This window comes from Ascidiella aspersa, chromosome 3 (genome assembly GCF_963924565.1).
Source record: "Ascidiella aspersa chromosome 3, kaAscAspe10.2, whole genome shotgun sequence".
In the NCBI taxonomy this organism is placed as follows: Eukaryota; Metazoa; Chordata; class Ascidiacea; order Phlebobranchia; family Ascidiidae; genus Ascidiella; species Ascidiella aspersa.
In genome coordinates, this window is record NC_139449.1 from 30,708,587 (window position 1) to 30,769,534 (window position 60,948).

The window sequence follows — 60,948 nt, forward strand, 5'->3', positions numbered from 1 at the left end:
ACCAAAAAAATGGCAAATGGTTTTGAAATTTTCGAGTCTATTTAATACTATTTTTTAAGTTTTGTGGTGTTTTGGCTATATTTCCTACTTTTTAGAAATAATTTGGGCATGTTTGGTACAAAGGCTGATCCAGAGTTGGGGACTCAAGCCATGTACCTCCAAACTATTTTCTTTGTCAAATTTTTGTGTTCAGTATATTCAGCCTGTTTTGAGTTCAACGTTTGGCTCAAAGGAACTATGCAACTGATGTCATATTATTGAATGCATAACGGCCATATTTTTATGTCATTTTATATGAGCATTGTGAAAATCCTTTTATTTTCCCAATGCAGCACACATTTTTCTATGCCTGATATGTTTAACACTTTTTCTTTTGTTGAATATATGCACACAGGTGCTTTTCTTATAATTGCTTGATTTATGATGACATGTTATGACACAATTTTGTGACATATACTCTAAAAAAATTCACAGCCACCCTATTTATTTCTGATGGCTTCTCAAAAAATGATGTAATAAAAATATATTTCAGATGTCATTACTGCAATCACTTGTGAAGAAAATACCTAAGGGTGTTAACCCTACTCAACGGGTACTTGCACACTTTGTAATTGCTCAAACAATAGCAGAGTATAAAATTGTGTTTCGTGCTAATTTGGAGGAATTTTACCAAAACATCTGTCAAGGTCTTTCACTGGGAAATTTAAATGTTTCTGATTATAGGGTTGTGTATGACAACATTAATGGTTCTAATACTGCCAAAAAGTATGTGATAAGTATAATTCTGTTGACAATTATAGCACATTATTAAAAACATAAAATTTTGTGCCATAGAATGAAAGCAACAGAGGTGCTTGCTGAAGTTATTGAAAATTCATCCAACAGTGCTGCCTGTTTGCTAGTTTTGCCATTGATGTATATTATTAAAAATAATGGTGATTCTGCAATAAACAAAACTATTATAAAACAGGTTTTACAACACTTTAAATCTTTGCAACTGGGTTGGTTGATGAATCGCAAAAGGTTTTTATAAATATAATTTTTGTTAAAACTTATAGTATTTAAAACGATTTATAAACATTTCAGACTATCAAAGCTAGTTGCTTGTTCAGTTAAAGAAAATGTTAAAAACTTTCCATTTGTTGGGAAAGTTTTTCAAGAAGCCTTGGGTTGGAAGGAAACTTGTGAACTTGCAAAGGATGATTCACAATATAAGGAAGTTTTTGATGCACATTTTGTATTGCATTCATTTTGTTCATCAAAAAATTTCAACACTAAAGTAAGCCTAATTTTAATACAAAATTATGTTGAACCTGGTCTTACATCATACAAAAGGGTGCAATTTCAAACTACAAAATTTAAATAACTAATGCAATACAGTTGTATGCATAAATATGACACTTGCTATTTACAAAACACATTTGTTCCAGTATTTTAACGACAACAAAAATATCCGAGATTGGATTTATCAACAAATCAGTGCTAAAATCTTAACAGAAAATTTAAGGTTAGTAATTATAAAATTGACAGCTACTATAAGTATGTTATTTCATTGTTGTAAATTACTTTAACTAGTCAACAAGCTTACCTATTTCCTTACAGCAAAACTAAAGAGAAAAAACACACTTTATGTGACACCTTGTCAGGGTTATTGGAAAAACTTTCAAATTTATATTATAAGGCTGTCTCTGATCAAGTGATGCTGTGGTGTTTCTCGATGCTTTTACTTTCCGAAAAGGTAGGATATTAATATGAATACCAGTAATTAAAGATATAGTTTTTATTTTTCATAATATGACATTATATTTATTGCCTAAATAAACCGTTATTTTAGCACACTTAATTTATTCCCTATTATTAACCAATTTGTGCTAAGGAGCAGCTATTTCAGAATTGCAAATTTACTTAAATTAATTTTGTATGTAGCTTTCATAGTACCTCACTATGCATAACAAAAACCTAATGATTTGTCCATAAACATGTATAATTTATTTTTCTATTTTTCTTTTTTCCATGTTAACCCAATAATTATCCATTTTGCCCTATTTTACTTGCGGCACTAAATAGGTTTATTTTTGGCGACAGATTACAAAAATATACCTATGACACTTTACATTGGCATGTACACAAGGTATATGAAAGTCAATGAATGTTTCATGGTAATAGGCCCTGAAGCAGGGGTTCTCCACCTTTTTTACAGCGCGGCCCCTTTTTAAATTTTGAGATATTAATGGCCCCCCTTTTTTAACATTTTTAAAAAATTAAGAAACATCATTTTAGCTAAAACATGGATTATACAGTAACCGGTAGTTAGAATGATGAAATGATATAAATACACACAATAAACATGATAGTACATTAATTAGTCATTAGTTAATGTGATGGTTGAGCTTGTTTGTTTTGTGCTCTGACAATGTCTTAATAGCTGGTTTGATGGTGGAAAGATCCAGCCGCATGTCATATTGAATATCCAAGTAACATTGTTGCAAACCCACTTTTCACAGCAATATGTTAATGGGAAAGACAAAAGCAATGGCATCACAATTTCATTAAGCTTAGGGTACGATTTGCTTATTTTTGCCCAAAATGTGGTCAAACTATTTTTCTCAAAGATATATCGGGTTGCCGTCTTTTCTTGTGGCTTCAAGAGTTCATAAAATTTTTAGTTGAGTAGACTTGTAGATACTAAACTAATAAAAATATTATTTTTCAATTTTTTCCTTTTTTTTTTAACCCCTGTCCTAAACGCAAACAGATTTAGATGTTTTCTTCTCGCTTACTTAAATTATTGTATTTTGCCTAAGTGTTTGTTTACTGTGTTAATTTCTACTGACTATTAGGAAAGCGCAAACAAATAAAAATTAAGTGATACCGCACCACACCCCTAGCAAGGCCCTGTGTCGCACAATTGTGGAGCATCAGTCTAGAAAATCAAATTATTTCTTACAAGTGTTAGCCATCAGACCGTTTTTAACCTATAATTGAAAATGCTACCAATACAAATTTTTATGTTTAAATACTTTTAAATACTGTGCCCTTATATTAAACACTACTCAACCTTTTCATTTTGAGTTTATTTCACAGGTTGTCAACCAGGGATGGGGGTACTATGGGAAACTTTAAAAGTTTCAAAGGGAATTTGGCATTTGTGCTAGAAAACACACTTAAATGAATTATTTATTGTCAGTGTGTGTATTAATGGTGCAAAAAATATTTTTTCCATTCTGTTTAATATTTTAGTAAGGCGAGTCATTTTTATGGAAGTGTCATTTCAGCTGATTTTTTATAAAAAATGCACTCAAAACAGTGGACCAATGAGTAAAGGTATTGGGGGTGGTCCAAATGTGATGTTATGCTCAAAATATGTATTTTCAAGCAAAATGCTGATCTTTTTATGCAATGCCTCATGTAACCTACTAAATCAATTCTGTGAAAGCGACAAACCTAGACTATACTTTGTTCAACCAAAAAAATAGTTGTTCGCTTCTGCTTTCAAGAGGTAGTCGAATTAGTGTAAGAAACACCAAGGCTCGATCGTATTATGCAATAATTTATGTTTTCTTTAAATACCTAATATTAACTTTTAAATAGCGGTTAAAGTGGTCCATGGGATGTAAAACGTTGAGAACCACTGGTTTATTTCATGTTACCGTTAGTAACAAATGTATACTAGTAGTAAGTTTATATAAAATAATACTGCTAGTAAATTACCTTCTATTGTTTTTTCCGTAAATTTTTAAGGCTGACATGGAACAAATTGAAAAATGTCTAAACAGTTGGATAACAGATGATGGGTATAACAGACATAACTTGGACATTAAGGTATGAATTTTAAGTTACTATATGATTACTTGATGGTTGCTGTCATGTTATGATGTTAACTCTTTTTGACCTTGAACAGTTTTGGAGCCAACTTTTTGAATTAAAAATTTCGGATGAGCAAAAACAATTGCTTTGGAAACGCACTGTACATTCTTTTTTTAAAATCCAACTTTTAAAGGTATTGGTATTTAAAACAATTTTAGCTAAACTGGACTATTATATTCATGTTTGTTTTATAAAGAAACTTCATGCAAACTATGAAGATGTCTTAAAAAAGTTCGAAGAGTCAAAATTAAATGAACTGCCAAATAAAGAAGTTGAAAGTTGTCTGTCTGATGCTTTATATGACTTTATCAATGAGACATCAAAAGTAGAACAGAATTTGTTTATATAAACTGTTTTTTTTCTATTTAAATTAACTTTCTACAACCATTTTAGAATAAACATTGGTCCATCTTTGATCGATTTTGGAAAAAATCATTTTCAACTATTGTTTCTGTTATTTCCAAAATATTTCTCAAGGAGTGGAAAAAATATGATGAACAACCTTTGAGTTTCAGGGCTATTAAGTTTTTTCAGTGGTCTTTTGCAAGTCGATTTTTCAAACTGTTTGGTAATTTTCTGGATTGTTAAATGTGTTTACCATCTAGCGATATATTTTTTTATATTTCCTAAAGATGAACCAACCAAAAAAAAGGAGCTAACTAATGAAATAATATCTATTATGGATACTATTGAAAGTTCAATCAACGAGGTTTATGTTCAGTTGTCACCTGGAAGCATTACTGTTTGTGATTTGGAGGCCATTTTGGAAGATGAAATAAGCTTCTGTTCTGGAATAACTGCTTTGGCTGTAATTGCATTACCTTAATTTTTATGGTTTAAAAATCATACAAAGGTTTTTTAATATACAATTTTACGACCCTTGTCATTTTCCTACATTCTTTGAAATTCATCTAATTTTAAATTGTAGCATATTATTTAATGTTAAATTTTGTTTTAACCTGTTCGGTCAGAATGGTCCCACTCATCTGAAATTATATCACACAATTTTATAGGTGAGCAAAACACCCAAATTTGAAGCCACTCTTAAGAAATATCTTGATCAACGAAGGCTGGAGTTTCAAGCTGTTTGTCGTTATAAAACTAACTTGAGGAATTTTACTGAACTCTGTACATCGCATTTACATGGTGAATCAATTTTCTTTTTAATTTGTTGTGATAGGTATATTAAGAAATATTTTAATGTTGTAATTCCAAGTCCCCAACCTATTACAATCATGGATTCCATACTAGACATGCTTCATTTTGTTTTCTTTTTTTCTGCTTAAATAGTGTTTATGTTGTTTGGTTTCAGTATTTTAGCATGCCAGTATTTTAGTGGAATAATTATAGCCTTTGGAGCAATACCCATTTTCATGTTTTATACTAGAGTGAGGATAGAAAGTACGGTAGTCATTTTATAAGTAGCTCAACAAATTAAACGCCTTAACAATGGTAATGAAAATAAATGTTACTGACGGTTTTTTAAGGATTTTGCAACTTTGAATGTCTTATTGATGATATTTCTTTTATTAAATGGCAAGAAGTTTTTAAATGCTTTGAAAAGTGCGATGCTCAACCAACTAGCAATAATGGCATTTTGCTTTATGGACTATCAGACAAACAACAAAATGCCATTGAAGAAATTTATAATTGTCAGGTAATTGTTAAATCTTAATTACTTTTAAATATTTTATATACTAATAGGACTTTTCATTCTAGTATAGATGTATGTTACTTTATATAATCAGTGTTGTAATATATTGATTCAATGGCTTGACTTAAACCAGGGGTGGACAACCTACAGCCAAATCCGAAATGGGTAATTTCTCCTATTTTGTTTGGCTAATTCAACTAAGTAAATCTAAAAAAATTGTACCCTAAAGGCATAATGTCTACCCTGAATTAAATGTATCAACAATGGAAGTTTTGCCAACCCATTGTATCTGAATGCATAATTGTCAGTTAAAATTTGTTACGGCCTGTAGACACGTTTCTGTGGTTGGTTTTGGCTCGTGACCAGGAAAAGGTTTCCCACCCCTGACTTAAATAGTTTGTTCACTATGTGTTATGTTTTTCTTATTTGTTAATCACAATACTGCTCAGGATTAGACAAGTATACCAATTTATATGCAAATGACTTGACTTGCTATTTTTCTCAAATTACTTAACTTAGAATTAAGTATTTTTTGCATATTACTTGACATGGACAAATCATTTCAAAATGACTTGTTTACAACACTGTTTAGTGTATAGAACACTTGTCAACACACTTTTGGTGCCAAGAAAGGTTTAACGGTTTTGGGGTGTTTTGATGCCACTGAATCAAAAAATGACCTTGTTTTTCAGAATTGGCTCTGATTTTTTATATTCCATAGTTTTGTAGAAGTGGGTTAATTATAAGTTGTCATTAATTGTCTTTTGCCTCGGTTAATTAACCTTGCGTCTAACAATGGGAATGTCTGATTCTGATTACAAGATAACACAGTTTTTGTTGGCTGGTGTTAAGCAAGCCAGCATGAAAGCCAGCAAGCCACAACTGTTCTGTTTATTGATAGGCGACCAACTGACAAAAAATGTTTACAGTATGAGAGTTAAATCGGTGGGCTTGTGGAAGTGACTAATATCTCACGGCTCATACCGGAAGTTTTTGGTAAGCCGTGTTAAAGTTTTATAAATTTTCCGTGCCGTCACATCAAAGGGGCATAACAGTGCCAAAAAACGTGAAACCGCAACACATTTGAAAATACGCAATAAGATAAATTTCAAATTAATTGCTTATGATGTTACAGTTTTAATCCAAATTTTTTTTTATTCTCCTTATTCTATAACTTTGATGAGACTTATCTGTCTTCACGGCCATACCTTATTCTTATATTTTCAATGTGACTCTATGAAATATGTTTTTTATCGCAGAGAAACAGGCAAAATTAGCAGGAAACTCTTTACTTAGATTACCAAGGTTGGCAGAAAAAAACATCTAAAAGGCTAAAGCGATAGAAAACCTTGATAGTCATGGTAACATGTAAAGCTTTTATGTTTTCAAGAAATTTTCGGTGAATCAAATAAACGATTTCCAAGCAACAGACTTCTTGATTGTCATAGACTGCACAAAAACATTAATTTTTAATGAGTCTGCGGATCTGAGAGCCATCAAAAATACCTCATTTTAGCTTCTAAAGAACCAATCCCCATTTGTAGACAGGGTTTTTACAAACTTCAAACCAAGCTAATGTGCAATGGTGGAATGTTAATTTTTTTAGGTATTGGCTTCGCCAACTCTTATGTAATCTCTAGAAGGCCACCCTTGTATTATGGATATGTAACAATACATACTTTAAACTTCTGTTTATGAACGAGCGACACTCTTGTGCTCTAACTTGTGGCAGTCCCACTTTAGGCAGAAGTCCTTCAGTGTCTTTTCAATAAACAAATTTATCTTGTTGGCAAAAATATGAAAGTAATTATTTTACTCTCAAATGGAATAATGTTATCCAAACTCAGGTTCAAGACAGTTTTGTCTTTGAGTGAGGATGCCAAAATTTCTGCTGCTTCTTTGAGTAGTTGAAATCCCTAATGAGATCACTCAGCACCTCCTGTTTAAACGTCTCTGGAATAGCTGAACTACACTTTAATACACTTGACACTGTTACTTCCAAATCTTTCTACCTCTTCATAAAACTCCCAATATGACTAAATAACTTCTGTATTAAACTTTGCAGAAATCTAGTCTACCATCACATACCTATCAAAATAAGATATTGACATGGTATGATAGCTGAAGATAGTACTGCAGTATATATATGTTTTGAGCAATACAAAAAAACTCTGGTTAATCATAATGATAAACCTACTATTACACTGGCTTCACCTGGTTTACTGTCTAAGTGTGCATAGTTTACTGAAAGCTAAGAAAATAAATTTCTCACAAAGATAAACTTATACAGTACAAAAATATATACAGACTGCCATGAAAGACATGTGTTTTAATAAAATACTGAATAAATGGGATGCTACAATTACAATTGAATATATTGTGGTATATGGTTGCGAATTAGAAATGAAGAAACATTTACAATACGCATGTTGCTGGTAGTTGTGTTTAATTTTTTTAGCAGATTTTAAATTTAGCAAATTTTGTCTTGTCAAAATTTGAAAACACTGATATATCAAAAACTAGAGCCAATTTAAAGATACAGATGTTTTTTCAGTGCCCGAACATTGCCCAGAAACTGTCAAAATATCTTTGGCACTAAAATAAAACATTTTTTGGCCAGTGTTATAAATGGCAAGGTTGTAACATCCTAACATTGTGATATAGATTAATGGAAACATAAATATTTTTTCTGAATGGAAACTGATGTGCACACGAGCTGTCGATCAAATGCAAAATAATGAAGCCAACAAAAACCAAAGAAAACTATTGTCTATAGATGAAGTAATTACCCTCATTTGGGGGCCAATGAAAGAAAAATTTTGTGCATTAAAGAATTCAATTACGAAAGGTAAACCCCAGTTTCATGTATTTAATGATTTTGCACTTCTGGAGCCATGCTTACCAATGTGTATAATACACATTTTAATAATACTTGATTTTGAAAAGTAATTCCAAAATAATTTGGCCTATAAGGATTTCTATGCAAACAAGGCAAATAGGTATAAACTAGCTTAAAGTAAAATTTATAGCTATAAGCAATGCAGGGGCAAAGCAAGGTAAAACTTGAATCTCAACAAAGGCTATGTTTCAAGCCTTAGGTTGGATTGTATAAAATCCTTAAAATGTTGAATAATTTCTGGGGGCCTTTCATATACTGGGGTGTTCAAAACTACTAAAGCTGCTAATACTACTAATTGAAATAAAAAAATTTACCAATGTTTATGTTGTTTTTGTAAACACATTTAAAAATATATTTTATTTCTTATTTTAGGTACCATTTTGCTGGATGATGTGGAAAAAATGCTTTTGACTTGCAACCAAACGGGTGCTGCAGCTCAATTTGTTAAAGCATTGTTCATGTTTCCTGATTACAATTATGAGGCAAATAGCTGCGACATCAAACCAGATCTATCAGATGCTAGAGATGGAGACTCAGACTTAGAGGGAGAAGATGTATTATCAAATGGCACTGAGTTGGTTGAGGCAACTAAGGAGTATGCAACCAATGATATTGATCCAGTTATTACTGACTTTAAAATGCATGACATAATGCAGCTTAGAATAGAGCAAATTTCCAACTACTTATTGCTCAAAGATAAGAAAAGGAATATTTCAGCTTTTGTGAAACTTAAAGACTGCCTACAGTTGAAGGGTGATTTTCAATACTTTGACGTAGTCATGGTGCGTATAAAAGTGTATTGCATTTTAAAAATTTCATTAGCATTAAATTTAAGTCATATTAGTGACACCTTCTTAATCATTGAATGACTAAATATTGTAATATTTTTTGATTTAAGAATGAAACAAATCTGGAGTCAGGAAAAAAACTGATGTCTATCACAAACTCAATAATAACTGCTGGAAAAATGTTTGAAGATATAAAACCTGAGCATTCTGAGTTTATTGAAAAATTCATTGAACATGCTGAGTTGGTAGCATGGGTGAAGGATAACATGAAAGGTAAAAATAAACCTTTAAATTTCATCTGACCTTTTTAATTATATTTGAGCAATTCAAAACAGTAAACATGTACAAACAACTTTAGCTATTTTAAATCTAGGAAACAAAAAATGTAATTAATTATGACATTTTATAGAAACAGTGAATTGGATCTGTCCATGGTCTTCTGCTAATCTTGCTGCGCCTCTCTTTTATTTAAATTTAAAGTTTTTTTTTAATAATATTGTTTTTAAAAGAATGTATTTAATGATACTTTTTGTATTAACGGTTAATAAGTTTTTAAAAAGTAAATATTTGGAAAAAACATTATGCAGGTTTAGCATATTACTTGGGAGCAAATAAAACGACATAAGAAATTGTTTCAGATCGGAGTGAGGTCAAAGTGTTGAGTGATCTTGCTATGATTTCGGCCGGTGAATCTGTTCAAGATGTTGATAAAGTTTCATGCTTTCTTAGTGCTGTCATGGGTTTTTCCCCATTTCTCTTTGATCTGAACAATGATTCTGGACTGGAAGATGTGATTTCAGCTCTTATTAACATCTGGGAGCACAAGCAAAGAGATGCTAAATTTGTTCAAAACTGGGTAAGTTGATTATAATAGTTGTAAAAATAGAATTAATTGCAAAGGCCAAAATACTCACTCACATTTTTTAGAAAATAAAAGTACATAATAAGTAGGGCGATTAGTTTTTGATCTAAAAAATGAGAAATTTTGACCTGAAAATTTAAAATTTTGACCTAAAAATATATTTTTTTGACAAATTTTGACCTAAAAATATATTTTTTTGACAAAATTTGACCTATTAGAAGTACATTAAATTAAACATCATATTTTTGTTTGACGTACTGTACTAGTGTCTTGGCGTCGCCAACCACACGTTTTGAATGTTTTACTGACTAACAGTTGATATTTTTGTCATCTGAAAAAGACAAACAAATAAGACTCGGTTTATTTTAGGAAAATGTTGTGTAAACAGTTAAAACACTATAGTTAATTTTGTAAACGATTTATGGGCATTTGTACAGATTTTGACTTGAAATAATTTGACAAATTTTGACCTACTGTGTAAATTTAAAAAAAAAATGACTTTTTTGACAAGTCAAAAAATAATTGCCCTAATAATAATTAAGTGGTAATAGTTTAAATAATATTAATAAGTTATTCCCAGCCAAAGGAAAATTATATAAACACACCAATAAACTTGCCCAATTTTAAATGATGTATCAGCTTTAAGGAAGCACACCAGTTTAGCTTGCTTCTTTTTATCGCAAACTAAATTTGTTTTTTTTTTCTTTCTGCATTACAAAATGGCTGCGTTACTGGTATGTATATTGTTCTAACATCCAAAACCATTATCTGATTTGCAGCTACCAGGGCCAAGACCGTTTTATAAAACTTAACTTGTGACATATCGCATAAGTAATATTTTTGTGTTACTATATTTCTATTGTGCTTAAACAAAGAGTAATCAGCATTAAAAATTGCTTAATATACTAAAGATTTTTGTTAACTAAAATTCCTTAAAAATGAACATTTTTTGGTAATGCAAAATTATTTGCCAAAAAATATATTTCAAGTAAGTGTGGACCTTTATAGGAGGCTACTGCTGGCTGTTTTGAATGGCTTAAAGGAATCAAGGAATCCCACGGCTCAGTGGAAAAATCTTCTCTTCTTAAAGTGCAGAGTATCAACCACAGCAGTGCCTATTTTATAGGTCACAGTTGTAAAATACCAAGCTTGTGGTACTCTGTTAAGTTGGTTATATCTGATACTGCTAATACTGATGGTAATTTTATGAATTTAATTGGTTTTTTACAAAGTTAGGGTTAGAGTGATATTAAGTGAACTAAATTGATTGTCTAGAACAAAGTTCGATGACCTTGAGAGACCTTCAGGAGTTGCAGTCTCGGCTGATGTTGATTGAAGACAAAAAGTTGAAAGATGTCCAAGACTTCATTGAAAATTTATCAATTGTAGAGAATTTGGCTAAAGCCTATGTTAATCTAAAACAGTCTGGCTGTCTATTATTTAATAACTGGACAATGGAAATCAAGTAAGTGGTTGTGTCTATTGTTTAAAAGGTTGTTAATGTTTACTATTTAAGTATATTTACGTTTGAATTATTTTATTGAAGGACATTAAAAGATGTTACCAACTCTGAAAACCCGATGGAAATGTCAATGACAATTCGTTTTGATGGCAACAGCTCCCCAATATTTTGTAGAGAAAATGTGAGGGCTGAATTGAAAAACATAACAGGCGTAATGGAACATGTGTTAGAGAAGTAAGTTTATTTTATAAAATAAATAACTTGGCAACATTTTTGATATATACTGATATTTTAAAAATGTATTTCAAAGAGTTTAACCAACTGCAAAAACGTTTGAATAAGTATAAGTTTACTAAAATTGTTAAAAAGTATGAAAAAAAAATTTAAAGTATATAATTAGAGAATAAAATTAATGTATTATATTTGTTGGAGCGTGCAGTCTCAGTACCTTTAAAGCCAGGCCTGCACTATACACAGCATGTGACCTGTGAAACCTTTCAATGAGGCCTGCATGCCACCCCGACGTAATAACATTTTGTAGATAATTACTTTATTTTAGATAATTGCAAACTTGGTTGTGTATTTTTGATCACACATAATTGCTGTAACGATGCAGTACACCGAAGGCTATCGTTGCTGTCATGATTAGTGAAATAACGATGCATATAGTTTAGTCGTTTAGATAATTATAGCTGAAGTGACTGTACATAGTTTACTAGTAGACTATTTCATATTTAAGCATACTTGCTTGCAAGTCACATGTCAAATTTAGTAGATTAATAAAGAGTGGATTACCATACGGTTAACCTTTGTTATGCCAGATTACTCGTGTTTTGGTGGCCACAAGACACAGGGCTGCGGAGTCGGTTAAAAATAACCGAGTCCGACTCCGGTCAAATGTGTGATTTTGTTGAGTCCCGAGTCAGGCCCTGGCCCTGACGTTACCGCCTCTATTTCGCCAATTTACATAACAAAAATAATGTGGATATTCAATAATCCACTAAGGCAGTGGTTCTTAAACTGGGGTCCGCGGTCCGTTTGGGGTCCGCGAGACAGTTTTCTGAGACCGCGATGCACCTAACAAAAAATCAACATGACGCCCCTAAAGAAGAAAACTCATTTGTGCAAACAAAAATTCAGCCAACTTACTTTTCCAAAGCAAGCTGATTCGTAATTAATTCACCATATTGTACGCTTTGAGTTGAATTGTCCATTGTGATGTCATAGTATTACATTGTGCTAATGAAAATTACGTTTTTAAAGATTGCTGTGCTGTCACTGTGAGCTGTACGCTGTACGGTCACGGTTTTAAAACTGTTCGTGATTGCTTCACTCAAATAAAATGATTCGTTAGAGGTAAACATAGCCAAGCTGCATAGCAAAGAAGCAGGTGCACCCGTCCCATTAATACAATTAAAAACAAATGTTATTTTGTGTATATTTTTAAGGTCCTGTGAGCAATTTAAAAAGTTGCTGAGGGACCGTTGCGTTATTTTTCTAAAAAAGTTTGAGAACCACTGCACTAAGGGATGTTGTATAATTCATTCCTTCACAATGCATGGATGGAAAATATTCACCATATGCTATTCCACCTTTACAATTTCTAGTTGGCGGCCATATCAGTTTTAAAATGTGGTACTGCGCATGTGCATGCCGGACTCTGGATACGTGTAGTTTTTTTGTGGTGTTACTGGAGTCCCAAGTCAGGCTTCTGCAAAACAAACAGAATCCTCGAGTCGCGAGTCCAACTCCGCAGCCCTGACAAGACAGAGTGTATTTTAAAATACATGGTCACAAAGGATTGGTAGTATGCAGTTTTACCTAATTGTGCTCTTAAAAACAACTGTAACAGTTAAATATTTTTTTGGTTTGGTTATTTGAAACAGTAAGCAATGTTATCTCACAGTGGCTAAACCGGGTTAATATGGGGAACATAATGAGTAAAAAAATTAGCAGTTGTTTTTATTTTTGGTAACTCAGCAACATTCTATTTGACTATAAAACCTTATAAGCATGTTACAATGGTTATATCCAGTTTAGTATGTGGCCAGCAAAATATGTTAGTATGTTCGCGTTTGCAGCCCTTGTACTATTTTGAGTTGTGCAAGTCTGCTCTAAGCTGTAATCTGAACAACAGTAATTTGTACCTGTCCAAGCTGGACTGCAAAATTGTAATTTAAAAAACACTTCCTTAAACCATGGCTGTGGAGTTGGTTAAAAATAACCCGAGTCCGACTCTGGCCAATAAAATAAACCCGAGTCTGACTCCGGTCAAATGTGCGATTTCGTCAAGTCCAGAGTACAGCCCTGACTCTACAGCTTGTATTCAGCCAATCTAGTAACTATAATAACGTGGTTATTTAGCAATCCACTTATAGGGGTTTCGTATAATTCATTCACTCACAATACATGGTTGGAAAATAGTCCACCATATGCTATTTCACCTTTACAATTTCCAGTTGGCATCCCTATCAGTTTTAAAATTTGTTACTGCACATGCAAATGTTGGAATCGGATCTCGGGTAGTTTTACATGGTCTTACTCGAGTCCGAGACTGGCCCCGCATCCCTGCCTTAAACACTATGTAAATGAACTTTAATAAATTAGTAATTTGATATTTTTTGTCTCAATTAGATGGCAAAAAAATTTGTCAGAAATGCGCTCAACTTTCTACTATATGAACCACTATAATATCCATCAACTGACTTATTTGTGTCATGAACTGGCCAATGCCGTGACTAGTAAGGATTTGCCAGACCAAGTGTATGCTCTGCTCTCAGTCATAAAGAATGACATTTGTTTTGCTGAAGTTGCTGAGTGTCTTGGAACCTCATCTGAAGAACAGACAGAGGCAGATGAGGAAATAGAAACTGGTTATTATTTTATTTGCTTAAAGTTTTTTAAAAGTAGTATAAAACAACACATATTTAATTTCTTATATGGTTTACTTGTGTAACACGATTTATTTTAATTTTTTTATTTTAAATGTGGTCATGCTTTGCTATTTTGTTGAAGACCCAATTGCCACGAATACATCTGAGGAAGATACTAAAAGGCAGTTTGTAAGGAATCTCATGGACGACGATATATCTGAAACTACTGCTAAAGCTGGGGTCCAAGCAGCTGAAAATCTTGAATATGACGACATATACATGTGGTGCCTTGAAAATGAATTTAATGATGATTTGGTGGAGCCCTTGGCTGTTGACTTTGACAAAGAAATGGGTAAGTAACGTTAGATTGAAGTAATAAAAAAATTATGGTGAAATATTTTTGTTTTTCTAGGGTTGAGTTCTGAGGTTGTTTACATTCCCACTATGGAGTCTATTGTCAAGGATAAATCAACTCTTACTCTGCAAGAGGTTATTCGAAAAATTTCAGATGAGGAAACAACAGATGAATTCAGAGCTAGTGTTATGATAAAAACAGTTTGCCAAAGATACCTTGAAGAAAGTTCGGTTAGCATTTTGTACATTTGAATCAATTTTTATCTTATATATATTTATATTTGTCAATTTTGATGATATGTTTTGTCACAGTCTACAAGCAATCAGTATGATATTTATGGGTTTCAATTATAATTTATTTTTAAACACATAGATATTAAAATTTTTTTTAAAACCAGTCATTATTAACTCCCGTTTTAGAAAACATCCCTTTCTGATTGTATCAGCCTTGAGTGCTTGGGGGTCTTTTTGAACAAAATCAGTCTGTTGCGGGATGAAAAGTCAGCACCAAAAAGGAATTTGCCAGAATATATGATGAACAATGTAAACTTGGTCATTTGCCCAAAAGAGGAAACTCTAACAACTCTGGTTTCTCTTTATATGGAGTCACACAATCAACCCCTTCCCACAGCATCAGAAGTTTTGATTTGTACAAATAACACTACTAAAGATGAAGTGGAACTATTGCTCCGTAGAGCTGTATCTGATGGAAGCAACATGGGTAACTACACAATACACATTTTCATCGTGTTTGTAAAGTTGTATTCCTAATAGTAATTAAGCAACATGTTATACTCTTGATTTATTAAAAAAATCTGAGTTTTAAAAACAACATGAAATACAGTTATTTTTTTAACATAGTTTAGTTTTATAGGAGTATTTTTGTACTAACGTCTAATACGTTTTAACTCAGTTTATCTTTTATATTATTTTCTATTTTGCTAATTTCTTTTTTAAGGTAAAAGAGTTTACTGTTTGGCGAAATCCGAGGTACTCTCATTTGAAATTTCAAATGCACTTGAGGTTACTTTAAGTCAGCTACAAAGAGATATTAAAACAAATTTCAAATTAGTGATTTTTTGCTCATCAAACCAACATTATGTTGCTTCTCTCTTTAATGAGGTGTGTATAACTGTACAACAATATTTTCTTTATCCTTTTTTAATGTCACCATTCCTATTTGTCAGTATAAAGTTGACTACTCTAATCGCTTTTCGGACGAACATATTAAAAGTTACCTTGATGAAAAGTTGAATACTGATGTGAAATCAAGTTCTGGCCAAACATTTATCAAACTTGTTTTGTCTCAGAGAGCAGGAATGGGTTAGTTTATATAGGCTTGTCTCTCAATGTATTTGAATAGTTACTAAACTTTGTAACTTTGGGTTTGCTTCGGAATTTAAAAAGTTTAATTTAATTTCATTCTCTTAAATGTTAGGCAAGTCGCTGTATATTCTAAAGCTTAAAGAAAAACTACAAAAACAATGCAACACAACTGTTCGATTCTTGGAGAAAGATTGTAATCTGGATGAAGTAATGGTGGCCCTGCGAAACAATTGCTGTAAGCAAGCAGATCCACATTTTATTCACCTGGATGTGACACCAGCTGTAAGAAGATTTTTGTTGCTTCACACAGATTTTTCATAGAAAAAAATATTGAAACATTTATTTTTCAAAATAGCGGTTTACATTAAAGGATTTTGTGATTTGAGTCGCTCTATAAGTTTCCGCATACCTTAAAAGACAACTGCAATATATTAAACTAATAAAACATAACAGGTTGAAAAAACAGTGAACCACTTTCTTTTCAATCTTGTGATTTTGGGATCATTCACAAACAGCACTGGAAAAATTTGGAGAAGAAACCAGACACATGTATATTGTGTTGAGTATGCTGCTGTTGCTAAGGTTAGAAAAACATGCTTTACAGTTGACGTATTTTAAAACAAGAGGAATTATAAATGTAACGTTGATTTAGGTTTTCACAGTCAATGGTTTTCTGCATTGTAGATACAATGCCTGTTAAAGAAAAATGTATATTTATCAAACATTATAAATGCTATTAATTTAAAAAAATGCAATAATTTATCATCTAAAGAAAGGGAAATGATCATAGGATTGATAGACCATCATATAAAGAATCCTTTTACAAGATTATAATTTAAATATTTAATTAATCATGTTTTATTTGCAAATAATATTTATTTATTTTTCTAAAACTATGCTAACCCTTAAGATACATAAAAAGTATTAGTTAAATTTTGTGGTTTTAAATAAAAAAATATTTTGCACTTCTATTAAACTTGGGTTTTGATGGCTTTAACAGCGGACGCCCCTTGACAACCTTCTTATGCTTTTACCAACTACAACTTGTCTCTCACCGAAAGAGATCCTGAACCAAGCTCAAACAGATGCCAAGTTTATAAAGATGGATGATCAAGAGTTTAGAAGTGATACTTTCCAGAGGCCATATCAGTACCTTCTTCGATACAGCAAAAATGAGAATCTAGACAAGTTCAAGTATATTAGTCCTCAAGGAACGCCCCAGGAATGCCTGGAGACATTTCTGAGGTTCTGTAGTGTGTCTGATCCCACATGGCTGGAGGTGAAGCACTTTGCCAGCTTTTTGAATTGCCAATTAACGGACTGCGAAGAATCATTTTTCTGCAATGAAGCTTTGGTTGGAACTGATTCAGGATTATCAGGGTTCAAGAACTTTGTTGTTCGTTTTATGATCAGAATGTCTCAAGATTTTGCTACTCCATCACTTAAGGAATCTGAACCAATGTCATCCATGTCAAATATAGACATTTTTGAACTGCATCAGTTGCGCAGAAGTTGGGAAGAGAACGTCCATCCTTATCTCTTCTTTAATGAAGACAGAATGTCAATGTCCTTTATCAACTTTCAAATAAATTCCAATGGAGATTTGCTTGCATCGCGGAATAGGACAACGTTGGAAAGAGCAGTTATGCAACCTAGTTTATATCGTGGTTTAAGAGTCCAGCAAGTAAATTTGAACCAAAACTTTGATGACTTGTCATCGTCACAAAAATTGGAAACTTTGTTTAACGTTTTCGGAATAACAGGTCCATTAATAAATCCAGACCCTTCCTATGAGTTGACCACAGATAATGTACTTAAAATACTTGCCATTCACATGCGCTTCAGATGCAAAATTCCCGTTATAATCATGGGAGAAACTGGTTGTGGCAAAACAAGAATGGTTGAATTCATGAGCAAGTTAAAAGCAGTTGGCAAACCAAATGTTAATAATATGCTGGTTGTTAAGGTTCATGGAGGTATTACAGTTTCACACATACAAGACAGAGTACGGGAAGCAGTCGAACTGGCTAAACTAAATAAAGATAAGCATGGAATTGAAACGCTTCTTTTTCTTGATGAGGCTAACACAACGGAAGCCATCTTTGCCATTAAGGAATTTGTTTGTGATGGCAGCATCTGTGGTGAATCGATTGAAAACAGTGGATTAAACATTGTGGCAGCATGTAATCCATATCGCCGGCACACAAAAGCGGCTATTGAAAAAATGGAAAATGCTGGACTGGGATTTAAAGTGAAAACTGATGAGACCTCTGACAAGCTTGGAGAAATACCGATGCGATGTCTTGTGTATCGGGTCATAGCCCTTCCACCAAGTATGCACTCTCTTGTCTGGGACTTTGGACAACTCAATGATCTGGCTGAAAGAGTCTACATCCAGCAGATGGTAAATCACCTTTCGGAAAGCAGTAACAACCACTGCAACCTAGACAGAAAAATGATGATCCAGCTACTCTGCGAGTCCCAGTCTTACATGCGAAAAAACAGAGAGGAATGTTTATTTGTGAGCTTGCGTGATGTGGAGAGGTGCTTGTTGAGCTTCCAATGGTTTTACAAAAATTGGAACTGGATTGAAAACGAAATGGATAAGGAAATTAAACAAGATGGAACATCTCCCAGTGTAAGAAGGATATCTAAAACTTGTCGCTGCTTGATTCAAGCTATTGGCATGTGTTATTATGTCACACTTTCTGAGAGGGAGGATTATCTGACAAACATTGCTGAGTGTTTAACATCTTCCAACTTATTAATTTCTACAGTTGATTTAAAGAATGAAATTGAAACATGTCAAGCCGTTTTTCTTAATGCCATTTCTCTTGGAGAAGATATAGCTGCAAATGAAGCATTGAGGGAAAATGTTTTCATGATTGTGATGTGTTGTGAAATGAGAATCCCACTTTTTCTTATCGGAAAGCCAGGAAGTTCAAAGTCATTAGCTAAAACTATTGTCACTGATGCGATGCAAGGACTCAGCTCACAACAGCATATTTATCAGAAACTCAAGCAAATTCACGTTCTGTCATTTCAGTGCAGCCCGGTAACTGATGCAATTGGAATTGAAAGTGTTTTTAAGCAGTGTTCTAAACTTCAAGCACAACAAGACCATGAAAAATTTGTCGCTGTTGTTGTTCTTGACGAAATTGGCCTGGCTGAAGATTCACCAAAAATGCCCCTTAAAGTTCTGCACCCTCTTTTAGAGAGTGGAATGACTGATGGAGAACTAAAAACAAACTCTGGATTGAACTCAAGCGATTTTGGAACAACAAATCGTGTTGGGTTTGTTGGAATTTCAAATTGGGCTTTGGATCCTGCAAAAATGAACAGAGGAATTTTTGTTTATCGTGGTTCACCTAATGAAGCCGATCTAAAACTCACAGCAAAGGGAATCTTTACTGACGAAACGACCGAATTTAAAGAGGTTACTAAGATAGTTGACGCAGCAACGACTTCATATGTGGATATCTATGGAAGACATAGGGAGGAGTTCTTTGGTCTCAGAGATTATTATGGTCTTTTGAAAATGATCTATTCGTTTGCGTGTAAACAAGATGATACTCTTTCATATTATGATGTTTACTATTCTGTTCTGCGCAATTTTAGTGGTTCAAAACATGATTGCCTACAAACGTTTCAAAAACATTTTGCCTTTATCTGGCCAGCTGAAACGTTGCCATTAATATCCCTTAAAGTTATGATACAAGACAACCTTAAACTTGACAGTAGCTGCGAAAGTCGATATCTCCTTTTGATGACAAATCATTTTGCCGTTGTCAGCGTTTTAGGCAATATAACCAACAATGCAGAGGTTGAGATTATCTTTGGTTCGAGCTTCCCCCAGGACGATAATTACACAGAGAAATGCAGAAACATCAATCGCATAAAAATGTGTATGGAAGCAGGATCCACCGTTGTGCTTCTCAACTTGAAAGACCTTTACGAATCTTTATATGATGCTCTAAATCAACACTATGTTACATTTGCAGGGCAACGGTATGTTGATTTAGGTCTTGGCGGACATCGTGTAAAATGCAGAGTACACAAAAACTTCAGACTTATTGTGATGGAAGACATGAGTGTAGTCTACAATGAGTATCCAATTCCACTGATCAACAGACTGGAAAAGCACATATTTACCACCAAAAGTCTGTTAGATTCTGACCAACAAACTGTCTCAGATAGAGTAAATACGTGGATAAAAAACTTCTCGTCTATTTCTTTTCCAGTTTATGGCGGTTCTAATATTGATTTTTCTTGTCATGATGCTTTCGTCGGCTACATGGAAGATACTGCTGGCTCTGCTGTTCTTGCCGTCCCTAATGACGTTGAAAAAGTTGAGCGGGCAAAACTATTACTGCTAAACACTGCAACTTGTGACAGCCTGCTGAGGCTTGAAAATTCAAAGATATCAAAGGAATCTCAAAAGTGGCAGGATAAATATTTTAAGGAGCAGTGTCATGACAATCTGTATATGCTACTGAAATCTCTCCTGGAAAAAGATACAACCACTTTGCTGTTATTGGATGTTACTTCCTTTTCGCAGATGCTTACAGACACTGACCGGCAGATATTGGAACAATCTCTTTCACTCAATAAAAACTCTGTGTTTCTTATCACTTTACAACAGTTCAAGACTGCTGAAGACTTTATGAAAAAAATTGAACTATTTTTATCAGATGCTTCACAATCTTCAGAGGATCAGCACACCTACATTCTTCTTGTGCAATGTCCACAGGCACATACATCCAGTAATCTTATTGCTTGTGCAAAATACAGCATTAGAAATTTGCTGCATACAAAGAACGAAATCCTGCAACACTCCAAGGTCCTTATTGCTTTTATTTACTCGGTTGAACGCCACTCAGATAGCAACCAAGTAAAAACCTACATCAGCAATGATTCTGTTACTGTTTATGTGGATGAGCTTCGAATTATTAATTGCAACCTGGCTGCAGTGAGTGAACTTAGACATGTCAGCTTGGGAAAACTTTTTAGACGTGGATATGAAGCTATGTTGGAAATGGACCTGCACAGTGAAAGCAACAGTGTATATCTAACAGATTTTCTTATTAATCTACACCAATTACTCTGCAACTCTCTGTCTTTGGCAGTTAGCAAGCTTCAAAACAATGATGACAACAACAAACGATTTAACAATTTATTCTCTGTGTTTTCCAGCAAATCAAACTCAAACCTGTTTTTTAATGAGTTTGTTCGTCGCTGTGCCCTTCAAGTTGTTAATGTTGTGGAAACTAAAGACATGCTTTCATGGCCTGGCTCTTCATGGGTGGACCGTCAGTCACGTTCACAGGATGCGCTGATTGAAGGTGGTAGCCTAACTAAAACACTTTGGCTGTATTTAAAGAAAATTACCTCAACAGCTCTTGCCTACATCTTCAGTGAAGTTGATTCAGACCAGAACCTTGACATTCTTTTAAATGAAAAAACGGATCGGTTAAGCATACACTTGAAAAATTCATGGTTAGAACTGTTTTTAGATAAGGCAATCTGTAACTTCTCTTGGCTGCAAAAGTTAGATGCTATGCAGAATTTTCTTGTTAGGGGTACTAATGACTTCACAAATAAGTTTCCGTTTGGAAGATCACTTGTCCAATTTTTCCAAAGACAATGGGAAATTTCAAATCACTTTGAACCAAATGAACAGAAAAAACTGTTTCACAGTAAATTGAAAAACAATATATTAAACTTAACATTGGAAAAATCTTGTTCCAGTAGTCCACTCGAAGTTTTAAAGTGTTTTGCACACGATGTTGTATGTGTTCTGTACAAGCCTGGGTCTGATAAATCAGAGGAAATTCAGTTTATTGTAGAAGTTCTTATGGAAATAACTAAAAATCTTCAAAAAGAAAGTCATGATGATGTGGTAAATGCAAGTAGTAACATAGCAGTGATCTTCGTATTGTTCCAAACTCATTTGCGGGAATTCATCAACATTTCTGAGATTTTCTCTTTTCTGCCTGAACTTTTGTCGGAAAAAAATATAAAGGAATGGGTAAACATCCAAAAAAAGAGTCAAGGAATACAAGTTCATTTAAATATTTTGGAAACAGCACTGGAGTACATCAAATCAATATCGGATGATGTGAGTACGATTGATGACTTTAACAAGTGGACTAAATTATTAAATAAAATAAGGAATTCAGCTGAAGCAATTTTACTACATTCTTACAATGCAAAAATAGAGCAACTGTGGAAAGCTCTTGGCTTTGGTGCTTTGTTTCTGCAGCAAATAATGCCACAGGGTTTGACCGAGGAAATACACAAGGGCCACATTGAAATTCTTTTGCCTCTGTCCAAGCGCTTGTGGAAAGGTGCGCTAAAATCAGGTCTGGATAAAGAAAGGTTTCTTAACATTGTTATAACAACTCTGAGAGGATGCACCGATCAAATTCGGTTAAAATATCTTGTCGAATGGAAGGATATTAAGTGCATGGTATGCAAACAAAAGAAGGTTGAAAAACCATTTATATTGCCTTGTAAGCATTTTATGTGCTTCAAGTGCACCCCTATTGTTGCTTCAGACAGAAAGTGTCCACATTGTCGTGTTCCATTTTCAAAAGATTGTATCATTGAGCCAACAAAATTGACACCTGATCAACAAGAGAAAATTGACTCTCTCTCTGCAAGCTGCACAAGTTTTTTCTTAGAGTATCTTTCCACGCTGTGTTTTCCAGCTCCAGGCACTAATACCAACATTGCTCCTACAAAGAATATAACTGATGCCCTGCACAAGTTGGTAATATGTGACAGTGCAACCAAGGACTTATCCCCCTTGACAACATCGGTGTTTGATGAAACACCTACAATTCGCTCATTCATACTTCAGCTGCTTCTACGCTACGACACTAAATTGATCCAACTGGAACTAGAAAATCACTTCTCTAATTTTGAAGATGTGCTCAGTGACAAGCAGGATTTGATGTTTATCTATATTCGATGCATTGAGGATTCCTTACAAGCTAAAAAAGAAAAGCCTGACTCTGTTTTACTTATTTTGCAAGAGCAACTTGAATCTTTACCTAATTTATCCCAGGTCCAGCAGTTAGAGTTAACAGCAAACTTCAGATTTCTGCTGTTTGAAAGCCTTGGATTGTTGTTTTCAGTGTTAAATGGAGATAAACCTGATTCCATCAATGACCTAACTGCATTTATTAAAACAATTGATAATCCCGTGGTCAATAATTACCTGGTAAAACTACTCTGCAGAAGATATGGTCTTAGTATGTTTTCCAAATTAGTCAACCATCCTTTGTTGAATGTCCTTATTCCAGACTATTTGCAAGCTGATATTACTGAAATACTGTCAATGAAAGTGGTTGTTGGGAAAAATGTGGCCGTAACTAACAAATATCTTTTGGAGATGTCAGATCATAACAGTCTTCCCACCCCGTCTTTGCTGGAACTACTGAATGAGTCAGCAGACAGCACTGTCCAAGTGCTGCTATCTATCCTAACATGGACATTTTTAAACAAATCTAAAGATGTTAGCATTGAGGAGACATATTTGCAATGCATTGGAGATAATTTGAACCAAAACAACAGGAATGTTGGATTGTTTTATGACACCATTTTAAATTTAAAGTACCAATGTCACTCTACCCAGGCAAATATGCCAAATTTCTGTGTAGAACTCATTCTGACCACTTGTCTGACTATTTGCAGTTGTCAAAACACATTGCTGTCTGACTTTTACCACATGTTGCTTTATCCGAATAAAATTGTTCACAGCTACCTTCCCACCATGCCACAATCAAGCTATTTTGAAGTAAAATACACTATAAGCAAAATGGATGACGGGCATGGGAAACCACCAAAACCATATTTATGCCCAAACAACCACATGTACTTCATCGGGGACTGTACAAACCCAATTCAAAGTAACCTAAACTGCCCAGACTGCAAGCAACCTATTGGAGGTCTTTCCTACAACAGATTAAAAAAAGGTAACAAAGCTGGGGAGATCACAGAGGCCAGTCAAGCAGGCTACAATATCTTAAAAACGTCACAAAAAGAAACAACTGATGTTACACCAGAAAGAAGCTGTTCTCGCCTCACTGTTTCGATTTTACGTTTCTTTCTCCATTCGACGCTACTGTTGGCAAACAAAGAAAGTGTTTCAAGGTGAGCTGCCATTCAAACTTATTAAAAAGTGATTATGTGCTTCATGCATATATGCTCATGTAAATAATTTTATTGCTTATAAGTAAGGCGATTTTTTTTTACTTGTCAAAAGAGTCGCAATTTTTTCAAAATTTATGCGTTGAGGTTCAGTTAAAATTTTACCTCAAAAAAGGTTTTGAGTTGTATTCAATGACATTTTAACAGTATTGGTACGAGAGCTGGCAGATTTAACCACCCAGGACTAACTTATCGCATTAGGTTCAGCTCGAACTTCATTTTTTCATTATATAATTTTTATCTCTGATTTGGATAAATATATTGTCCTTTTTGCCTGTGATTTGCAATTATCCCGTTTCCTATTTTGATAACTAGGTCTTTGTTCATTTTTTTGCAATTATTTTTGCGTTATATTTCAACTGTTTATGCAACATTTTCTAAAATAAGTAGTTATGTTTATAAAGGCCTTATATATCTAAAAATTGCATCCTCTTTAGACTTTTGGGAATGGATTCTCAACATGTTGACTTATATCTATTTTCTTGTTTGATGGCAAATCTGAAACAAGTTTCAAAGTGCCTGGGAAAAAGCATAGAAGATGCTGCATTGCTCATTCACCAAGTGTTAAACCACTTTCGCCAACAAGATCGTCTGGTACAATTAGCTTTATCTTTAGTTGCTTTTTGTCATTTACTAAACAAGTTTTATTTTGTATAGTCTCCAAGATCTTACCAAAACATGGGTTTTACTTCCATGGACAGCAGAAAAAAATGGGAAATAGACTTTCAGCAATTATACCTTGCACCAGTGTTGGCAAATGCAGATCAAATGATTGACAAGGCCCGCAAATTAATCCTTTCGTCTAAAAAGCAAAATGATCTAGAAAGGTTTGACATCTAATTTTACTTATATCATTTTTTTGGCAGTATTAAATACAGGTAATTTTTTAACTTTATCTAACAAGCATTGTTTTGTGTTGAATTACTCCAGTGGTATTTAGTATTTGTTTACTGCTGAGCCTTAGAAAAAAAAATGGAAAAACGAGTCGTAAATACATTCAGTGCTAAAGCGCTGTTTTAATAACCTGTTGTTTTCATAAAATTTCTTCTGCTTTTCAAATATTAGACTGAGATTTAAATTAGGTCACTAAATCGTTAAAGCTACTTTTAGCATCACAAAACTTTAAAGGCATAAAAGATAAACACCAGATATTGTGCAAAGATGCTGTGGCAATAGGCAGGAAGCAAGAGGCAGTGATCCTTTTAACTGAATTTTAATATTTTAGGTTGGTGTTTGAAATATCTGCTGAAGGCAACTTTGAGGATGTTCTGAATACAGAATCAGACATCGTCCCATGGGACCACCCTTCCCTCTGGAACTATCATGTAAACATCACTGTAAATAATCTGAGACAGGCACTTGAGGGAAAAGTTTCAACAACAGCAGGTTGGAAATTTGAATATGTAAAATTGTTATCATAATAACAATTTGATCTAAGGACTGCAAAATATAATGTTAATGTTACAGATGAAGGTTACATCATAAAGCATGCTTTACAAAGCACAAATCTGCTTCTTATTCGTCATCTTACCTTAGTTTTGGAAATACAGAGTGAAGTAGTTCAGAAGTGAGCAACTATTTATTTATATATTTTTCTTGGGTATAAGTAAACAAAACAAATTGACTTTATATATTAAAACCAATTAAAAACAATCACCAAAGGCAAAGCATTTTAATATAAAAGTACGTACCAATTTATGTTTTACAATTTGTTAACCTCTACTTCAACACATTTTCTGTTTTGTATTTTTTAAATTTTGTTCACAATTACTTTTAGACTTAAAGGAAAGGCTGAGGAACAAGATGTTGAAAACATAACTATTGAAGACTTTCAAAAGCAAAATGATTGTATTGTAAGCAACGAAAAGTTCCTGGCCTACATAGATGTATGGAATGAGGTATGATTTTTACATAATTAATATTAAAACGATATAATGAAGTAACAAGATATAACAACATTAATAATAAATTTCAAAGCCAAAAAGGTCGAGTAGATCGACAGCATCTTGATTAAGACGTTTCGATACGAACTTGTATCATCTTCAGTTAGTGTGACTAAAAAGCAAATCAAAGCTTCACTTATAAAAGGCAGGACGCAATTGTTATCATCAGAGTTTTTACAGTTGGAGCCTTTAGGTATTGAATAGCAACATTACTTTTGTTAAACATTTGAGTAATCAAAAGTGTAAACTTCTTTTAGATAACTTTAGACAACAAACCATTCCTATAATATATATATATCAGATCAAGGACACGCTGAAACTTAGAAGTTCCGCCTTGTGTCGAAAAGAAATGTTTGAAAATGACATGAACATGCAAAGCTCAATTTTGATATGCCTTCCATGTGAAACTGGAGGGGGGCGTGCAGCACTGGAATTGACACTGTATCTTGTTGAGCAGCAAAACTCTTTCCTGCACATGTGCAAAGATGTGCTGAAACCACCTCCAGAGTAATTAAGTTATATTTTTATTTTTGACCTAAAGTTTGTAATAATATTTTTATACGACTAGGTGGTACTTTTTATCCTTTAGTAAAATTTTGTGTAGATTTATTACCAGCAAAGTGTATACTATATTAAACTAATTGCAAACAGTACGGAAAATATTTAATTAAGGTGCCTTTAAACACCCACAATGCACACACCAAGAGTATAAACGTTAGCGTATACACAAATTGTATAGTTACTGCATCAAAAGTTAGTCACAAAAATAACTATTTTAGTTATTATCACAAAAAATAGTGTTTTAGTAGTCTTATTTTTATAATCTAACTTAAAACAACAGTGTCAAAAATTAAAACACTTCCCTAAAGTGTTGTAAACATCATCTTGTGTTTTACAAGTTAAGTACAATTTTTTTAAAATAGATTTAAAGAGGTATCACTGCTACAAGTGTCCCCACATGACTTGATTTGTTTGGAATCTGAGAATGACTTGCTGCCTTACATTTTGGCAAATGCACAATACGAGACAAGTTCAGGTGCAACTGGCACCAAACACCATATTGTTTACAGACTTGCTGCTCTTGAGAAACAGGTAATGGCACATGTTTAAGAATGGATTTTTAGTCCCTGTATTTTTGACTGTTTTGTTATGTTACTTTCCAATATAAAATACATTTTAATTACAAGTGCTTTAAATGCATTTGCCTAATTCTGTCATTCAATATAATTAAAAAAAATTGCCCCATTAGCAAAAAAACGTTTCACTGTTGTTTTTTTTTTCATTAAAAACTTTTTATTTTATAGATTATGGAGAGATTCATCCTACCGAAAAAACTTTTGGATCCACTGGTAAACAGTGTCACTTAGAATATATAAATTTGTTTTTGCATTATTTATTATGAAAAAGTAAATATATTATCTTTTTATTCAAGTTCATTAATTTTAATATCATTACCATTTTTTATTTTAATATCACCAACATTATTTTTTCTATAAATTAAAACTGCAGAGTGTACCCTGCATGGAATATCTTTATGACCAAGGGTTGGAAACCGCCTACAATGCAGTAAAAGAAAATGTAAAACAGGTAGACATGCTTTTTACTTTTTATCTTATTTCTTTAAGGCAAAAGATATCAGTTTTTTATATGTAAAAGTAGGTGCTACCATTTAGGTGCATTTAAATTAGTTTACATTCTTTTTAGGAAAAATCCTCCCTGAAAATTGAACAAAAATTGGAGGAAATAAAAAGCAGGGCACACCTTTCAGAAATCTGCGAAGTCGTCAGAACACTTTTACTTATTATAAAACACTTGGCCAAGGTATGTATGTTTTACTACAGTTTGGTTAACATTCAACAAAATAATTAGTTTTTTTAAAGGCATTTTTTCATTTACAAACTTCTTGCCCGGAAAATATTTCGATTTGTTTCTTTTTTAATCAAAATTATCAATATTAGTATACGCCGCATATGTAAATATGTATATTTCTTAAGATGTTCAAACCCACCAAAATATATGGTTTGTAGTTTTACAATCGATATGTGTTTTGCATTTTTTTTTAACAGCAAACAACACCTTTAGTACCACACTTTAATATTCATAATGGTTGTTTAGCTTAAACCAATCGTATAACATCTTTACGGTAGCTATTTTTTTTACCAAGATGCCAAGTGACTCCAACAAGCATATCTGCATATTTGCTAAAGAAGATCTAATGCTTCCGAAGGATGAATATGAACTTATTCCTCCTGCCGGCAAACTTAGCCATGTTCTGAGTTTGTTTGAATGGTTTTCTTGTCAAAAAGCCCGTAAAAAAGCATTGGCCAAGCAAAATCTGTACAACAACATTGACTTGAGTAAGTACAATTTTACCGTGGCTTCTAATAAAAAAAGTGGTTTTCAATTTACAAATAGTTTCCATAGACTAATTGAGAACTTCATAACCAGATATTAAATCCTAAACTGTATTTTTTTATTGTTTGCAAGAAATTCATGAGGAAATGGAAAACACTGTTCCTGCAATAAACCTGCTCAAGCAGATTGATGTGGAAACTCTGCAAATAGAGTTAAATGCCTTTTTGTTATTGAAATCTGATTGTAAACCTGATGTAAGGTAAGTAGCTTATGTATTTTTTCAGTTTACCAGCTTTGTGTGAGCAGCAATGCTTCCTTCGTTAATATACAAAATAGTAAACCTTTAAAAATCACGTATAGTAAACACGAAAACACGTTTGGGCATATTTATACTACGCCGCAATGTTTAACATAATGACAAGCTATCTAAAACTTAACTTTGCAAATGTTTTAAATAACAGTCTCAAGGAGTATTTAGAAGCATTTGTTGATGAAAGAGACGGAAACTCCGATTGGACAGCGCAGATTCCAGACGAGATTCTTCTGAAACATTCCGTCCATTTATTCCAGCTTTCTGTAATTGGTGTATAGTTAAACCTGACGTGTTCCATTTGTCACGAACTTTGTTGTTTTGTAGAAATATCCTATTTTCCCTACTGTAGAAGAATGCTTTGTTCCATTTTATTGTGTTCGTAATGATTTGCATATTTTTGATTCTCTATGATTAGCTGATCCTTTTTTATTAACCAATCTTTTTAACCTTACTTATTCCATTGTAAAAAGACTATGTTCAAATGCATTGTGCTGCATTGTGCCTTCGTTCTAAATCATGCATATAAAAGTTTCAGTAGTAACTTTCCGTGCTGCAGAAAACATTGTATTAGTGAATTCAGAAAGTCAAAGAGTTTTTTACTTTCGTTTTTGTTCGGAAAGTTCGTGTAAGGTGTAGCTTCAGTTTAACTCGACGAAAGTTTGCTCAAAAATGGACATTTGTAAGTAGGCTACGCTGAGTAAAGCCAATACAAATTAGGCTAGGTAGTGTAGGCTACAGTTTCGCAAACGCCCTATTTTTATTACAACTGAGCTTCCAGGTGCGGAGGGGACCCGACATTTTACCAGGTTTGATCAGGGTTTTAGGAAAATAAAAGCATTCGGTCATTTCAGGTTCGACTCTTCATGGTTGAGAACCACTACCTTGCAATGTAACATCATCTGAATTGAAGACGTGTATCACATACAAATGAACATTGCAAGAGCAATTATTTATAACCAATGACACATAATGGTTCATAAAATACTTAATGTCAAGTGCAGTAACTTAGGTTGTGAAAACACGACAACGTGCGTAGCATCTATTTTACAGAGAATATTCGTGAAAATCAGCATAATTGGTGCAAGTGTAAGCTAAACAATCAAAGTATAAGATTTCGGTTTAGTGGCGCCGTTTTCTTCTCATTCAAGTATAAACGTTTTTTCTCGACCACGTATATACGTATACATTTCATAGGTTATCCTCGAACAAAGCAGAAAATTCAAAGTGGGAACATTCATTTTAACGATTCCAATTATTAACAAAAGAAATTGCATATCGAATTGCATGACACAGCAAGTGGTTCACAGTTGAGATTGGAACAAAATTACACATAATGTGGCGATAAATCACAGGCGAAAGAAACCATCACAGGATACGCTTACACAATCAACATATGTTTAAGCCAAGTGGCTTGTCAAAGATTGGCAACGCCGCGAAGTTAATATTTTATTGCCCAGTTACCTGTAGAGTAAAAAAAATGCAAAGGTCACTTTTTGCACTTATTTGAAGTCCTTGGAAGAAGGTAGTGCTACAAGCTGAACGAAAATTATAGGTTTGCTGGTAAAAACGTGCATATGGTTTGTCATATAGAACGATACAAAAAGTGCTTAGGTTTACATATATGTACAATTGTACAGCGACCATTCTTTAAGTACACCAAAAGCGGTTGGCACTCGTCGTAACCAGTGGTGGGATTCAGACGGTTCGCACCGGTTCTAGAGAACCGTGTCTCGAAATTTTATGAGATCGGCGAACCGGTTGGCATTACTGGTTACTGTCACAGGATTTTTGCATCTATTTCATACATTGATTTTTGAGATCCCAGTAGCACACGTGATTTTTTTTAAATGTCCCATGGTCAAGGTCGCACGTAACATTAACAGTCTTACATTATGTTAATTTTATAATTGTATACTTTTCCTATTGTAATTGTTTGTCTGAAAGTCTAATTGTTGCGTCATAAGTACAAGACATAAGACGACTGCTGCTTTGTAGTGTGGCTGTTAGCAGTGATGGGATTCAGCCGGTTCGCAGTTCGTAGCATTCGCTGGAACCTGGGGTTGTATCCTGTTCTTACAACTACATTAGTTATTTGCTGCAAAAAAAGACATTTTGTAAAAGAACTGCCTAAAATATATGACTTTTGTGATACAACCGGCTGACATAACAATTGAATACCACCACTGGTTGTAATCCAGCAAGGCGAAAAATAAAGTTTACACCAGTCTGTTTGTTCATTACGTTCAGGTTGTCCATTGTTCCCAACAACAGCCGATGTGCGAAAGTTAAAAAGACCGTTTTTGGTTTAACAATCTGTAAGCGCCAGGAATGGATATCATCTACTACTAACTAAAATTACATAAAGCAGCAAAGCTATTCACTGAATAAGTACACAACTACACATGGTTAAAATTTTGCGTGCTAAACTAGCGTGTCAAGCAAGCGAAAAAGTTCTGGAACAAGATTGATTAAATATCGTCCAGTGTTGACCGAAATAGTTGCCTCTGTAAAGCTCGAATTCATCTTAAAACAAATTAGTGCAGATGGTAACCGCCTAAGCACGTGGGGTGACCTTCAGGTTTAGAACTTCGACCTTGGGCCGCATGCTGGAAACGAAGATAAGCTCCAACGGCGGTGCCTGAAAAACGTGTTTTATATTTAGCGTAGTTGATTGCCAAACACTCGAAAAGTCAAATACCATGAAAATAAACAAAAAAAGTAGCCAGAACAATCGATAAAATCAAAATGTTTTTCGATTTTACTAAAGAACATCAATGTTTACTTAAAACTATTAGGACTACGGCAGCTCGTGCACTGTGCTCCAAAGTATATCTTAGCCATCTTACAGAGAGTCTCGTTTATCTTTACGTTACGTATTTATACAAAAAAATACCAGAAAATTGTAATTACCATATTCAAAAACTTGCCCTGGGACCCGCTAGAGCGGGGGTTGTTAAACTGGAGTCGTGGAACCCTTTGGGTGAACGATACAGTTTAATGAAGGCCTTAATTAAATCTGAGTGTATAACTTAAAAAATTAAAATAATTTTTTTAAGGGTTATTTAAAAAGAAAACGCTTTGGTGTCTTCTCAGTAAATTTTGTAAAATTTTGCTCCTTAGATGTATTTATCCTACATTTCAGGTTTATTTGTTGGACTGAAAACACTCTAGAGCAGGGGTCGGCAACCTTTTTCTAGTCGCGGGCCAAAACCAAACTCAGAAAGATCTCTGCGGGCCGCACAATATAATAACTACGAATTGTGTTATTTTCATGTTAGAACAAGTGTGAATTAGCCGGGCCTCGGATCGTTTTTGTGTTTAATTACGTTTAGGGAGGAAGTAAAGTGTTGGCGCAAAGCGCGAAAAAAAGCGTTTGTTTAATTTAAAATTCGAGTTCACACGTCGTCATCCATTCTACTACTGAAAAGTGTAATAAAACTACTTTGAGGGAACGTGATAACATTTAAAGTTAATCTAGCTGAATGTTTGTTAACATTTTGAGTGAAGGCACACCTGGCGAGCGAAGCGAGCGCGATTTTTTTTGTGATATTCCGGCATTTTTTTTTAATTTAAGTTTTTATTACATTGCCGAAAATAAAAAATATGGATCCGGCCCGCAGGCCGTAGGTTGCCGACCACTTTTGTTTGGATTATGTGTAAGTTCAATCTCACATAAAACATAATTATTAAACAAGAACTTACAGCTAACTTGTTGTTTAATTAACCTATAAATAGTTGTGCATTTCCTTCAATCGAATACAGTTACTAAAAACATTTTGATACAAACTACAAGTTGTTGTTCGCCCTGGAACATTTTTGTCCGGTTTAAAACAAACATCACTAGGATTATGTTTGCTCGTTGCTCGCTTCGACAAACAATGGCTAAAGGTCCATATTTATTTAGTCTCCTTCGTTAATCTTAAAAATGTCATGCTAAGTCAGCACTGCTGAATTGAAAGAACCCTAACATTCACGTTTTGTTTGTCGCACGGTCGTTTTAGGAGTAAGTGAGCTAGCGTTCGCTTCAGCCGCCTTGCTAAAGATTGTTGGAGTTTGCTCCACGTTTCCATTCAGTCAATAAAGATTAGTAATAAACTTGGGTTCCAAATTGGTCAGCGACGATCGTTAGGCAAGAAACACCAAGAATTTGCGTAACGAGGGTAACCTGATTTTTGTTCTTTACTGCACCCCTTTTAAATCACCAACCAATTCTCGCACCCCCTTTAGAATTCCTTAAAAAACAAAAACCATTGCAATTTAATGCTTATAAGAGTACCTGATAGAACAGTTATATAACACCAAAAAATAAAAAAGGGAGTTAGTTTTACATTTAACTGAGAAAAAAAATAGATTATACAGTATAACATGTTCTGTGTCGGATTCAGCATCCCGCACCCCTAGGAACAGTTCTCAAGCACCCCTGGTTAGGAAATCCTGCCCTACCCACCGGCGTGTCGTCGGCGGCGTCGATCTCAAACTTCTGCACAATCTTGCAGATGGCCATCTTCACTTCGATCAAGGCGTACCGCATCCCCACGCAGTTGCGCGGCCCGGCACCGAACGGTTGGAAGACCATCGGGTCAATCTTGCTCATGTCCTCCATTCTGGGTGAAAAAGAACTTTTTGTCGAACGTATTTTCATTTGAGAATTAAAAAAAAAGTGAGAACATTGAAAAAGAGTCGGGATCACGGACTAGGAAGATTCAAAAATTACCACAAAGGTTAAAAAAGATCTGAATCAAAAACACTGAAAAGTGAAAACTGCAGTGTTATGCAAAAACGTCATCATCCGTTCTGCTTCAAAACTACAAACAGCAAGAAAATACAACTTGCTGTAGACTTTTAACCTCTGTGTTTTTTTTTTAATTCTTACGATATGGAAAACTGATCAACAACTGGCAGTGTTGAAACAGACATATGTCCCAATATTAACAACAAAAATAATAATATTATGGTTTGATCAACAAGCATTAGGAACTATACGGACTATTTTCGCAAAAACGGCGTGCACGTTTTCTTTCGTCTGTCTGTCACCTAATTTAATAGATTTGTGGATTTTTGTATATGTGCAAACTTTGGAGAATCTGTTAACAAATCAAAAAATGGCCGTCAAAATGTAATTCATTGAAATGTTGTTTTCGGCAACATAGACAATTAAAAGCTCCTACAAATGTCATTAAGACAACCGTCGTGCGCATTGTACCGCAAAACAAGAAAAATAATAAATAATAGTTAAAAGGCCAACCTGTCTGGATTGTATTTGAGTGGTTCGTCCCAGTATTCCTCGTCACGCGTCATCCCGTACACCGGAACGTCGACCGTCATGCCCTTGGGTATCGTGAGTCCGTTGATGGTGATGTCCTTGTTGCAGTAGCGAGAGTTTCTGCCGAAAAGAAAGCAAACGACCGTTTATTTTTCTGTGTGGTGTTTGATACCGCAACAAAGTCTAAATCGGGGCCCCTCTCGCTTCACCCTTTGGGTAACGTAGGGGTCTTCGAGTAGCCACGAGTAAAATTCTTTACTAGGTAGTTTCGTCGTGCTAAAGCTAAACCCAATATATATATATGCACTAGCCCAGTGCTTTTTTAGTTTTGAACTTTTTAAACTTTTTTAGTTTTGTTCAACCCTAGCATCAATCTCCAGATTTCATTCACACTTGTCTCATGATATGATAAAAACTATCTCGTGTATATATATTATATAGCAGCACAAAATGACTTGAAAAAAACTTAAAATTGATTTTGTTTTGGGAAATTCTCACCTGTTCACAGGTTGAACACCCGGAATATCCACCCTGCTCGCAAGCTATCATCCACTTCTGACGGTTCACCCTTATTCACCCCTTTTGGTTGGTTCACCCCGGCAAATTTTTATTCACCCGGGGGTGAACCATTCACCTGATTAAGAAACACTGCACTAGTCAACGGAAAATTTGACAGACAACCGCTTTGTAAGAAGAGTCCGTGGCGCATTTTTTTACTGGAATTTTCTTTTTTATTTATGAGTCAAACGTTCTTGAGGTAAATTGACTGGGGTTTGTAACTATTTGAATGTGATTATGTTCATTCTTCGATATTTGTCTTTATTCAGCCTTAACCTGGCGAAATAAAATAACAGATAGAAACATCTAAAAACAAAGCTAGATATCTTTATTGATTAGATGGGTAGCACGAATGTTAGGAGCCTCGAGTGAAATTTGTCTACAAAACAAAAAAAACTTCAGAACCATTAGTCTATGGTGTCGTGGTAAATGCAGCGATTTTTTATTTCCACGTATTTCGAAATACGCGACAAATTGATACGCTAAAATTAGGTAAAAAAGCGATTTAACTGGTCGCCTTACGCAGTTTTACAAGATTTAACTGGTCGCCTTACGCAGTTTTACAGACCGCTCACCTTGCAGTGGGAGGGTAAATCCGCAGCGATTCGTTAAGACACTGTGTGACGTACTTGAGTTCGCTCAACGCTTCGTATGTAAGATCACCCTGTAGACGGAGAACGCGCGTTAAAAGTTTGCCTCAGTTAAATGTAGACTTCAATTAAAGTTGTCAAATTAAAACAAAGTCAAGATATACGAGTCAGGGTTGTATAGTCGGATATATTTGACCGCTGAGCAAAAATCAGTAGAATTAGTCTTCGTATTATTACTCTTGGATTGCAGGCTGCAGTAAGTTGTTTACTGGTTTTTTTTTCAAGTTAAGGAGAAGTTAATTGATATTTTGATATTTACCAAAAAAAAGGAGTTAATTGAAATTCTACTAAAAACTGAATTTTACTAAGGACTACGAATTACGATAGCATACCCCCTCCCCCAAAAAATATAATCACTGCCCAAGGTATTGCAAAAACAATACCAGGAAAACAAAACAAGGTGTCACCAAAAGCTTACAGGTGTGAAATTGTCTCAACATAGTCAACTTTATTTCGGCCACTCACAACATAAGAATGGTTAAACCGGGTTCTGCCGCAATAAAAACTTACGTGTTTTTCCACCGCCTCGTCCACTTCCCTTCTGAGCCTTTCCTGAACGTCTTTGTGCGTGGCCAAGTTGTAAGCCAGGAACGTAATAGTGCTGGAAACTATGTCATATCCGGCCAGAATCATAACCACGCTGTTGGCTGTGATTTCGTCCTGGGTCAGACCTATGAAGGAAAGATGTTTCGGTTTCGCGATTTAAGACAGGTATATTTTGGTTGCTATAAAGTAATTTTTTCTGACTTTTATTTTCATACCTGCAAGGCTAGGCGTAAAACAACTTATGGTATAGAAATACTTTTAACAATTTTTACTTTACTCGTTGTCAGGGAAAATTACTTGTTGGTTGAATAGCGCTGGTGAATAACTTAAATCAAAAAATTTGTGTCTGAAAACAAAAAATAATGTTTGGACATAATGTAAGTTGCCATCACGTAAAAAAAGATACACACACATACATTTTCAACAGCTGTGATCACACTTACAAGCATTTCAGAGTATCAACGTTTGCATTAGTAAATTTAGAGCTTGTATTCCACGTAAGATGTAGATCTAACAATCCCCTCTACTTGCCCAGTCACGTTTAAGAAAAATAACTCACCGAAGTCTCTAAAGCAGCGGTCGGCAAACTGTGGGCCGCAGAGCCATTTTTGGTGGGCCACGAGTTACTTTAATAGCTTTGTGTTATCATGTAGTTGTGGGCCGCGTGATACGGTACATTCATTGCACTGTATTTTAAACGCTCATGTGGCTTAGAATTTTTATTGTTTCAGCGTGGTTCAGACCGACGTGCCAAATGTGCTCCTGAGAGCCTGTTGAACTACATTATTTGGCCAACTTTAACTATGTAAACGCAAGTGCTTCGCCCATTCTTTGTTTAATAGTATGATTTACATTATGACATGGCGGCAGTGTTTGGCCATCCACCGTGTAACATTTTATCTTTAAAACAAATATCCTGAATTCGCCCTGGTTTCCTTGTTGTATAACGTGGTGGGCCTTCAATAGCTCTGAATAGAGTACTTTGGGACGCGACAAAAAAAGTTTGCCGACCACTGCTCTAAAGAGTCTAAAGTCACAATTAACAACACAAATAGGGAGTTTAAGTGACGAATAAGTAAAGTATAATAATCTCGTGGCCCCCTGAAAACCACTCCGATGGGGGAAAGAGCCAAAGTTGAGAAAACCTGGTATAGATAAATTACTCACCTTTGGCATCTTCAGACTTCGCTTCTTTTTCAGAAATTTCAACTTTTATCATCGAAGTCATCATATCCCTTCGCTGAAAAAAAAAACTTTATTGAACACTTAAGCTAATTCCCCAAATCATTTCCCAATCATTCTAATTATTTTTTTTTAATTTCGCCAAAGAGTTGCAACTCCATTGCGTTTTTATTTTAAACCAAACGAATATTTGTTGAGTAAAATAAAGTTAGCTACCGTTTCCTTTTGAGATTTCACTTTCTCCCTGATGGCATTGGTGAGTGAGACAAAATATTCAATTGTTCCTTTGGGGTAAAAACTGTAGTTGAACCGCTCCACAATCTTCTCTAGTGATGGAAAAATCACTGGAAAATAAAAAAGTAACAAAATCACAAATATAGCGACACATAGAATAAAAACGCAATATTAGATTATTGGAAAAAGGTTTATTTTTTATTTTTTTTTAAGATTATTTTAATGTGGTTGCTGGATACTTATGTTACTATGAATAATATGTGGAAATTTCAGCTTAATAGCTTCAATATTTCTGGGAAATATTTACATAAAAAAACTTTTTAGGTTGCTGAATTTGCTGTGATTTACCTATTTCGGGGTTTCTGTCAGTTTATAATTTTATTAAGAGCGATTTCTATATACTAATATTATAAGTATATATTTTTCACATAACACATTTCAGTAAACAATAAATTATAAGATTCCAAGTTAATAAAGATTGCATTAACTGTAACCAGTGTTCAGAAAGAACGAACCCTAACAACATTCAAATGATTTTTTCCATAACTACTAAATTCCATTATCAAACCCTCTGGAAGACTACTTACCCAGGAGCATAACAAGACGGTTTTGAACGATTTGATTATTAAAAACTTTCTTTGACATTTCAACAAGTTTACTTTCTTCGCCATCAGAATTCTATAATACATCATATAAACATATTAATTATGTGTGATAAAAAAGGTAAGCTAATAATACAGCAAGAAATAATGATTTGGCAGGAACTTTTATTACCAGTATGACTAAAGCCAAACAAAATCGAAACAAAATTTCAAGCAAGTTATTTGTATGTGGTCAACATGTGGAGGTAGAACAAATGATTCAACGAAAAAACAAATAAAAAATACTATGAAAAACAACATATACTAACCTGGCTATTTACATTCACACCAAAGGCAGCTGAGCAAACAGCGTCAAGCGAAAATTTTCCAAACAAACTAAAATAACAAACAAACATTTAGTTTTAGTATCCTTTGACAATGCAATCAGAATCGCAATACAACGAAAAGGGTTTACTGTTATATGAAATGAACACTTTTACCACATTGTTACTTTTAAAGGTGCATTTTGGTAAAGTGAGTCAATACACAACAAAAAAACTAAATGTAAGCAATATTTTTGGGTGAAACAAAATTAGTTCATTTTAATTCAGACTTACTCCTTGGTGTCAAACTTTCCATCTTTCTCTTGTACAGCTTTGTCGAGATTTGTGATCATTGCATCGACACTGTTCTTTACATGGCCAAACATCTCCTTAATGTGTGATGTGGAGAATGTTGGTGTAACAGTGTTTCTGTGGTTTCACAATATTTTGAATAACATTCTAGGCACAAAATGTCAATTCTAACCTAGTTATCTGTGCAATGTGTTTTTAGAGGTCAAAAAAATGTATTATTTATTTGCATGCTACACTAGTCGAATTTTAACGAAGGATACACCACCAGCAGTTTTTGACACTTTTTTGAATAGCGAAAAACATATTTTTTGTGGGTAGTGCCAGTTTACGAATGAGGCAACCTACTTTAAGTTAAAGAGCCATCAAATAGCTTTAAACCATCATTTTTTTGTATTCAATTCTTTAAAAAGTAGTGTATCAATAATGCAAACAAGATTACCAAAATTTGTTTATAATGAACAAAGAATCCTACCTCACACGCCTCCACTGACTCCCAGTTATTGAAATCATAGAGTTATTCATGATTTTACCATTCAACTTATTGAAGTTGGCCTGAACAAAATATTGCATAGTATTAAAGTTACTGACAGATAAATTGAACATCACTAGGATTTGAACCATGATATTGCAACATAACCAAACAAAAGACTCAGTTTTTCCTTTCTTATAACATAGTCTCTTATATGGCTAATAAAAAATATGCTTGTAGGAAAATAACAATCTTACATATAAAAAAAAAATTCAACTAATTTTTTTAATAATACTTTGCTGTTTAAAAAATTGTGTTCCACTCGAGTCAACAACCTGGATCCAGAATATAGCTCGAAAAGTTACACTATTCCAGTTTAATCCATTTTCCTATGGTAAGTGTACTCACCTGTCGATCAACGAAGTGAGAAAAGTCTTTTATGTAAATATGTTTCAAAATTTCTGGATCACTAATCGTAATTCTTGGGTTCAAACCAACATATGATCTGCACAAAATGGTAGTTTTTGTTGTAAAGTTTACTAAAGTTGGAAATAAAGCTAGCATTTATATACATAAATTGAATTAGGTTAATATGGTTCTTGAAAGTTTGTTTACCAACAGTTTGTGATTAATAATTTTAACTGTTTAGCATTTGGTTTTATTTTCTATGTCTTTACAAAAAAATTGTCCCCAACCTCTAAGTTACTTTTATTGAAGAATATTTAAAAAAAAAATTGTTCCTCCCTCCTAACAAAAGTATTAAACAAATAATTATTTACTTAATTTATTTTCTAATTAGCTAATGTTAATTTTTTTACACACAAAATCTCACTCAACCAATATGGCAAAGTTGTTCTTAATTTAGAAAAAGCTCAAATTTAAAACATTGTAAATAATTTAATCTTAATAAATAGGGATTTACCATAAAGATTATAAGATAATTTTTCTTTTAATTCTTTGTAGGATAGAAGGGACTCACCCAAAAACATTTCCAAACTCCCTTTTCTTCTCAAGTTGTTTCAAGAAAAACTATAAAAAAACGTATATATAATTGAAACCAGTGGAAGTAGCCCGAATTGTTAAATCCTCATAATTATGCTTCAACCATGATTGAACGTTTGTGTTTAAAATTAATCGAAACAGATTGCTTTTCATGTCATCTATTTTACTGTAATTAACAACACACAATTTTTTTGTTTAATAGTGGAATACCCTTAAAATTAAGTTAAGGTGTTTTAACTTGTAAAGTTGTTGTTTTTTTAAATGAGTGATTGTTTTTTATGTGATTTTTTCCCAAGTCATATACCAAGAAACACTATTTTTTTTATTTATGTGTGTAAAACAAATATAATGGAATATTGCACTTGTTATTATGCTAAAATGTTACCTAAAAACTAGCTCAACAACAGTATATACAGCTTAGTGAACAGCAATGTTGTAAACAAGTCATTTCAAAATGAAGTACCAGTCAAGTCATTTGTAAAATAACTTAAGTCCAAGGCAAGTCAAGTCCCAGTCCAAGTCATCAGTTGTGCCAGTCAAGTCCCAGTCATGTCCTTCTCATAAAAATAAAACGTTAAACAATTAGAATTTTTAAACTTGTATGATATTGTGAGCAATAAGTGAACGAACAACTAAAAAAATGCACAGTATAGCAAGCAAATTGTTTTACGTGCAAAAATATGGATAAATAGCTCAATTTTACATACAAAAAAAAGCTAATGAAAACACTTCATTTCAACCCAAGTCATTGGTCCAAAAGACTTGAGTTATGCTAAGTACTTATCCCAAATGACTTAAGTCAAGTAATTTAAAATGGTGACTTAAGTGCATTTATATCAAGTCATTTAAAACTTTGGTGAACAGTATATACTTTACTTATTATGGCAACTACGCATTATTGTTTTACAACAATGTTTTAGATACTACTTGTTTTGTCAATAATACTATTATTTCATTGTGGAAAAGTATGCTTTGCCCAACAAAGAGTAATGTCAAAAACTTGAAGGAGCAAGCAAACCACCAAGTCAATAAAATTATATTAACTTAACTACAATTAAAACTGGCATTTACTTGTAAATGGTTGTGAAAAACAGAGATAAGGTGTTGAATGTGTTTTATCCTTGTTTGTACACCATAGGTTTAATTGTGACATCTTGTCTAGTTTTAAGTGAAACACAGCACAAGTGCATTTTATTGTTATTCTGTTTCATTTTTTTATGTTTGAGGCACAGTAATAATGTTTTCAATAAGAACTGGAACGATGTATGTTTTTTTTTTAACTAGCGTACTTGTATTTAAAAATATTATATAATATCAGATTTAATATTCATGAGATATTACTTTTGTAGACATAGAAACATCCCAAGAATATTTTGCATGGTTGTTGCATTGGAAAATAGTTCACCTAAATTTTCTTTAAATTATGAATAGACACATTTATGTCAATTATATTACCCACCTGTGCCATATTATCTGCATCCTCAGTGGCATTACCAAACTTCATTATTGAAGGTTCGTGATGAGGGACATTGAGCTTTTTTAAGACAGAGAAACAAGAATTGATGTAGTGCCTTTAAATGTCAATAGAACAATCATTAATAAGACAATGTGCATGAAATATATCCTCAAAAAACACAGTTTACTAATTCAGTGCATGCTTAAACGCAAAATAAAATACAAAAATTTGGGTGCTGGTCTAAAATCCTACCACAGCGTTCAAACGATTAATAAATCAATGCACAATAGTTAGCGTCTGGGTTTGAGTGGGTCCAGCATTATTATTTTAATAATAGTTGACCCACCCAGACCCAAATAATGTGCGTTGTGATAGGACTCTAGACCAGGGATCTGAAAATTGTGTAGCATTATTGTTGGTAATGAATGTACCCCATGATCACAATAATGATTTTCTTAGAAAAAAGTTTTAACGCAACAACTTTATTTCTGTGAGGTTTGATTGGTACGAGACATAATCTTAGGTTTCTTATTACATTATGTCTTTCAATTTACGCTTTAATTGACATCCCGTTTATAACTCAGAGTAAAAAGAATAGAAAACTTGGCGCTGGTCTACTATCCTACCACAGCGTTGATACAATTATTAAAGCAATGCACAATATTTGGGTTAGGATGTCGGTTAGTGTTTGGGTCAGGCCAGATTGGAAACTTTGAATATTGCGCGGGGGAGATGTTTTGCAGCTGAAAAAATGCGCGGCTGAAAATAAAATTTCGACTTGAACTTGCGCGGCTGAAAATAAACCACCAGGCTACCGAACGTTGTAAGTTGCGACATTATAATAAACTTACAGGTTTACAACGTTCATAGAATACTTGAAGCACTGATCAATTTTTGGTTGGTGTGCGCGCGCAGCTAAATATTTAAAAATTTGATAGTGTAGCATTTAATATGCAATATTACTCGATATTGCCTAATTTGACGTCACTATACACGTGACCGTTGTCCACTGACGCGTGACCAAAACGCCGAACTGTGCGTTTTTAGCGTTTCGCAGGGGATTCTATATGATGCATTATATTATATACGTCTTATAAATTAGCGTTAAAAAATGTTATGCAACTTCAGTATGCGGCCCGCCAATTTTATTTGTGCTTGTTGTGTCCCTTGTACCATTTAAGTTGTGCAGGCCTGATTTAAAGTGACACATTTTCGGTCATATACGAATGATGAGTGAATAAATGTGACGTCTGTTTTACAGGAGCAAGCTAACGTTTCTATTATGTTAATATACTTCTCGTAAATAGTAAAGTTTGTTAAAGCCCGTATTTATATTTTAGCAGTATTACTCATTTTTAGGTAATTTAGTTTCATACAGAAGTTTGCGCGGCTGAAGTTTTGCGCGTTTGCTCGAGTCAGATTTGCGCGGCTTAACACATTTTCTATAAAATGCGCGGCTGTGACCGCGGCTGAAGGTGCTACTGCGCGGGGGATAAATCCCCCGCGCAGGCCAAACTTTCCAACCTGGGGGTCAGGGTGTGTTAAGCATTATTATTTAAAAATATTACTTAACTCACCTAAACGCTAACCCGCACACTAACCCAAGTAATGTTCGTTGTGGTAGGATTCTAGACCAGCGCCGAAAACTTTGCAATAAAAAGCTTTTCAAATTCACTTTTGCTTAAATTGTTTGGCTGGAAGCAGGTCGCATAACTTAAAAATCTAAAAACGTTTCCCTATAACTTACCTTATTAGAAGAAAGGCAGTTATTAGTAGGACCCAAGTTTCCAAGGAGAGGAGATCGAATGGTGTATACATATTCACAAATGTATTTTATCCTAACTTGGCAATCCACGTATGTAGCGTTTAATAAAGCCTTTAGGTTGAAAACCATCTGCTTTTAAAGCTAGGCTCGGTGCAATTGTGCGGCAATGTTTGCGCAGCATCGCTTCGCAGGAGTTACAATTTACCTACGCCGGGAGTTTACTCAAAGGTTCAAATTAGTGCATTGCCATGACCTCAAGGTCTAAAAGTCAGACTTTTCTGCCCTTGGATGCACTGATTGTCGTAGACCTTTTTGCTTGGAAATGCACTAATTTCTAACGGATCGCGAAAAAAAAAAAAAAACGCTATTCTCCAGGTCAACAGCGTGGCTTCAGCAGGTTCGCCTAAAAAGGTAGTTTATCAGGCTTTGGGTTTTTCCAACATAAATTAATGTTTGTTCTGCATTATTTGCGCAGCTCACTTTACCTTAAACAATCCGACTAGGTTCGAATAAGTTTTTCGATGTGAATCTGTACAAAATATTCGATCTTTTGCTTGATTAGGAAAAGCCTTTTATCGGCTACACAACACCGTAAGTAAGGAAAAAATTTATCGACTATTCATTAGATTGGCGATGATGGGTAAGGGACGAAACAGGGTTCAGCGTGTTATACATTAATAGAGGTTATGAAGCCTGTTTGATTACGTATAGAAAAACATGACGAAAAGTGTTTTTTGGTAAATATTCAATTTGATACGTGAATAAACTCCGTCAAAAAGATACGTAAAAACGGCTTCGATATCCGAATTACGCTTTGCAAACTAGAAGCCTATTCTTTTCTAGTTGTGGTGCAACAGTCGTAACACATGCTGCTTACTCATCGAAACACCGAATTGCCTTTTAAGGAAAGCCACACAAACCGTTGCTATTAATCAGTTACAAAAACGGTTATGCCATGTCTTACTTTTGCCCCGAAACACTGTAACTACAATATTTTGTTCCAGCACATGCAAGCAAGTTTTGTTTCTATTTATGCTCCAACTTTTCTGCAACAGTAAATATCAGGTGTAGATCCAGGATTTTAGTATTTTGACATTCAGTGTAACCCTTGCACATATAAATAAACATTGCAAGTGCATTTATTCATTAGCAATGACACATAACGGCTCATAAAATACTTAATGTCAAGTTCAGTAACTTTGTTTTGGACTTCATATAATTAAAGGTTGAAAAATAGACGACAACGTGCGCAGCATTTAATTTACATGATTGGTGGTGTAAGTGTAAGCTGAACAATCAAAGTAAAAGTTTCTGATTTAGTGGTGCCGTTTTTTACGCATGCGTATACATTCACACCCTAAACATTATTCTTATTGCGACTGTGGTAACGCCGCCAGAATAGGTTATCCCTGGAAAATGCAGAACATTCAAAGTGGAAAATGGGTACACCAACTTATAACGATTCATAAAATTGCATCTTAAATAGTCTGACACAGCGAGTGATTCACAGCTGATTGGAAAAGGTGGAAAAAATTACACATGATATGGCGATAAATCACAGGTGAAAGAATCAATCACAGGATACGCATACACAATGAACATATGTTTAAGCCAAGTGTCTCGTCAAAGATTGAAAACGCCGTGAAGTTAATATTTTATTACCCAGTTACCTGTAGACTGTGTAGAGTAAACAAAACCATGCAAAAATCTCTTCTTGTACTTATTTGAAGCCTATGGAACAAGGTGGAATTACAAACTAAACGACAGTTCTAGGTTGTGCCGGTAAAAAGAAGTGCATATTGTTTGTCATATAGAGAGATTCAAGTGCTTACATAATATGTACATTGTACAGTGACCTTTCAGTTTATGTACACCAAAAAAATTAGTCCGCTCGGCGTTTTTTGAATATAATTTAAAAAATAAACAGAATGAACAAATGCCACGGTCAACTCGATAACAAATAGTTTAAAATAGTTTTTAAAACAGCATTTTCTAAAAAAAAACAATTCAAGTTCGGCATAAAATAACTTTAAAGACTTTTGGAGAGACATTGGTTTTTTGAAAGACTTTCTAATACGCAAATTAATTCAAATACATTTAAAGACTTTCAAAGACTCAAAGACTTTGAGACAACCCTGTATTCACTGATTAGCGTACACAACTACAAATAGGTGAAATTCTGCGTGCAAAAATAGCGTGTCCAGTAAGCTCAAATGTTGTGGAACAAGATTGATTAAATGCACTTAAGTGTTGATCGAAACAGTTGTCTCTTTACAACTCCAAATCATCTTAAAGCGGACTTTGCAGCTGGTAACCGCCTAAGCACGTGGGGTGACCTTCAGGTTAAGAACTTCGACCTTGGGCCGCATGCTGGAAACGAAGATGAGCTCCAACGGCGGTGCCTGAAAATCGCATGTAATATTTAACGTATCTGATTGTCAAACACTCAGCGAAGCAAGTCAAATACAACGAAAATAGAAAAATAAAAGCCAGAACAATCGATAAATTGAAACTGTTTTTTTGTTTTTACTAAAAAACGTTAATGTTTATTTAAACTATTACGGCAGCTGGGACAGCATTGTGTTTTAAAGTATATCTTCACCACCTTACAAAGAGCTTCGTCACCCGTGCCCTCTGCTCATTAATTAAAATTATCTCGATGAAGATTACCGTAATAACTTTTCATATTTTATTTGCAACGTCACGTAGTTACGCAAAAAATGCCAGAAAATTTTAATTAACGTATTCCAGGCTAAACTTTCCCTGGATGGATTCCGTGGACAACTCTGGTGTACGAAGATTAGTTTTAGGGCGTCCAGAAAGGCCTTAATTAAATCTTAGTGTTTAATTTGAAAATTAAAAATATTTTTTTTTAAGGGTTTAATTGAATAAAACGCTTGGCACCTTTTCAGAGGATTTTGTAAGATTTTGCCCCTTGATTGTATTTAGACTACACTTCGGGTTTATTTGTGTAAACACCCGATTCTACTTTTTTAATGACGTCAATATATGACGTCATATTTAAAAATTTCATGAATTTTATTTAGGGGTGCAAATTAAGAAAAGTTTAACAACCCCTACGCCATAAGATTGCATTCTAGTTGCAAACCCGTTTATGAATACAATGGACCCAGGTTAAAAACTTGAACTTACTAAATATGTTTTATATTTTGCGTGTGCATTGCTTTGCATTTTTTTTTGTAATATTGTCTGTGAACGTACTTGGCTACCGCAAGCCCTAAGGCAGTCAGAGCGTACGTATAGATGCTTTGCAGTAACGGTCCAACGCAAATTTATATTGTTTAGTTTGTTTTTTTGTTTTGCTTGGTTTAAATTCACCTCGCCAACATAATCCAAAAAAATGAGCTAATTTTACATTTAACTGAGAAAAGAAATAAATTACAGTACAAAAAACCTGCTCTACTCACCGGCGTGTCGTCGGCGACGTCGATCTCAAACTTCTGAACAATCTTGCAGATGGCCATCTTCACTTCGATCAGGGCGAATCTCATTCCAACGCAGTTGCGAGGCCCGGCACCGAACGGTTGGAATACCATCGGGTCAATCTTGCTCATGTCCTCCATTCTAGATGGAAGGGTTATTATTCAGTGAAAAAAAAGTATTTTTATTTGTTAATTTGAAAGGAGTGTAGCACATTGAAAAAGAGTCGTGATCACCAACTAGGAATCCAAAAAGAACCACGAAAGGTAAAAAGCATCGAACGTAAAAAAACAAACCATGAAAACAACGGCATTATCAGCTCTGCTTACAAACTGCAAACACAAAGAAAAAACAAATTTTGTATTTTCACGTTTTTTTACCCTTTTTAGTTTTTTTTGATCTTACGACATGGATAAAAGATAAAGAAAAAAACTGGCAGATTTGGAACAGGCATTGTTCCTAATAATAACAACAAAAATGATAATATTATTATTTTTTCAACACGCATTAGGCACTATAGTATACGGATTACTATTGCAAAAATGTTCAACGCTTGCATCTAGTCGTCTATTTAATAGATTTTTGTAATTTTGTATTTGTGGAAACTGAGGGGAATCTAAGTTAACAAATCAGAAAATTGCCGTCAAAATGTAAATCATTAAAAAGTTGTTTTCCCAATTTAGACAATTAAAAGCTTCTGTAAATGTCAATTAGACCACCGTTGTGCGCATTGTACCGCAATAAATGAAAAATAATAAATAAAAGAAAAAGGGCCAACCTGTCTGGATTGTATTTGAGTGGTTCGTCCCAGTATTCCTCGTCACGTGTCATCCCGTACACCGGAACGTCGACCGTCATGCCCTTGGGTATCGTGAGTCCGTTGATGGTGATGTCCTTGTTGCAGTAGCGAGAGTTCCTACCGAAAAGAAAGCAAACGACCGTTTTTTTTGTGCGATTTTGGGACCAGAATTAGAACAATTGTAAATGATGTAATTAATTACAGTTTTTAATGTAAGTGTAATGTAATGGAGGCATTTTCAATTTGTGTAATTCAAATTTTAATTGTAATTTGCTAAAATTTTGGCTCAATACATTGATATTAAGAAAATTGAAGATTTTATAATGTTCCACGTTGTTTATTTTCTTTGGGAAGCGATGAGACAAACCGTTTTCCATATTTAAGCAGCAATAGAAAACTTAGTAAACTGCAATTTTGTAATTGTAATTGATGTAATTAACTACAGTTTTTAATCCAATTGCAATTGTAATGTAATTGAAACACTGGTCGCCTTACGTCATAGCCCAGTAACGCTATGCCAACTTGCAAAGTCGGTTTATTAGTAGCCGGATATCCTTGTCGAGAGAATGAGGTAGTGTCACAAAACAACAGCGGTAAAAAGAAGTACGGTTTGGTTTGAAGTGAATGCGACAATTAAGTTACAACACTGATAAGCAAACAGACCGCTCACCTCGGAGTGGGAGGGTAAAGCCTCAACGATTCGTTGATGCACTGTGTGACGTACTTGAGTCCGTTTAACGCTTCGTATGTGAGATCACCCTGCAGACGAAAAACACGCGTCAAAAGCTTGCCTCAGCAACAGGCAGACTTCAATAAAAGTTGTCAAATTAGGAAAAAAACGAAATACACACGCCAGGGTTGCGGAATCGAATTACCATAGCCAAAGTCCGACCAAGCCTGGAAAATAAAGTCGAGTCCCGAAACGAAGCTTAACCAAATAAACCTCCACCCATTACACCCATCGACGTAACGGAATTAGGGCAAATACAGCATCAACTCGTAGGGGTGTCTCATATCATGGGGGTGTCATGTAACTAACCCACCTACAAACCGTGGGTGTATGATATTCGACCTATTCTAAACCACCATTATGGTTTACACCGGCCCGCTCATGTATTTCATCCGGCCCGCCGCCTCTTTGACAAACTATACACTCTTTAACTACGTAAGTGCGGTAAATTTTCGCGCGAATGGGCTTTCTACGTCTTGTTTGTTTACGTTTTGATGGTGTCTTTTGAATTAGATTAGCGCTTTTTTACCGTTGCGATGTGTGTACATATATTTTTTGACCTTTTTTTATTTTTTTTTATTTTCGGCAATGTAATAAAAACTTGCGAAAAATTTATAAGAAATGCCAGTTACCAAAAAAATCGCGCTCGCTTCGCTCGCCAGTTGCGCCCGGACATAAAAAGGTTAATCCCAACTAGACCCAACTAGATATACTATTAAGGTTATCGCGTTTCCTCAGTAGTTGTATTTCACTTGTTATTAGTAGTATTGATGACGACGTGTCAACTCGAATTTTAAACCAAACAAACGTTTTTTTTCGCGCTTTGCGCAAACACTTTCCTGCCTCCTTAAATGTAATTAAACACGTTTTTAGGTGGAAAACAAGATCCGAGGACCGCCTGATTAAACGTTATTCTAAAATTTTAATAACACAATTCTGAGTTAATATTTTGTGCGGCCCGCAGAGACCTTTCTGAGATTGGTTTTGGCCCGCGACTAGAAAAAGGTTGCCGACCGTGCGACCTTTTTCACAATTTCTCGGTTTCCGAACACTTTTAATAGATCGCAGATTAAAGTATATATATATATATGTATATATATATTTGTTAAGTTGAAAAGTAAGGTAATTCAAATCTTTTCACTCTTAAGGGTTACTACACCGAAATGTGTAAGATTCACTAACCTATAGGTACCGCAAATAGCAATACGAGTCAAACAACAGGTGGCAAGTACCGGGTAAAGTTAGTTATTCTGTAAAATGCTGTTTAATTTATTTTCCGCGTCTAACAACAAAGAGTGGTTAAACCGGATTGAACCACACGCAATATGTGACTTACGTGCTTTTCGACCGCCTCATCCACTTCCCTTCTAAGCCTTTCCTGCACGTCTTTGTGCGTGGCCAAGTTGTAAGCTAAAAACGTGATCGTGCTGGAAGCAGTGTCGTATCCGGCAAGAATCATAACCACGCTGTTGGCTGTGATTTCGATCTGGGTTAGGCCTTTGAAGAAAACATGTTTCGGTTTCGCGTTTTAAGACTTATTTCTGGTAGCTACTAAGTCATTTGTTGTTGTTTTTTACTTTTTTTTCATAACTGCAGGGCTAGGTGTAAAACGCCTTGTGGAAAGACTTGATAAATTTTACTCAAATTATTCGTTGCCAAGAAAAATCACTTGTAAGCCCCAAAACAAAAAAACAAACAATTTCTTGCACATGCTGAGAGTTGGCATCAATTAATTTAAAAACTGCGATCTCACTTACAAGCATTTCAGAGTATCAACGTTTGCGTTGGTAAATTTTAGAGTTTGCAATACACATAAGCTATAGATCAGTGGTTCCCAACCTTTTGGTGGGTGGTTGGCCTCATAGACTTAAAACTTGCCCCTGTCACGTTTTCAAAAATATAACTTATAATCTCGTGGCTTTTTAGGGGGCAAGTCGAAAAACCCTGGTATAGAAAAATTACTCACCTTTGGCATCTTCAGACTTTGCTTCTTCTTCAGAAATTTCGACTTTCATCATCGAAGTCATCATATCCCTTCGCTGAAAAAAAACATTATTGAACATTTAAGCTGACAAAAAAAAATTCCCTTCATTGGAATTGATTTTTAAATGATGGCCAAGGAATTTGAGCTGAAGTGCGTTTTTATTTTAAAGTAAACGAATATTTGTTGAGTAAAATAAAGTTAGCTACCGTTTCCTTTTGAGATTTCACTTTCTCCCGGATCGCATTGGTGAGCGAGACAAAATATTCCAGTGTTCCTTTGGGGTAAAAACTGTAGTTGAACCGCTCCACAATCTTCTCTAGTGATGGAAAAATCACTGGAAAAATAAAAATGTAGCAAAATGTTTTAGGCAATAACTGCACAAATAAAGCGGCAACATATTAATACTAGTAAAATGTAAACACTATGAACAAAATGATTTTTGGTGGTATTATATCAACTATTGTAAAAAAGTAATTGCTGGATAGGTTATGGTAGTATGATTTATTTGTGGAAATTTCACCCTAGTATCTGACATACTTTCGGAGATATTTACGGTTAAATTTGAAGTTGCCTAATTCCCTATGGTTGCGTTTACGATAAAGTATTTATTTTTCACATAACACACTTAATAAACAAATAAAAAAATGTGTTCAGAGAGTTCAAGAATCTTAGTCCTAACATTAAAACATTGTTTCCCATAATTATTTACTAAATTTCACAACTTGGCAATAAAAAAGACAGTTCAGAGGCAATCAAGCTAACAATTGGAAGACTTACACAAGAGCATAACAAGACGGTTTTGAAGGATTTGATTATTAAAAATTTCTTTTGACATTTCAACAAGTTTACTTCCTTCGCCATCAGAATCCTATAATACATGATATAAATATATTAATCTTTTATGATAAAATAGCTAAGCTAAAATTCAGCAGGTAATGGTGTCCAGCTAACTTTACCAGTATGACAAAAGACAAATTGACATAAATAAACATTACAAAACCATCGCAAATTTAAAGTAAGTTCGTTTGTAGTTAACATGTGGTACTAGAACAGCGGTTCTCAACCAGTGGGCCATGGTTCACTGGTGGGCCATGGGAACATTTTAGTGGGCCACAGACCAGTTTAAAAAGTTAGATTTACTGAAGAATTTAGTTTCATTTGTCACTATACTTAATTTTAAAGAAATAATGTCTTGGGAAGGAATTGGGAAGGAATGAAAATTTATTGTTCAGCAGCTAGTATCTCACTAATGCACGGCTAAAGAAATAATCTGTTTTGAAACACGTTTTGCTTTTTGTTCTAAACCTATTTTAAGGGGGGCTGAGAACCACTGTACTAGAACAAACAATTCAAAGAATAAAAATTATAAAAAACACTATGAACTACAGAATTGACTAACCTGGCTATTGACATTCACACCAAAGGCAGCGGAGCAAACAGCATCAAGCGAAAATTTTCCAAACAAACTAAAATAACAAACAAACAATCATTTTCAGTAACCTTTGACAGTGCAATCAGAATGGCAATAAAGTGAAAGTTAATTACTATTGTACTAAAAATAACTTTTTCCAAATTGGTACTTTTTGAAGCTACAATTTGGTAAACTGGTGCAACTAATTTATATTTCACAATTAAAGTAAAATATTTTATGGTTTTTTGGGTCAAATAAAATTATTTCTTTTTAATTCAGACTTACTCCTTGGTGTCAAACTTTCCATCTTTCTCTTGTACAGCTTTGTCGAGATTTGCGATCATTGCATCAACACTGTTCTTTATATGGCCAAACATCTCCTTAATGTGTGATGTGGAGAATGTCGGTGTTACACTGTTTCTATGGTTGCACCATATTTCGCATAAATACCAGTGAAAATAGGAAAACATCAAAATAAAAAAAAATGTACTATGGCTAGGTAAAACTGTTTATAATCACTTTTTAAGTTTATTTCTGTGAATTAAAAATTAATACATAATGTGCAAAACGCCAGCAAGGGAAACTTCCATACGTCATTCAATAGTTCACAACTGTGTACTATGCAGTTTGCAATTTGGAACGAACTCAAAAGGCAAAATGCAAGCAGCCCAAGAAGGATATTTGTTATCTAAGTGGGCAGCACTTATTTTTAGCTGACAGATGTCTCCCATCCAACTAAGTAAAGTGGGTGTTTAAGTTATACCACATTCCAATCACTTACAAAATGTCAATTCTAGCCTAGTTATCTATGCCAGTGTTTCTGAAACAGGTGAATGCTTCACCCCAGGGTGAATAAAATTTTTGCAGGAGTCAATAAGGGTGAACGGTCAGAAAAGGATGATAGCTCTGCAGTAAATCGACTACTGGGCTGTTGTTTTTTAGTGTTTTTGTTTTGTTTGTTATTTGATGTTTAGGTACAAAAATTTGGTAACTGTGTTTAGTGCTTTTGTAGCTTTATATTCCTGGACTCAAGAAATGGTAGATTTGCAATTTGGTAAAACTTAGCTTGAGTCGATCTTAATAAAAATCAAAACAAAACAACCCAAGTCATTTTGTGCAGTTATATATAGACGAGATAGTTTTATCATATCATTAAACAAGGGTGAATGAAATCTGGAGATGGATGCTAAGGTTGAACAAAACTAAAAAAGTTTAAGAAGCACTGATCTATGCAATGCATTTTCAACAGTCCAAAAAATGTATATATATATTGTTTTCATGCTACACTAGTTAGAGTGTTATCCAAGGATACATCACTCACAGTTTTTGACATTTTTAAAAAAAAGTTTAATAGCAAAAAACATATTTTTTGTGGGTAGTGCCAGTTTACCAATAAGGAAACCTAATTTAAATTAAAGAGCTATCAAATTGGTTTAAACCATCGTTTTTAAATTAAATTATTAAAAAGTAGTGTATTAATAATGCAAACAAATTAAAAAATTTGTTTATAATGATGAATAAAGAATCCTACCTCACACGTCTCCACTGACTTCCAGATAATGAAAGCAAGGCGTTATTCATGATTTTACCATTCAACTTATTAAAGTTGCCCTGAACAAAATATTGCATAGTATTAAAGAAATGACATATAAATTAACATCACTTGGAATTAAATGATAATATTGGAAAATACCCAAACAAAACACTAAAACAGAACCTTCAGGCCTTATTATTACCTTAAATTCTAACACAGTTAGTTTCTTATATGGCTATAAAAAGCGATGCTTGCAGCAGAATACAGAAGTGACAAAATACAACAGTGACATATAAATAACAACCTTTATCAACTTTTTTTAATAATATTTTTCTGTTAGAAAAAATGTTTTTCACACGAGGGAACAACCTGGAGCAAAGTATAGTTCAAAACGTTACACAATCCCAGTTTGATCCATTTCCTTTGCATAGTAATGTACTAACCTGTCGATCAACAAAGTGAGAAAAGTCTTTTATGTAAATATGTTTCAAAATTTCTGGATCACTAATCGTCATTCTTGGGTTCAGACCAACATATAATCTGCACAAAATGGTTGTTTTATTGTTAAGTTTACTAGAATTGGAAATAAAGCTAGCATTTATATATATTTAATTAGGTTAATATGGTTCTTAAAAATCTTTGTATCAACAGTTTGTGATTTATAATTGAATTGCTTACTACTTAGTTTTAGTTTTCTATGCATTTACCGAAAAAATTTGACCCTAACCTCACCGTTACTTTAAAGGAAGAAGATTTGAAAAAATTGTTTCCCCCTTAAAAAGATCTCACTCAGCCAATATGGCAAAGTTGTTCTTAATTTATAAATAAGCTCAAAATTAAAACATTGTAATCCTGTATTTTTTTACAATGTTGATCCTAATAAATTAGGATTTACCTTAGAAACATTCTAGGAGGTTTTTGTTTGTTAAATTTGAGAAAGGTAATGGGGACTCACCCAAAAACATTTCCAAACTCTTTTTTCTTCTCAAGGTCTTTCACGAAAAACTACAAAAAAACAAAATATATATTTGAAACCAGTGTAAGTTGCACCTTGTTGCATCCTCCTATGCTTCTGCAAATATTTTTAACGTAAAATCAGTGACACCACATAGCTTCTCAGGTCACTTATATTAACAACACACGATTTTTTTGTTTAATTGTGGAACACCCTTAAATTTAAGTTAGGGTGTAAGTGAGTGATTGTTTTTTATGTGATTTTAAAAATACAGTACAACAAATGTACGGATATCACACGGCCCACAAATACATGATAAAGGTGAAATATTAAAAATTGGTCCACAGTTTGCCACACTATTCTTTATTTTCATGAGTGTAAAACAAATAAACACAGATTTCGTAAAACAAATAAACACAGATTTCGTAAAACAAATAAACACAGATTTCCCAACACAGATTAGTGCCAAAAAATTGAAGCAGACAAGCAATTAACCAAGTAAATAAAATTTAAAAACTACAAGTAAAACTTGTTCATGTGAATGGTTGCGATACGCTGAGATAAGGTGTTAAAATGTGTTTTAGTCCTTTTGTTTGTACATCGTTTATTGTGACATCTTGTCCAGAAGTGCACCAGAGTATAAGTGCATTTCATTGGGCGCTGGTCTAGAATCCTACCACAACGTTGAAATGATTATTAAGCAATGCATAATATGTGGGTTAGGGTGTCGGTTAGTGTTTGGGTGTAGGTAGGTCAAGTAATATTGTTTAACACTATTACTGGACTCACCCAAACCCAAACGCTAACCGGCACCCTAACCCAAATAATGTTCGTTGTGGTAGGATTCTAGACGAGCGCCTTTTATTGTTATCCTGTTTCGTTTTTTTATGTTTAAGACTTAGTAATAATAATTTTAAAAAGAATTGAAACAATAAATGTTTTTTGTTTTCTTACTTTATTCATTAGCGACATACGTGTATTTAAAAGTATTATATATATTATATCAGATTTAATATTATTGACATATATGTTTGTAAACATAGAAATATTCCGAGAATTCTTATGCATTTCTTGCATGGTTGTTACATTTGAAAATAAATTACCTCTATTTTCTTTAAATCATGCATAGACACATTTATGTCAATTACAAACCAACCTGTGCCATATTATCTGCGTCCTCACTGGCATTACCGAACTTCATTATTGAAGGTTCATGATGAGGGACATTGAGTTTTTTTAGGACAGAGAAACAAGAATTGATGTAATACCTTTGAATGTAAAAACGACTATCATTAATAAGCGGAATGTGCAATCAAATATACCACACAGATTTTCCTAAAAATTAATGTTCATGTTTCAGCAAGAGGTTTAAAGCATCAAATTTATTTCTATAGGGTTTCGGTGGTACAGGGCATAATCCTAGCCTATTACATTATGTCTTTCAATTAAGGCTAATAGTGACATATATATCGTTTATATTATCAAAGTGAAAATAATAGGAAACTTTCCAATAAAAAGTTTGCAACATAAGGTTTTCAAATACCAAATTGTTTGGCTGAAAACAGGTCACATAACTTAAAAATTTCAAAACGTTTCCCTATAACTTACCTTATTAGAAGAAAGATAGTTATTAGAAGGACCCAAGTTTCCAAAGACAGGAGATCCAATGGTGTATACATATTCACAAATGTATTTTATCGTAACTTGGCAATCCACGTATGTAGCGTTGAATAAAGCCTTTAGGTTGAGAACCATCTGCTTTTAAAGCTAGCTTGGTGCAATTGTGCGGCAATGTTTACGCAGCATCGCTGCGCCAGAGTTGCCATATATGGAAAACCAAACACAACTCTATTCTCCAGCGACGACAGCGTGGCTTTAGCAGGTTCGATTTAGCCAAAAAAGGTTATGATTGTCGGCCTAGGGTTTTTTCCAAGTCTACCAATTACTAAACAAACACAAATTAATTGTTTGTTTTGCATTATTTGCGCAAACTATTGCCCCTTAAACAATCCGATTAAGTTTACGTTGGATTTTTCGACGTGAAACTGTGCAAAATATTTCGACCTAGTTGATTACGAAAAGCCTTTTATAGGCTATACACCGTAAGAATGGCCGAATTATATAAAACAAATAACAGAACATTCTTTAGGTTGACGAGGTAAGGCACGAGACGAAAGAAAGGTCAACCCTTTATATATTAATAGACGTTATGAAGCCTGTTTGGTTACGTATAGAAAAATTGCAAAAAGATATTTTTCGGTAATTTGATTGGTGAAATAAACTAAAGTTTTCAATATCCGACGCCTGGCAACTAGAAGCCTGTTTTGTGCTAGTTGTGGTGCAATAGCCATAGAATATGCTTACTCATCGAAACACGGAATTGCCTTTTAAGGCAAGCCAAACAAACCGTTGCTATTAATCAGTGACAAACGACGGTTATGGCTTTACTTTGCCCCAAAACACAGTTACTCCAATACTCTGTTCCAGCATATGCAAGCAATTATGCTTTGTTTGTTTTCATGCTTCAAGATTTTTGCCAAATAATTGTCAGAGGTGGATCCAGGGTTTTAGTATTTTAGGGGCATTTTTAGATTACGTAATTACGTGACGTCACAAAACAACTAATCTTTAACACCGGATCTTTTCGAGCATCCAAATATAGCCCACATTTAATTTTAAAGTAGACGCGACTCATTAATTAGCACATAAAAAATCGCATGTTTTTAAATAAGATATATTTTTAAATAGCGGAATTTGGCAGAAATGACACTCCAAATTTATGCGTATATACGACGCAACATGCCATAGTATGCAAGGTGCATTACACAGTAAAGAACCCATTAAAACCGTCAAAAACACTAGAATAAATTAGCGTTTTTTTTTTTTGTTTTTTTTATGGCCATTTGGGTTGACTGGAAACTTGAATATTTATCAGAATTTCACAATACAAGCGATTGTTTGAGTAGCGTTCATTACATTGTCAAACCTTCGTAAAAGTTGAATGAACGGTAGTGTTGTAATGACTTAAAGTCAGCGACTTAATTGACTTAAGATCACATAAGTTACTTTTACAAATGACTTGACTTAAACCTTTTGGTCAAAATGACTTGACTTGACTTAAGTCGTTCGGTCTAATGACTTGACCTTCGTCTTTGGGACAAATGACTTGGGATGAAATGTTTTCCAGCATTTTTAATATAAAAATTGAGCTATTTATCCTAATTTTTGCACATAAAGTAATTTGCTTGCTATATGTTACGTTTTTGTTTTGTTTTTTAGTTTAGTTATAGTTTATAATCGTACAAATTTAATAATTCCAACTAATGCTTTATAACAAGGTGCATCCGGCCCGCCGATGAAATTCATCCGGCCCGCCGCCTCTTTGATAAATTAGAAACGAGTCTATTTCACATACTTTTTGACTATTTTAACTACGTAAGAGCGAAAATTTTTCGCGCTTCGCGCGAATGTCCATTCTACGTCCAGTTTGCTTACGTTTTGATGCGGTCTTTTAAACTAGATTAGCTCTTTATTACCGTTGCACAGTGGAAGGTTGCCAAGTGCGTCGCGGAAAAACGGAAAACATACTTATTCTAAAATATTGGACATATATTTTTTAACATTTTATTTATTTGTCATTTTCGGCAATGTATGAAAACTTGCAAGAAATTTGAAAGAAATGCCCGTATACAACAAAAAAATTCGCGCTCGCTTCGCTCGCCAGGTCTACTTTGACCCAAAAGGTTAACAAACACTGAGCTATAAATTCCCTGTGAATGTTATCGCGTTCCATCAAAGTAGTTTTATTACACTTTTCATTCGTTGCACGGATGACGACATGTGAACTCTAATTTTAAACCAAACAAACGCTTTTTTTCGCGCTTTGCGTCAACACTTTACTGCCTCCTTAAATGTAATTGAACATGTTTTCAAGTGCAAAAACGATCCGAGCCCCGCCTGATTCACATTTCTAACATGTTAATAACACAATTATTAGTTAACATTTTGTGCGGCCCGCAGAGACATTTCTGAGTTTGGTTTTGGTCCGCGACTAAAAAAAAAGGTTGTCGACCCCTGCTTTATAACAAGGACGTGACTTGAATTTGATCAAATTATGACTTGACTTCGACTTGACTTGGACGCGGACTTGGATTTGACTTGGGCAACTGACGACTTGAACTGGGATTTGACTTGTTATTTATTCAAAAAGTTTAGACTTTGACCTAATTTACTTTATAACTGACTTGACTTGATCTTAAGTCGTTTTAAAAAGGCTTGTTTACAACACTGGTGAATGGTGTTTGATATTAACTTTTAAAGATGTGGTCGCTACAAGGGCTGCAATTTATTATTGTGTTTTCACGCAAACAAAACTGTTTTTTAACGGCCATGTCGACCTGTCGGTATTTTTTTCCATTTTACCGAAATAAATTAGGAAAATTCCGAATCAGTATTAATGGCTGCAATTCATTATTGGGTTTTCACGCAAACAAAACTGTTTTTTTAACGGCCATGCCAACCTGGCAGGATTTTTTTTCTTTTTACAGAAATAAGTTAGGAATATTCCGAATCAGTACCAAAATAGAATGCCTGCAAGTTTCACTCATGAATTACATGAATTCAGAAAGCCGCCGCCGAAATCATCCGCAGGCGCTGAAAAATCCCGTTGGTTAATGTTTTTTTAACCACCCAAAGAAGAAAATTCTCGACGACAGTATGGCCGGCTGCTACAGGGAGAAAAATGCAATGTCATTGCCCTGAGGGGCATAGCCCTCGAAATCAAGTTGCTACGAACCAAGCAAAATTCCCCTCGTTTATCAGTCTCACTATAAGCTATCTAAAATAATCAGCTATCAAATTCCCATAAAAGCATTGCACATCGAGCATAGATTATCATAGTCGCCTACAAGTCGAAAGACGAGCAAGAAACATTCGCATTGAAGATGAATTCCTCGTTTTGTCTATTTCTATTGTTGAGCGTTTTCTCGGTGGTCAGCGCGACATATTATTATCCACGTAAGTGAATGTTATATGTTCAGTTTTACATTAACATGCACACTGCACAGGTTTAATCAGTCGTTTTAAACTGCTGGTAAGTATAGGCCTACCTCCATAGAAGTAATTTAACAATTTTATAAGGGTAATTTTAACAAATATTTGAGGCCAAAAGTTACTCTGAGTGCTGTTTATAAATACATTTTATCATAAAAAGCCCCTTGTTGGTAAAGCACGAAAAGACCAACCCAAATAAAATATATTAGTTTGTTTGCTTCTAGCGCAAAGCTGCTGTCAATACTTTTATATGTATTAGAAAAATAAAACAGCAGGGTCAATGTTGACAGGTTTTATTTTGAAACTGTTTTTGCTCGACTGTGTGCTTCTAAAGTTACAGGCAAAATGTAGATCGAAGATGAATATCGAAAAACAAAAGAGATGTATAGAGATACACCTTTGTTTGCAGCGTGCTTTGGAGGAAAGGTCTACCACCGTTGTAAGCCTTGTGCAACTGACTGCAAGAATGTCGGGAAACAAGATCAGTGTGCCTGCATACCAGGCTGCGCTTGTCCAAAAGGATACTATTCGAATGGCTATAACTGTGTCGAGTATTGCTCTAAATGTAATTTTTTCTTACATATACGTAGAAATTGATGCGTATAGCCTATACAAGCCGACGTGGTACCACTAACAAAATAATTAAAGTTCATGCTTGCTCGGCTGCCCATTTGAAAGCTGGTAAAAAATTGTAAAACTTACACAACGAAACTCCTGATCAGGCTGGCTGATTTCGGTAAGCCTCTCCAAAGCCATCTTGTGTAAAACAAAATTATTGTGACCTTGCATGGGCAATTGCTATTATATTCTTGTTTTCACAGATTGTCCCGCTGGCCAGGTTTATGACAAATGTGTCGGTTGCAACGATTGTAAAGACATTGGCAAGCCTTGTACGGCAGATTGCAAGCCTGGATGCAAATGTGCATACAAGGGCTACTACTGGGACGGAAACAAATGTGTGCTTCCAAATATGTGCCCCAAAAGTAAGTTAAACGTATTAATTGTTTCCCTCTAACTTCATGCAGAAATTCAATTATCTGTTTGTTCCTAAAAAAGTCCTTTTGATGATCAAAGATCAAGGAACCGTTGTCTTATAGAGTAGACTAAAATATATATGAAAAATTTACTTCCAATGACAACAACTAACTCAAAGTCAATACAATTTGTTTTCTTAATGTTTGCCAAAAAATCTCACTTTTTTCCAATCTGTCTTTCAGAATGTACTGGCAGGCAGATTTACTACCCGAAATGCGCGCCATGCAGGAAAACTTGCCACGACATGTACTACCCAAAACCGATCCTTTGCCCTGAATACACATGCAAGCCAGGATGTGGATGCCCGCCGGGATGGGTTTGGAGTCAGCCGATCGGAATGTGTGTCCCTAACAACATTGTAAACTGCCCCAAGCGTAAGTGCTACGTACGTTAGCATCACATTTTGAATAGAAGACGCACGACCCTTAAACCAGTGGTAAGCCGGAACGGTCTTTCGATAAAGAATACTGGCGGAGCGGCGTTCCGGTAACAATAGTTATGCAGGTACTCCTTATCGGTAAACATATGTTGGTTTGGGAACACACAATAAGACCTACAAAGCAATAAGACCTAAAACAGAAAAATGTATAAAACCATAGTAATTAGGACCAACGACACAATGCAGCCCAATACGCAGTAATATCCAGTACAGCATAAGATCAAAAATGTCTGAATAAGACCAAAATCTGTCGGAATAAGGCCTAAATTCATCGAAATGAGGCCTAAATCCTAAATTCATCGAAATAGAGACTAATT

General features: G+C 34.4%; 3 protein-coding genes across 4 annotated transcripts; 1 reads left to right on the forward strand and 2 right to left on the reverse strand.

The window, feature by feature from the left end:
* The first annotated feature begins 8,821 nt into the window (after positions 1–8,821).
* On the forward strand, positions 8,822–29,353 carry LOC146161555 (E3 ubiquitin-protein ligase rnf213-alpha-like). The gene is made up of 28 exons (XM_083385189.1): positions 8,822–9,202; positions 9,319–9,481; positions 9,847–10,064; positions 11,079–11,268; positions 11,346–11,535; positions 11,617–11,766; positions 14,167–14,405; positions 14,548–14,757; positions 14,818–14,990; positions 15,180–15,480; positions 15,718–15,881; positions 15,947–16,082; positions 16,198–16,367; positions 16,539–16,667; positions 17,086–24,242; positions 24,737–24,893; positions 24,957–25,126; positions 25,525–25,685; positions 25,767–25,866; positions 26,077–26,197; positions 26,544–26,749; positions 27,166–27,334; positions 27,547–27,591; positions 27,752–27,829; positions 27,947–28,063; positions 28,407–28,599; positions 28,730–28,856; positions 29,059–29,353. The coding sequence occupies exons 1-28, from the start codon at positions 8,822–8,824 to the stop codon at positions 29,186–29,188; spliced, it is 11,745 nt and encodes a 3,914-aa protein (XP_083241315.1). The 3' UTR covers positions 29,189–29,353.
* Positions 29,354–29,843: 490 nt separating this feature from the next.
* Positions 29,844–43,540, reverse strand: LOC146161556 (cytochrome P450 3A18-like). The gene is made up of 15 exons (XM_083384494.1): positions 43,234–43,540; positions 41,490–41,601; positions 40,008–40,057; positions 39,437–39,533; positions 39,032–39,111; positions 38,542–38,676; positions 38,254–38,320; positions 37,931–38,021; positions 37,326–37,453; positions 37,095–37,167; positions 35,892–36,052; positions 35,307–35,395; positions 34,156–34,293; positions 33,358–33,514; positions 29,844–31,548 (listed from the first exon to the last, which is right to left on the reverse strand). The coding sequence occupies exons 1-15, from the start codon at positions 43,302–43,304 to the stop codon at positions 31,465–31,467; spliced, it is 1,533 nt and encodes a 510-aa protein (XP_083240620.1). The 5' UTR covers positions 43,305–43,540; the 3' UTR covers positions 29,844–31,464.
* Positions 43,541–44,380: 840 nt separating this feature from the next.
* On the reverse strand, positions 44,381–55,826 carry LOC146161557 (cytochrome P450 3A41-like). Of its 2 annotated transcripts, XM_083384084.1 has the most exons (15): positions 55,714–55,826; positions 55,262–55,373; positions 54,106–54,155; positions 53,594–53,690; positions 53,148–53,227; positions 51,902–52,036; positions 51,605–51,671; positions 50,983–51,073; positions 50,412–50,539; positions 50,188–50,260; positions 49,558–49,718; positions 48,162–48,250; positions 47,471–47,608; positions 46,680–46,836; positions 44,381–45,653 (listed from the first exon to the last, which is right to left on the reverse strand). In XM_083384084.1, exons 1-15 carry the CDS (start codon positions 55,782–55,784, stop codon positions 45,570–45,572), a joined length of 1,533 nt encoding a protein of 510 aa, XP_083240210.1. In that variant the 5' UTR covers positions 55,785–55,826; the 3' UTR covers positions 44,381–45,569. The 2 variants fall into 2 exon arrangements, with proteins under 2 accessions (XP_083240210.1, XP_083240211.1); XM_083384085.1 differs by lacking the exons at positions 55,262–55,373; positions 55,714–55,826 and having other exon boundaries at positions 54,046–54,155.
* Between the last annotated feature and the right edge of the window lie 5,122 nt (positions 55,827–60,948).

What these genes read in the sequence shown, in the direction of transcription:
- LOC146161555 (XM_083385189.1), top strand. Translation starts at nt 8,822, where the DNA reads ATGCTTTTGACTTGCAACCAAACGGGTGCTGCAGCTCAATTTGTTAAA. An exon ending in AAAAGTTTCAACAACAGCAG is followed by an intron (nt 25,686 to 25,766) that starts GTTGGAAATTTG and finishes TTAATGTTACAG; the next exon opens with ATGAAGGTTACATCATAAAG. An exon ending in GTACAACAACATTGACTTGA is followed by an intron (nt 28,600 to 28,729) that starts GTAAGTACAATT and finishes ATTGTTTGCAAG; the next exon opens with AAATTCATGAGGAAATGGAA.
- LOC146161556 (XM_083384494.1), bottom strand. Translation starts at nt 43,304, where the DNA reads ATGTATACACCATTCGATCTCCTCTCCTTGGAAACTTGGGTCCTACTA. An exon ending in TGAAATCTCAAAAGGAAACG is followed by an intron (nt 37,168 to 37,325) that starts GTAGCTAACTTT and finishes TTTTTTTTTCAG; the next exon opens with CGAAGGGATATGATGACTTC. An exon ending in ACGCCGCCGACGACACGCCG is followed by an intron (nt 31,549 to 33,357) that starts GTGGGTAGGGCA and finishes CACGTTTTTCAG; the next exon opens with GCACCGCCGTTGGAGCTTAT.
- LOC146161557 (XM_083384084.1), bottom strand. Translation starts at nt 55,784, where the DNA reads ATGTATACACCATTGGATCTCCTGTCTTTGGAAACTTGGGTCCTTCTA. An exon ending in AAAGTCTGAAGATGCCAAAG is followed by an intron (nt 49,719 to 50,187) that starts GTGAGTAATTTT and finishes TTTTCTTCAAAG; the next exon opens with GCCTAACCCAGATCGAAATC. An exon ending in ATGAGGCGGTCGAAAAGCAC is followed by an intron (nt 48,251 to 49,557) that starts GTAAGTCACATA and finishes TTTCGTCTGCAG; the next exon opens with GGTGATCTCACATACGAAGC.